This window comes from Chaetodon trifascialis, chromosome 23 (assembly GCF_039877785.1).
Source record: "Chaetodon trifascialis isolate fChaTrf1 chromosome 23, fChaTrf1.hap1, whole genome shotgun sequence".
NCBI lineage: Eukaryota > Metazoa > Chordata > Actinopteri > Chaetodontiformes > Chaetodontidae > Chaetodon > Chaetodon trifascialis.
Window position 1 is genome coordinate 19,320,085 of NC_092078.1, and position 72,089 is coordinate 19,392,173.

Here is a 72,089-nt window from a genome sequence, read left to right on the forward strand (position 1 = left end):
AATATTCAGCAGCATCATGCACACACAGATCTGCTCATTAGACTCGCTGACTGAATTAGGAAAACCCACTCTGACAAACATGCACAGAATAATTAGGTGGCACAGTGACACAAGTGGTAACACTGTCACCTCACAGCTAGAAGGTCCCGGTTCGAATCACGCTGTGGGCGCTGGTGGCGTGTCCTCCACCATGCCTTCAGTGCCTGCTGCTCGAGGAAAAAGGGCCTTTCTGTGTGGAGTTTGCATGTTCTTCCTGTGCTCACCTGGGGTATCCTCCATAAAAATACCCGTACTAAAAACATGCAAGAAGATCACCTCCTGACCAATGGTGACAAAGAGGAACTGGTCCCCGGGCGCCGCCGTCACGAAGCATGGCATGTGTGCAGTGCAGTCTCCTCCCTGTAGCATGTGTGTGTAGTGATTAATAAAGTGAAATCTTAATCTTAATAACACAGTACAATCACCTTGTGTCCATCATCAAACATTGCTCACACACAAATTTATAACTTTGTCATCCAAATGTGAGGACATTTGGGTTGTTCATCTTTTAATCTAGTTTAATTTGAGACTTTTCATTTCACACTGCAGCTGTGGAACTTATGAATGTAACTGCCAAAGTTGACATGTGCCTCTCTTCCAAAATGTAACAACCTTCAGGACTATGGTGGCTACAGATACTAGGAGACTGTCCTCTGCAGAAGAACAACAGCATTTCAGCATTTCATTTCAACAATCATGAGTAAGTGACAAAGCCTCCAAGGGACTGTAGTAATTATGATGGGAGCAGAGGAGGAAATAAGGTGATTAGGTTTAGAAGTCAGGTTATGCAACAGTGACAATGTCACAAAGGGAGGAGGCCCGGGTGGGTTTATGGATCAACAGACATCAGACTTTTTTAAGAATGACCATGATTGTTCCATAACCTTAATAATATGGGTATTATTCTAACCATGATGACAAAGGTTCCTTAACCGATACATAGTGGTCATTTTAATTGAAACCATGAGCACAGATTTATTTTTCATCTTATTTTGTCGTGGGTTTGGAGGGAGGGTACAGACAAAAAGATATGGACATCAGATGAGAAAAAGCCTATATACAGCATATTCTGTTGTTAAATTTGCAGCATTACCACTCAACAAAATTCTGACTGTTATCCTGACTCGACATTGGTGCAACAAGCTCAGGATGGCATAAACTCCACACATCTTCCAGCCTGATAACTCCTAAATGACCTGAATGACCTCCAGCAAGATACTGGTGTGCATGTTTCTGACCAAACTGTCAGTAATGGTCTGGGGAGGTATATCCTTGGAAGGTCGCACAGACCTCCATGTCATAGCCAATGGCACCCTGACTGCTTTTAGGTACCAGGATGAAATCTTTAGAGTGATTGTCAGACCTTATGCTGGTGCAGTGGGCCCTGGGTTTCCCCTGGTGCAGCACAATGCCCAACCTCATGTGGCTAGAGTTTGTAGGCAGTTCCTGGATGACGAATGCATTGATACCATTGACTAGCCTTCACATTACCCTGACCTAAATCCAATTTAGCACCTATGAAATGTTATTTGTACAGCCGATGCCGCCAAGTACCACCACAGACCCAAGACCCAATCAACCCCATCCGTTGATTCATCAGGAGCATGCTCAGATGTTGCTGGGAGTGCAAACAGGTACACGAGGGCCATACTCATTACTGAGTCGCATTATGAGTTGCTGTGATGAAATTCATGTAAGTTGGATCAGCCTGTGATTTCTATTTTTTACTTTGATTTTTGGTGGGATTTTTGAATCCTGCCCTCAATTCCCTTAGTTCCCTTAAAGGTGCCATATTATGAAGATTTTTCAATAAGACATACATAGGTCTATGATTTCCATAAAACATGTTTTGAAGCTGTTTACTGGAAACAGCTTTTAGGAAAAGATTCTCGCCTCCCTCTATTTCAATCTGTTTTAGTCCCTTTCAGAATGTGGTGTTTCTGATGTCTGTAGCTTTAAATGCAAATGAGCTGCTGCTGCCCCACCCATGTTACCGTGGTAACGGGGAGAGCTAAGACACTGTTGAGCCATGCATTATATGCTGTTGATTTTTTCAGGGTGAGTATGGCTGTGTCCCAATTCAGGGGCTGCATCCTTCAGAGGACCCTTCCTACAACCATTGGTAAATGGGACGGTCTAGCCTTCGGAGCATTTCCTGATTGCGTCACGACGTCATAACTTCTTCCCTCCTAAGCCGGGAAAAACACACGTACGGAGACAAAAATTTAACAGACGACAAAGACACAAAAGAAACAACCAACAGACGACAATGGAGCCAGAGGTTTTGCAACTCGTTTATCTCCGGCTGGGAGAGCGCCGTGGGGAGGTAACATTAACCGGCTATTTTAACCCATATTAATGTTCATACGTTACCCGTTAATAAACGATGCCGTTTAGTGACAAACGCTTGCCATATAAACTATGGACTGACATATATGTCATTTAACCATGAGTCTTGATACTTCTGTATGCTGTAATTTTAATGCTATGTTTTCAAGATCTGAAAAGTTCTTGAATTGAATAGTTAAATGTGTACAAACCCTGTAAATAACCCTGACTTAATTCAATAGCCTATTAAAATGTTGTGTTATGAAACATCAGAACAATATTGAGAAGCCAAAGTGTAATAGATGGAAAAATTAGCATTATTGCAACAAACCCTGGATTAATCTTGACATTAAGGCTCTTTTAAAGGAGAAGAAGAGGGCCTTCAAGTCAGGAAACAAAGAGGAGCTGAAAACTGTTCAGAGGGAGCTCAGAAGGAAAATCAGGGAGGGGAAGAACAGACAGGAGGAGAATGGAGGAACAGCTGCAGGAGAACAACAGCAGGACAGTCTGGAGAGGCCTGAAAACCATTTCAGGCCACCAGAAGCCAAACTCTCAGGCAGCTGGGGATTCAAAGTGGGCAGATGAGCTGAACAGCTACTTCTGCAGGTTTGAGGAAATATCTGCCCCTCCCCCAGCTGAACCAGCACTGCAGCAGCCCTCCTTTGTTTTGCCAGCACTCTGCCCAAGTACCCCCCCCCCCCGCAGTATTCCGCTCACCACCTCCAACGCCACCCCCCACTGTTCCTCCCAGCCCCCCATCCACTTCACATGACACTCAGCCCCCCTGCTCCAACTTGTCTCTCACACCTCTCCAGGTGAGAAATCAGCTCAGGAGGTTAAAGACCAGGAAGGCTGCAGGACTGGATGGCCTCAGTCCCAGACTCCTCAGATCCTGCTCTGATCAGCTGAGCGGGATCATTGGACATCTGTTCAACCTGAGTCTGAGACTGGGAAAGGTGCCGCGACTCTGGAAGACGTCTTGCGTGGTACCTGTGCCAAAGACCCCACATCCCAAGGACTCTAGCTGCTACAGGCCGGTGGCACTAACATCACACCTGCTGGCACCGTTCCTCTTCACCCTCTACACAGCTGACTTTTCCCACCTGTCACCCACCTGCCACCTGCAGAAGTTCTCTGATGACTCTGCCATTGTCGGCCTCATCACAGATGGGGACGATAGGTCATACAGAGGACTCATTCGGGATTTTGTGGACTGGTGTCAGCAGAACCACCTGCTGATTAATGCGGATAAAACCAAGGAGCTAGTTGTGGACTTCCACTGCCGCCGCCGCCGCCCATACTCTCCCCCATCGCCAGTGAACATCCAGGGAAGGGACATTGAGATGGTCACATCTTATAAGTACCTGGGTGTTCATCTGAACAACAAACTAGACTGGACTCATAACACCACTGCACTTTATAAAAAAGGACAGAGCAGACTCTACCTGCTCAGGAGGCTGAGGTCTTTTGGGGTGCGGGGGGCACTCCTGAAGACCTTCTATGACTTCTGTGACTCTGTTGTGGCCTCTGCCTTGTTCTATAGTAGTCTGCTGGGGTAGCAGCATCACAGCAGCTGACAGGAAGAGGCTGGACAAACTCCTCAGAAAGGCCAGCTCTGTCCTGGGATGCCCTCTGGAACAGGTGGAGGAGGTGGGGCAGAGGAGGATGACAGCCAAGCTGTCCTCCATGACAGACAATGACTCCCACCCCCTCCAACACACACTCACTGCACTGAGGAGCTCCATCAGTGACAGGATGCTACATCCAAAGTGTGTGAAGGAGCGGTATCGCAGGTCATTCCTTCCTGCAGCCATCAGACTGTACAACAGAAACTGCTCCAAGTAATCAGTACAATAATATGTTTACAATCTGTGCAATAACCTGTGCAATAATGTGCAATAATCAGTGCATAACAATCTGTAAATACTATCTACAATTTCTTAGGATGACGTTATTCTTTTATCCCATTCTTGTATATGTACTTGTTTTGAATTTGCATTGCACTTGCTCTAATACTTTATACACTTGCTGCTGTATATTGGAATTTCCTCTTATGGGACTAATAAAGAAATATTGAATTGAATTGAATTATTAGTCTAAGCTTTAACATTCACTAGAGTTGTCGTATTAACCAAAATTCAGTTGCTCTTGTTTAATCCTCCTGTTCAACCCTCCTCCTCCTCCATGTACTGCTGCATAAACATCAGTGTTCCTGTTCTGCTATTATTTTTCAATGAGCATGACACCAGACAAGATTTTAGGCTGAGCAGAGAGTCCCTGGCGGTGCTGCTGGAGCTTCTCCACCAGGAAAGGCGACACGGGTGGAGTGCCACAATAGAGACCTTGGTCTGTCTCTTCTGGCTGGCAAGTGGGACATCCTCCAGTTGTGGTGGCAAGGGTGTTTGGGATGCCTCACTCCACTGTTCACTGCATCATCCATCGAGTTACTGAGGAGGTGGTGGCCATTTGCCACAGGGTCATCTACCTCCCCAAGACCACAGAGGACCTGGCGGCAGTAACTCAGGGGTTTGCAGAGCTGGCAAGACACAGAGCTTTTTGAAAAGCTGCTGGAGTAATCGACGGCTGCCATGTGAAGATCAAGCCTCCAAGTGGTCCTGATGGTCACTGTTATCAGAACAGGAAACTGTTTGCTTCAATAATCTTGCAGCACTACCAGGGACTCCTGCTCAGCCTCAACTGTATATGGGCCATTCTACAGAATTGGTGCAAAGTCGGAGTTAGAAACATCTTGAAATAAATGTGTCTTTTCCCCAAAACTTTTCATGAATGTTAGTTGTATAATATCCAAGGTACACATTTCTAGTAGTTTTCAGTTTTGGAATATTTTTCCTCTCCCAAAATTTGTCACTACCAAAACACAATGAAATATCACATGAAAAAAAGACTTACATTGATCTATTAAAATTTTGCTTACATCTACCTTGTAAATATATATTTTTTTAATTTTATTTTCAAAATTCTCAGGTAAACTAAAAATTATATAATTTTAACAATTTTTTTAAGTGTGATTTATCAGAATCATTGGATTTTGAATCCAACTTTTCTTTGAAAAGGGCATAAAGTTGCTCATAATGATTACAAACTTAAGGATTCATTAGTTTTAATACAGATTGAACCAAACACCATCACAATATCTTAGTTGATAATTCAATATACTTTATTTTTGACAAAACATCCCATGTTTCGGTGGTGACGGCACATTTTCGGTAGTGACAACACGTCTCCCTGTTACTGATGTTTGGAGCAACAATCCAAAATGGCTTTATCCTACAGAAAAGTGAATAGGATAGTTTCAGATGAGGCATCTCCAGCATCAGTTTCTGATACAAATTCAGCATTGTGTCAGACAGAAACCTCTTTTGTTTCTTTGTTTTAAATCTTGTGATTGTTTCCTTCTTTCCTGCTGATATTCGACTATTGTCATCTCGACTCAGAAATGTTTTGACTATGTCCATGTTTTTTTGCTTGTGATTTTTCTGATAGGTGAAGTTAAGACATGGGTGGTTTTCAGTCTTGTTGAACACTTTGTGGGAGACACCAACACATTTTCTCATTGTAGAGACAAGTTTGTACTTCCTCAGTAGCCCGGTTGTGAGAGATCTTCTGAATGAATATTTGTCTTTGTATTCTCACAGACTTGTATTTTTCTTTAATTTGATGCATGAGAGTGTTGTGAAAAAGTAGGGTCTTTGTCACATGTTTAGGAAATTTGTACTTCTGTGCGTCAATCTGTGTTTTGGATCTTGGAGAATTTGACTTTTCTGAGGTTATCTTCTGCCTTAATCTTTGACATCGCTTTTTATATCTTTCTTTCTTCCTCTGCATCTCTGCTATCTTCTCTTCCATCCATCCATCCATTTTCTATGCTGCTTATCCCTTTCGGGGTCGCGGGGGGGCCGGAGCCTATCTCGGCTGTCAACGGGCGAGAGGCGGGGTACACCCTGGACCGGTCGCCAGCCGATCGCAGGGCACATACACACAACCATTCACACCTAGGGGCAATTTAGAGTCACCAATCAACCTAATGAGCATGTTTTTGGTCTGTGGGGGGAAGCTGGAGTGCCCGGAGAGAACCCACGCATGCACGGGAAGAACATGCAAACTTCACACAGAAAGGCCCGACCCGGGAACCAAACCTGCGACCTTCTTGCTGTGAGGCACGCGCACTACCTGCTGCGCCACCGTGCAGCCCATCTTCTCTTCCAATTTCTTTAATTTTCTGTATTTGCTGATTGTTTTTCTTTTGGTCCCTTTTTTCCCCTCACTCTCACTGTGCTGGGTGGCATGTGCCTGGAAACAGCTACTTCTTTCTGTCTTTTCATCATCCTGTGTTTTTTCTGTCTTCTCCTCCATTCCTTTCTTTGCTGTCTTTGCTCCCTTGCAGATAATTCAGTGACACTCTTCAACTTTCCCTCTTCCCTTCGTTTGTTATTTCTTTCCCTTTCCTTTTTTAAGTTATCTTCGTACTTCACAGGGTCATCCCTCAACCTTTTTCTGTACTCCCTCAGTCTCTCTGCTCCTGTTTTTGCTGGCATACTGTCTCTCTCCCTGTATAAGTTAACCATAGAAATTAACAATACTGACACATTTTAAGAAGTAAGTAATTAGAAAGCAGTGGCAATCTGAGCCTGACCAATGGAACTAATGGAACGTGCTGACTTAAAGGTGCCGTCTTCATTTGTAATCCAATACACTTTCTGTCAATTTCAGAAATATCTCTTCACATTCCTTGATGACTGTTCTGTGTGTGCACTCAAAAACATACTGATGTTCATACACAGTAGGTAAAGGGCAAGTAAAGGGGAGTATCCACCAACAGAGGGAGGAGTTTCCATTTTGTCACTACCGAAACTCACCACATGTTTCGGTAGTGACAGTTTCGGTAGTGACAATTTTAGCTAACTTTGAGCCTAGCTTAAAGAGGCTAATCAGCACATGGTTAGCTAGCACTTTTCTGAACTATTGCACACACATAAAAACTATTTTTTCTGCCATAAAACCAAAAAAGTTTGTTTAAATGCAGAAAATAAGTGTTCGGTAGTGATGTCTCTTAAAGTTACACACTGATTTTCAGACTTTTGAACACCTTTTCTTCAAAATGATCAGAGCTAGCTACTCAGCATGCAGCCAAGACATGAGTGGGACAAAGGAATATTTCCTGATAAAAAAAATTAGAGGTGTGGCTTAAAGCAGTCTTAGCTTATGGACTAAAACCTACAATGTTTCGGTAGTGACAAGAAAATGAGGGACAAGATTTTTTACATACATTTTCATGATTTACAAAAAATAGATAAAATCAATTTACTTTTTCACACTTGACTTTCAAATAAATCAAAAAGACACTTGTAAAAACAGTAGAAAATTTTACAAAAATCATTTCGCTATCATTTTCATGAATTGAAATTTAGGAGTTGGGGTTGGGGACAGCCACCTCCCAATGTAAAGTACCCTATAAATGATGATTTTACATATATATTAAGCATACTGATATCTTAAATATCATTTTGGGTTTCAATAGATAATTGCAGGATCTTAGTAAATATTGAAAATTTGCATACTTAAATGTTTTTTAAATTAGTTTTTTTGTCCGGGGACAGCAGTTTGCACCAATTCGGTAGAATTCTATCTTGGGATATGGCAGGCCGTGAAGGATAGTAGCGATGTATCCTCCGAAAACAGGGAAAAGGAGGACGCATTTGTCGGCTGCATTTGGAGGACCCTTCGAATTTGGACGAATTGGGACAGCCTTTGCGCAGCGCTATGACGTAATCGGCCTTCAAATGCATCCTCTGAAGGATGCAGCCCCTGAATTGAGACACAGCCAGCGTGTTTCCTTGCCCCCTTGTGGTCTTGTCTGTCTTCAACTGTCTGTTCAGGTCTGTGCTGTGGGCTGTACCTGCCGGCCAGCTCCTCCGACCCCGGCTCCTCTCACACCTGCAAGTTATCATCTCATAATCACCTAATCTACAGCTGTATTTAACCATGGAGAGCGTGGTGAAGCAGGTGGGTGCGCGGAGCGCACAGCAGATACTGGGCTACTGGGCTCTCCCTTGAGACGCGCTCTTCACAATACAGTCAGTGAAGTGGTAATTTGACTGACCTGCGCGCTGTGCATAGGCCTAAGTCTGCAAAACCTCCCAGGCAGATTTGGATATCTGAAGTAGCCTATCTGCTGTGCGCTCCGCGCCATAGATATACATAGAAAGGCTAGATGGCTGATGGGACTTTCGCCCGCGACATCACCGGTCGGCCATCTTACCTAGGGGGACTTTTCCGGAGCGCTCTCTCGTAGTCGATGGAAGGTGAGCGACCTACACAAACAAATATACCCTTAACTTGCTGAATTCTTGACGGATTTACAAACGGTTTGGTTTATTAAAAACCTTATTAACGTGGCTATGATTCAGACCACGCAGACCTGTTGAAATTGCAGTTTTTATTTTCGAAAATTGCTGCATAGTTGTGTGTTTGTTACAGCCATTTGCAAGGCTGCAATCTGGGAGTTTCAATTATTATATAGGTTTCCGTGAGACCAATAAATAATTGTATGACAACAACATATATTGTCTAAATGACAGTTTGTGTGGATGCAGTTGGGTATTAGCTAGCAAAGAAACAAGAGGTTGTGAATGAGACATGTGAGCCACTTGGACTATTACAAAGTAACGTGGACTTAATTCTATACAGGTGGGAAAGGCATAATTACTCCTTCGTTTTAACATGATTTCCAAGCTGTTTCATTAGTGAAATATATCCTCGATTTAGATTTATTGTGATACAGTAACTGGCTGGCTATGTGCAGAAATACCCCCCTACAGTACAAGATGCCACACTTTTGTGCAGCATATAGATGCTCAAACGAACGTTCCTTCAAAACAAGAGCCCGTGGAATCACTTTATACAAAGAAATGACTTATAAGAAATATATCTTATATATCTTATATTTATAAGAAATGACTCGAGGGACATATTTAGGATAATTGTTGCTAACTTTGTGGATTTGTACTTGTATAATACAAGTTATTTTGACCCTGACGTTTTAGAAATGTTTCTACCATTTGTTTACATAATAATCATTGAATATTTCTTTTTCACATTTCTTTGAACATGTTACTGTTATTTAGGTTTTCATAATGGCATTCAAGCATAGGCTACATGAATTACCCCAACAATATCATAATTAAGCTCAGTATTTTTGTCCTTACCATTAATGTTAAAGGTAAGAAGGGTGTAAAATGTTGTCAATAATTCATATATCTTGGTATCTTCTCATGTTTTTAAGGTTTCCCCAAAACGCAGAGAAGAGGAGGCAATGGGAACTTGCTCTAAGAAGGGACGGTTTTGTTGCATCAAAAAACTGCAAACTGTGCAGCGAACATTTCAGGAGTGAGGATTTTGACAGGACAGGGCAGACTGTCCGGCTTAAGGCTGGTGTTGTGCCAACCATTTTCAACTTCCCTGCTCATCTCCAAAGGGTATGTGTATCATTGGCCAACAAGAATATGTGATATATGTATTGTCACGATTTCTGCAAGTTTAGGAATACATAAAGTGTTGTGCATTAAGGACATTTTAATATTTAACTGTATATTTTAGCCGGTAGCAACAAGAAGCACTGCTGCCTCTAGAAGAGCAGAAGAAAACCTGCCCATGGACCTGCACCAGGATGAGCCTCCACCTGATGTGAGTATTTGTACACAATTAAGAGCATCATATGGCTTATCATTAAATCATTTATCTCAGTGGTGCCCAGGAAGGGATATGATGGTGTCACTTGAAGAACCGGATATTATTTGAGGTGGTAATCTGTTTAAAAGGATTGAGAACCAGAGGCTGTCACTTGCTCATGTCACTCATACACTTTTATGAATAAGCATGTACAAACTACAACAAGGTGAAGGGAACCTTTACAATCAAAACTGACAATTTTGTCTAGAGACCCAAAACATAATTTCGCCTTTAGCCAAGCCAATTTATTAAAATCAATTTATTACAAGAGCACTGATTTGGGTTTTATTTTATAGATTTTCAAGAACATAGCATTGTCTTGAACTCAGCACTGATAGGTGAACATGAATTGTTAAAAAGTTACCGTTAATACTGTCCTTATTATTATTATTATTATTATTATTATTATTATTATTATTATTATTATTATTATTATTATTTATATATTTTTCCAAAGCCTCAGGCAGCCACTGGAGAGAGGAGAAAGAGCCTGAAGAGGAAGGCCCCTGACCACCTGTACGCATTGCCTTCCTGCCCCAAGGCTATAAAGGCCTATGTTATATGTTAATATGTTGGTTTTGGGTGCATGTTAGTTTGGAGTGAATGTTGCATGGTTTAGAGTGACTGTTTATTTGGAGTGAATGTTGCATGGTTTAGTGTTACTGTTGGTTTGGAGTGAATCTTGAATTGTTTTGTAATTGTGCGCACCTGTTAATAAAAGAAACCTTGATGTCATGTTACTGAATGTGTTTATTTAAAAATTTATAATAAAATATATGTAGGGTAGAACAGGTAAGATGAACAAACCATCCCCTTGATCTTTAAAACTATACACATGAGTTGTCACGAGACCCTAAAATAAGAACACAAACATCATTTCCAACTGGCTGTGGAATTCTTTGACTTCTGTGGTATAATTATTTTTTATGCTAAAGCAAATGGACCCAGGTCTAAACTTATACATTATGCATGTTAGTGATAATCAATGTATAGAACTATGTGAATCATTTAGCAAAAGATCATTCTGAATCATTAAATTAATTAGGTTTTATCAAAACGATGGTCATGGGGCAAGATGAACCAAAAGCCTTGGGGTAAATTGCCAATATGAATCACAATTCATATAATGTACATACATTATTCAGGTTTGAAATATCATGTGGGTCAACTTACCCCTTTATATTTAATATATGTATTAATTAGAAATATAAAATATCAAACTATTAAATGTTTAACATAAACACTGACGATTTAATTTCACTGTATATGTGTGCAGCTATGGCAGGTAATGGTCTACTATCTACTTTTTTAATTTAATATGAAAGTCCATGGTTATAATTATCCGTAAATATGCAATAACATAACTACATCTCTGGCGTTTATAACAAATCAAACGGTTTAATAATCGGTTGAAAATTGAGCAAGTTATGGTTAATTAAATAGTACATGCTCCATAGGCATTAATGTTATCAGTGAGCCAGCAGCCCCTAGGTAAGATGGCCACCACGTAGCGACATCAGCCCTCATTGGCTCACAGCGTCTGTAAGCTATCTAGCCTTTCTGTGGGTGCTTTTCATTCCATAAATTGGTCTCCTCGTCTCCTCCACTCGCTTCCTCTCCTCGCGTCTTAGCTCCGCCCAGCGAGGACATGAAAGAGGGATGCGAGGAAGGGACGTGAGGACGGAGGAAACGAAACTCCGAAATGAAAAATCCTCGCTCCACAGCGTCAGTCCGAAGCGACGTCAATTACTGATGACGTTTGCACAGCTGTAAAAGCTGTAAAACGTGATATTATGGTCAGATCTGCAGTCAGGCTGTTCTACTCCTGATTGCTATTGATGAGGTTTCAATTATATGCCGTTAGAGGCATAACAGAGGACGGGTGTGTGGTAGATTAAACCAACAGCCTTGTAGCCTTGCTTTAAAAAACCGTAATATACCAAGAATTTTCATTAATTTCTTGGTGACAGATACAATTGTTAAAAGGACACAGTTGAAACAAGAATCAAGATTACATTTGTGAAGACCTGCTCCCGCCATGATTCAAACGTGTGCCACATACGACACGCCCCTTAAATAATAAAAGACTTCCGCGTAGGCTACTCCGGTGTATCCTCACTCTGATCTCCTTCAGAAGCCTCCTCTCTCCTCGCTCCTCGTCTCCTTCAGGTGCATTTAAGCAATTGGAAGATCCTTCATCATGGCGGAGGGGAAACGACTTCTGGGTCGACGAAGGAGAGAGGAGACGAGGAGGCACAATTCAACGTAATGAAAAGCACCCCTTGTCACTGTGTGTGGGTGTGTCTATGTGGAGGTGTGGCTGGGTGTGAGTGTCACTGTGGCAAAGTGATTGCTTGATTAATATCACCTGTACCTACCTGGGGATCAGTTTTGATTGTTACAGAGTGACGGTGAGGCATGGTGCCTATATTTCTGTTAACCGCAAGGCTATTTTATATCTAGAGTCCAGTAGTGCAATCACATCAGCATACCAGGTAAGGTCAAAAGTGTGATTTCACTGAAAGGGTCAATAAACACCCTGAAACAGCAGCAATGGCTTCATGTTTTTTTGACTCAGCGTGTCAGACAGATCCCTGCCTTCTCCCTCTCAGTGACTCATTTTAAAGTGACACTCACACCCACACACAGTGACAAGGGGTGCTTTTCATTACGTTGAATTGTGCCTCCTCGTCTCCTCTCTCCTTCGTCGACCCGGAAGTCGTTTCCCCTCCGCCATGATGAAGGATCTTCCAATTGCTTAAATGCACCTGAAGGAGATGAGGAGCGAGGAGAGAGGAGGCTTCTGAAGGAGATCAGAGTGAGGATACACCGGAGTAGCCTACGCGGAAGTCTTTTATTATTTAAGGGGCGTGTCGTATGTGGCACACGTTTGAATCATGGCGGGAGCAGGTCTTCACAAATGTAATCTTGATTCTTGTTTCAACTGTGTCCTTTTAACAATTGTATCTGTCACCAAGAAATTAATGAAAATTCTTGGTATATTACGGTTTTTTAAAGCAAGGCTACAAGGCTGTTGGTTTAATCTACCACACACCCGTCCTCTGTTATGCCTCTAACGGCATATAATTGAAACCTCATCAATAGCAATCAGGAGTAGAACAGTCTGACTGCAGATCTGACCATAATATCACGTTTTACAGCTTTTACAGCTGTGCAAACGTCATCAGTAATTGACGTCGCTTCGGACTGACGCTGTGGAGCGAGGATTTTTCATTTCGGAGTTTCGTTTCCTCCGTCCTCACGTCCCTTCCTCGCATCCCTCTTTCATGTCCTCGCTGGGCGGAGCTAAGACGCGAGGAGAGGAAGCGAGTGGAGGAGACGAGGAGACCAATTTATGGAATGAAAAGCACCCGGAGTTTTGTTTCCTCTGTCCTCACGTCCCTTCCTCGCATCCCTCTTTCATGTCCTCGCTGGGTGGAGCTAAGACGCGAGGAGAGGAAGCGAGTGGAGGAGACGAGGAGACCAATTTATGGAATGAAAAGCACCCAAGGTGAGAACATACATCCCTGCTCCTACAGTAATGAATGTTTTGTGTTAGGTGGGTATACCCCATGCTATGTTATTATATTGCACTCTATTATACTATATTTTTTTCAGAACAAAATAATACTGTAAGATAGCCAACACACACAGTACCAGAGTAATAAGGACAATGTGCCATGGACAAACTAACTGGATCATCCTCCAGCTTGATGCGCTGATGTCCAGATGTGTTCATCAAAAAGAGCAGCAACACACTGGTTTATATGAGCATCAATGATGCTGTTATTTATACAGAATGTGTTTTACCTGTGTGGACCTGTGGATGGTCAGCAGTGTATCAGAGATCTGTGTCTGTGTTCAGGAGAACAACCAAAAACTTGTGTGAGCCACTTGTGGTCAGTGTTGCTGGTTGACGTGTACATTGACATGAACCTGGATTTCTTTGGTGATTGCCAGTGAGTTATGGAGTCAGTTTAAGACTGAATACTGAGGGGAACCATAAACTATAATTCAGCTTTTCTAGTGATCTGATGAGACAGGTGCACATGCTGAATAATATGTCAGTCAACACTGTTGAAAGCTCCAAAAAAGCAAGTAAGTGGACCCTTTAGTTGAAATCATTTTAAGAGGTCAATAGTTGTGTTGATGAGTAAGCATATACCAACCAAGCTGGTGAATTTCAGCAACAATGCTGTTGTGCCTCTCCCCTCACCTCCAAAATTGAGTGTACTTCCTCCATTCCGCCCACCCACGCTACCAGTGGTCTTTTCAGTCACTTTTGTCTACACTGTCGTTGCTGTTTAGATGTGAAATAATGGGCCACAATCAATATTCATTTACAACACTTATACCCTTTATCTTAGATGTGATCGGTTCCCACATAGATTATTTCCTACTCCTTCTCAGTGAGTTTACTTTGTCTCTTGCACAACGTGCCTGTCTGTCTGTGCCAGCTAGCCTTTCATTCACCTGGTAAATCCTTTGCATCACAGTGGAGGTGACTCACCCAATCTGCTACTGTCTGCATGTTTCTGCCCAGAGAGGAGCTCCAAGGCTAAAAATTATTGTTTCTGTCAATGGCGCTGATGACACAGTTTAGTTATTCTACTCAAAGATTCAATGGCGGAGATTTGTTTGTTCATGTATGTAATATGACTTTAAGGCTCCATAATGTACCTATCAGATCGACAAGTTCAAAGAAAATACTGTTAAGCATGTCTGTTAAACTCTGCAATTCACAGATCAGTGTCTTCGTTCTTTCCCATGTCCTCCTAATTTGGAATTCAGAATTCCAGAGTCCTTACCATTATTAACAAATACATGTCAATAAACTGAAGGAACATTTAAAGGTGATAAATTGCTTTTTTTTTTTTTAATCTTTTTTAAAGTCAGCAACAATACAGAAAGTCCACTGATAAAGAAGCAAATGAATAAATACATTAGTTAAGTCATCTAAAAAATGACTGATTTAGAAGGAACAATGCATCTCATCAGATAAATAATATACACCTGCAAATGTTTTTTACTAATTGAGTTGAAAATTAATTTTGGAAATATACACCACTGTATGAAGTAGTCCTGCTTTATTTTGTATGAAAAGTTTTGAAGAGAAGCTTTGCATCAAAAACAAGTTTGAGACTTTAATTGTTTCTGTTTTCCGTTCATGTTGTGTATTTCTAAGTTAACATGTTTGACCAAATTACCACATGACAAACCTAAGGCCAGGTAGAGAGTATTAGAGGAATGGGGAGGTGAATAGGGGCCCACTGGCACATTTTTGCCCTCCTAGCAGGTTCATCTGGCAATGTGTTGTATTCCAAAACAGATGCTTTGCAGATATGTTGAAAATTAGACATCTTTCAAAAGTCTTGAGTGACGAATAAAAATATACTGCATATTTGAGTTTATGTATGTGATCATCAAGGAAAAAAATAACTACACAATATTTAAATGTAGATTCAGGAAACACTGCTTCATTGTTATTTAAATCCTGTCTATAATTTAGGTTTAGGTCAGTGGTTCTCAAACTACTCAAAGGTCTGCATCTATTTTTTATTCAAGGCCAGAGGTCCAGAATGACTAGTGATAGCAAAATTATATTTAATAAATGAATGAACATCACATCTCAGGTGATTGGGCCAGCACGAAACCAAAGCAGACAAAGCTCAGCCAGTTAGTCCAGACATAATCTCACAACAACATTTGCACTAGTTGTAAAATTTGTGTCAAAGAGAAAAGGAGACACATTCTGTATCAGCAATTTAGGAGGCGATAGCAAATTCTCTGGTGTAACATTGATATGTGAACTCAGCAGCAACAACACACTACATTCTCCAGCAGTTAATGTCATTATTGAAATGATGTCAACAATACAGAGATCAGCCACATTAAAACCAGGGCAGGGGTCCACAACAGCATTTGTCCAAGAACCAGTTTTCCTGTGAGAACTGGACTTTCAAAGAGAATAAATAAAGTTACTCAGTCCTAATTAACAGTGTGAACAGACTCCTAAAAATATGGAGAATCCATAATGATAACTTCACACTGAACAGTCAAGACCTCTGCAAAGGAGGCAGTCAGTGCTCAGTATGAAACCCACAGCTCCACTACCAATGAATCCTTAGTCTTTATTTTAACTAAAAACTCCTCTTTTGGGAGAAAAAAACAATGAAAATAAACCTAAGTGACACCTCTTGCATCTAATAGACAAGCTTTGTGTTTCTCTTTGACTATCATGAAATATGGACTTTTCATTTTTTTGCCAGGGGTTGCAAAGGACAGATTGGAGCTCTTCCACTGGTGAGTAACATTATTATACATTTTCCGAATTCATTAATATTCTGTGGCCAGATGGCAATGTGGTGGCTGGATATGACCCGAGGGCCACCAGTTGACGATATGGGCTGGGTCCGGATTGACTTACCGTTGGGTCCAGATATGGACTTGGATCCGTACTTTGAGAAGTCCTGGTCTCAGTGATACTGCTTACTATGCGCAGGGATGGGAATCGAGAACCGGTTCTTTTTGAGAACCGGCTCCCAGTAGCTCAATTCCTTGGAATCGTTTGCCTGCCTGGTTAACAATTCTGCTTATTGATTCCGCCTGTCTTGCACATGCGCAATAACGTCACGCTCGCTGCACTGTTTTGGTTTAGAACGTAGCCGATATGGTGTTGAGGCAGAAACGCTCCAAAGTATGACTATATTTCACACGAAAAGTTTCCATTTCTTCAAAGGGGGGAAATACCTCCAACCTGCTAAAACATTTGTCCACACAGCATGCAATTCATGTGCAGGAATGTCACGTGTTTGATATGCTACTTAGCGACACTTGTGAATCTAGCAGCAGAGCAAACACCAGGGCGTCATCTGTTATTAGTGCCGAAGGTAATGTTGAACTCTTACAAGCCGTGTCTGTTGTGTTAAGGTTAGCGCCATTTCACTGCGTAATCATCTCCATGTCCTTCCATCAAATTTAGATGACAATGGCTGCCAGAGTCAGGCTGGCTCAGAGGCCAGCTCTCACACTGGCTCAGAGGCTGCAGTGGGCACCGGCAGGTCTCGTGCACCTCTATCCACTCCTTTCACTGAGACAGGGATGAGTAAAATGACCGAGACGAGGATAAAGGAATGGCACAGAGCGGTCACTAGATTTGTGGTGAATGGTTTGCACCCTTTTGCCACTGTAGGTGCCCCTGAATTTTGGTAGGTTAATTCATTGCATTTTATCTGGCATATCTGTTCAAACGAAATTCAGAAATTTGAGTTCTGTCAGAGTTGCATGTTGTTATTACTTTTTAGGTTTGTTCTGAGGTTACGTCACACATCATTTGTGCATACTGTATATGTTATATTTTCTGTGCAGAGATGAAAATATAAAAGACTAACGCAAACAAACCCATTTGTACTCTTTTATTTCTTCACCCAATGAGAATCGATAAGAGAATCGATAAGAGAATCGATAAGGAATCGGATCGATAAGCAAAATCGATAATGGAATCGGAATCGTTAAATTCTTATCAATTCCCATCCCTAATTATGCGGTATAACATAATTGGCTAAATGAGGTACACATTATGCCAAAAGGATGGATGGATATTTGTTGCCAATTGAGGTGCAGAGGACAAAAACATCATGCAGGCAGGGAGTTATGCTGAAAAATTTAGGCAGACTTTTATTGTCAGTCTCTGACAAAAAAAAACAACAAAGAAAACTTAACAATACCCTTTAGCTCCCATTACTCAACTTGGAACAAATCTGGTGCTGCTCTTCTTAAAACAGTCCAGTCTCTCTCCCAGTGCTCTCACATATATAGCATAGGAGCCCGCCTTGCCAGTTCAAACTGACCTATCAGGTCAGCACTGCAGGAAAGAGGGTTGACAAGGTTAATGACAAATACACAATGTCTTTCTTAGCTTGCTCATACAACAAAGCCTCATTTCATTCTTCAATGTGTTATCATAAATACCATACATTCAAAATAAGCAAATCATTTAAATATCACACAGTATTTGCCTTAATTACTTGTCATTTCATCACTCATCCTTTGACCAATCAAATCTGAGAATCCGCCTACTCCTACAGCACATAAAAGGGCTATTGTTCAGGCATGCTTCCTCTTTGAACACCAGCACAAGATGGCCTCCACAAAGACTCACACTCTGACAGGTTAAAACTTTGATTACCACATGAGATTAATAGATTCTTAAGAAATGTGCCTCTAATGCTGAGTACAATTATACAAAGTTTGTATTTCTCAATTAATTTATTGAACTAAAATTTAATAAAGAAAACAAAGGAATTGCGTGAGAGTATCTGTTCACCTTACGTAACAAAAACAGGGGTTTAGCAAATAGTGAGGGAGGTGAGGCTTCCTCACAATATATCATACATCAATGAAGCCAACTTTTTTTTGAGTAGACTGGAATACAAAATGGTCCTTGTGGTGTTGGGGAACACTACGTTAACAAAGACTGGGGGGCAGCAAAGGCTGGTTTAGACACACCAACAATGATCTTCCTCATTCTCCAGCAGCTCTAAAGTAATTTTGTGTTTCATTGCAGCTGAATCTATACCCATGATCATGATCAGGACATGTCTACAGCACAGTCATCTGTGAGGGACAGGCTTCTCAAAAGCTTGGATTTAAAGAATACACAACAAGCATTTCTTTTGCAGTTTGCTGGACAAGTAATAATGTTGTGCTTTTTGATTGCATTACACTAGCTTACCCTGTTAATGGAGGAGGAATATTTAAAAACAAACAGTGTAAATAAAAGTTTTGATATTGATGTAGCCTTTTGGAAGTTGCAATGTGACATTATTAATATAAGAAGTGATATGTTTTTTATTTATTTGTTTGTATATCTTTTTTGTTTTACCTTTAAAATATTCTGTTAAAGTGGCCTATATACAGTACTGTGCAAAAGTTTTAGGCAGGTGTGAAAAAAATGCTGTAAACTAAGAATGCTTTCAAAAATTTAAGTGTTAATAGTTTATTTTTATGAATTAATAAAATGCAGTGAATGAACAGAAGAGAAATCTAAATGAAATCAATATTCGGTGTGACCACCCTTTCTCTTCAAACAGCATCAGTTCTTCTAGGTACACTTGCACACAGTTTTTGAAGGAACTTGGCTGGTAGGTTATTCCAAACATCTTGGAGAACTGATCTTCTGTGGATGTAGGCTTCCTCAAATCCTTCTGTCTCTTCATGTAATCCCAGACAGACTCCATGATGTTGAGATCAGGGTTCTGTGGGGGGCCATACTTTTACTTCCAGGACTTCTTGTTCTTCTTTGCACTGAAGATAGTTCTTAATGACATTGGCTGTATGTTTGGGGCCATTGTCCTGCTGCAGAATAAATTTGAGTGTTTCAAATTTGGAATGAATCACACACCTCCCTGGTGGTATTGCATGATGGATATGTATCTGCCTGTATTTCTCAGCACTGAGGACACCATTAATCCTGACCAAATCTCCAACTCCATTTGCAGAAATGCAGCCCCAAACTTGCAGGAAACCTCCACCATGCTTCAGTCACTATGTTTACATGCAGTCAAGTAACCCTTTCATAACCGGAATATCAGCAATAGTAAGTTGTGCACAGCCATGTAAATACCAATAACCCTTTTGAAAAAAGACTTCTCCAGACAGTTGATGGGTGTACCTGGGTCCCACTGTGTTCTGAGCCGATGGCACTGCTGGGCATCTTCCAATTTCGAAGGAAAATAAGCTTGATGTGTTTTTCAGAGGCCACACCGCATGAAAACATATGCGTTTCCCTAAGTGTGTGTGTGTGTGTGTGTGAGTGAGAGAGAGAGAGAGAGAGAGAGAGAGAGAGAGAGAGAGAGAGAGAGAGAGAGAGAGAGAGAGAGAGAGAGAGAGAGAGAGAGAGAGAGAGATTGGGTGGTGGTGGTGGTAGTGGGGGCTGGGCTGTTTTTTGCATGCTCTCTTTGTGGAGAATTTTGACAAAAAAAAAAAAAAAAAACGATCAGTATCTGATCAATATAATTCAAAGTAACTGATAACAAGATACGTGCATGCATACTTGTCTGCCTGGAATGCATCCCGTCTCTCCACCTCCGTAGTCAACAAGTGTCTCGCGCACAGTCGGAGCCTTTTCACTTGCAAATGCACGAACACAGGCTGAAGCTTTTCGCTCTCCCATTGGTCCGCACCCGATTGACTACACGAGAACAGAAGAACTTTTGGAGTTAACAGGCAGATGAGTTCAGTGTTTGAGCTGGAAGTCTGACAACAGGTGGCTTTCCATTTCTACTGAGTGAGGACAGGCAGCTGCTGCATTTTTAATATATTCAGTGTATGTTAGTGTCGAAGTAATGAGTGTCACAGACAGATTTAGAATTTAGCAAAAAATAGCAAGAACTTGTCGTCTGTTGCGGTCTGTTTTGTGTCCTGAGTAATTACCTAATTTGGATCACCCGGCGCTCCCGGTTAAACCTACAGGGAAACCTGGCCACAAGTCGCCAGGTGGACGGCGACAAAGGCTGCCGTGTGCTTCAGCGTTTCAACTATTCTGTATCTCATCTTCAGTTTACTACATCTGTCCAACATGTACAGCATGATGGAACACGAACTGAAACCGACCGGCCAGCCCCCATCTCATCAGACCTCACAAGGAATGTCACCGGTCACCGGCAACATGACCGGGAACATGGGCAGTAACGGCAACTCTCACCCGAGCTCCAAAACGGCATGTGCACCTGGAGGCGATCCCATGGACAAAGTCAAGCGACCCATGAATGCTTTCATGGTCTGGTCCAGGGGACAGAGGCGTAAAATGGCTCAAGAAAACCCCAAAATGCACAACTCCGAGATCAGTAAGCGGCTGGGAGCTGAGTGGAAACTTCTGACCGACGCCGAGAAGCGGCCCTTCATCGACGAAGCCAAACGGCTGCGGGCAGTACACATGAAGGAGTATCCCGACTACAAGTACAAACCACGCCGCAAGACAAAGCCCCTACTGAAAAAGGACACTCAGGTTGGGAAGTACCCGCTGTCCGCCGGGAACCTGCTGGCGGCGGCAGCGCAAGGCCAAGGTGGTAGTCCGAGGATGGAGAGCTACGGCTGGGGGCCCACCGGAGGGTACGCGGGCATGCAGGGCGAGGCGCTCGGCTATACCCAGCAGCTACATCGTTATGATCTGTCAGCTCTCCAGTACCCACCTACCATGACGGCAGCGCAGACGTACATGAACGGAGCTAGCTCGTACAGGTGAGCTGTGTGTGTTTGGGTTCCACCTCCTTAAGGTTCTCTGGCAGGTGTGTTACATTAAATCCAAACCCAAGGGCTTTTCTTCATAAAAATCCACTTATTTTGGATGCCTTTTTAGTCATGCCACTTTCTGAATGAAAGCGCGGTGAAAAGGTGCCGCCTGTTAAAACAACCTCATTTACAGGGAAGTAAACAAGCAGAAAATTTACTTTTCGCAGCTTATGCCATCCAAAAACTGCCCCACTCAGATCCAAATGGATTTTGAATAAATTGCTATTTTGATATATTTAACTTTAAGTGCTTCACAGGCTGGGTCCTTTTTCTGTTACCTCCAAAAGGAATAACTGATAGTATCACAAGACGTACACGTTTAAATGAACCCAAAACAGAAACACGTCGTATAAGGTGTACAACTTTCTCTGTTGGCCATATTAACCACTCCACTTTTATCAGACACAGACTAGCTTTAACAAAATTAAACAACTTTTCGAGATACTGAACAAACGGTCAGTTTGTCATGTGATCTGATGATGGCTGTCCTTAAAACGATGGATAAAACAGAATGAGCTTTAAAATGACAGTGAAGGAGAGACATCTTCAAATAATTGGCAGAGGGAGCGCAATGATCAAATGCACAAAAAAGGTGAATTCAGACCAAGGTGGTTAACTAATGTATTCTTATATATTTTCTGTTAAGATTTAGCCTTCCTTGATGTCAGTAGTGGGTACATGTAAAAACAGTCTTTCACTACTTTCCACCTGCAGACCTTGCTGATTGAAATAAGCCATAGTTACACTTCTATTTAACTCTCTGATGCACATTCACAGAATTGCTTTTCAGTTTTTATTCAGTTTTTTTTTAATTGGTGGTCTTAAAATACACCAACACTTCTGAAATTCTTATCCTACAGACTCCACCGTATGTAAAACTGACATATAACAGATAACTTAAAAATGAAACTAATCAGGTATAAATGTTGCTGTACATTCAGTCCCATTGAGTCAAAGGAACACTGTATATGATGAAACAACAGGATTTAGTCTGTTGTCCACTTGTTATGCATGTGACACTCTTCTCTGAGCTGGGTCCTGCTTGGAATGCTGATCAGTATGACTTGATGGCAGGCAGGACTGCTCTGTGTGTGGTCCTCTACCCACAATCCCCTATTCCTGCTTAAGCATTGTCCCCTGTTCCACTTCTGGGTCTTGCCTCCTAACATAGGCCTCATGTCCCTGAAATTAAAAAGACTGAGTACTTTGATATATGTTAAGGTGTGAGGATGGATACTGTTGAAATTTATTCCAGTGTAAAATCATTTGATGTTTTTGTCTTGATGACTCAGCTGCACTTTTGACAATTTAGACAACATCTTTGTTTTTCTCCAGCAGGTGAATCATTTGAAGATTCCCTGAAAGATGTTTAAATGTTCATCAGTTACTCACTCAGTTTTAGATGTTTAAAAGTTTGAGTCACTTTGGAGGCCAAACTTGCACATGCCCATAAGATAAAACTTATTTGATCTCATGCCAGGGAAATTAAGTTGTTACAGCCAGCAACGTATTAAACTGCAAAATCAGTGGCATAGAAGGGTCAAGATAAAGAAGATGCATCCTAAAGAATACTTTTGCCCACAAAAATACTATTGCCAATATTCTTACGAAAAAAACTACTAATGCCATATGCTGAATTGCACCTGAGAAATGCTGCTTGCATAATAGAACACTGAATTGCACAAATCTATGTGTATGTACAACATTTACAGTTTAGAAAAATACAGTTTCCAATATGGATAATAAATAATAAAGACAATGTTTTCAGAAAGTTTAAAATAAGAACAGGACTGGACAGGACCACTTGTCAACTGATACTCAGAAGTAATTATGGATTTGGAATTGGATTTGGAATTTCCCCTCGTGGGACTAATAAAGGAATATTGAATTGTGCGTTTCAGGTAATTTGGCAAAAAAAAAACAAAAAACAAAACAGCAAATAGCGAATAAAATTAGTATTTTAACATTTTTCATCGTATTGGACATTTCTGTTGTGATATCAGAAATTGGTTCATGGTGTATAGGTTCTGTAAAGAGATGATTTGAATGGAATGGGCTGTTGTCTGCTGGCAGGTGTATCTGCAGTGACCCTTCAGAACACTTCTCCAAGACCTCTCAGTGCACTCCACTCTGTCTCCTCAGTCATTTGGGTATCATTAAAGACTGATTTAAAACAGCGCAGATTACCACCTTAAACTTAACGATCGAGATGACGGGAGCGCGCTGTGACTCCAGTAAGACTTTCAGTTTTTAGTCTGTGACTGTGAAAGTCTTTTGGTGTAAACCCAGCATAAATTGTATTCTTCCACTGGGCCTCCTTAGTGTTGGCTACATGAGGGATGCATTACACTCCACAAGGGTGTACCTGACATGTTCTAAGGCTCTGTTACTTTTTGAAGCATGTCCGGAATATTATATCTCCATGTGTTTTTGAGTGTCCTGACAGGTCGGTATTGTGGTGGTAGTATAGCAGCTCAAATACCCTGTTCCCCAGAACAGAATCCCCCATATTGGAGTAAGTCTGTTAACTTATGGTAACAGGTCCATTTGTTTAATGAATGTATTTGTTGAAGCTGGAGGTTTCAAATGGGAAATGTATCCTTCCTTTTGAGACCCAGGCTTATTAAAGTAAACCTGATGTCAAAATACCAGTGATGTGACAGTAAAGAGTAAATGTTGCAAAAGACATGTTGGCCTCACCATACCTAAGATACTTTAAGATGTGTTTAATTTTCTTGTGACGAACCAATGTTTTCTTTGTACTCAAGAATGGTGAAATGCAGAGATGTTTGAAGGCCCACAGAGTTAGTAGGCAGCATTGTAAAAAACATACAGTTCATCAATAATATCAATCTGCTGTGGTTTGAACACAGGTGTACATCAGCTCATTGACTCATTGTCTTTTGGAATGGAGAAACCAGCAGATTGGTTTAAAAGATACCTAATTCCATTAGTGGAAAATGTATCCAAACCTTTTACCTCTACAGTGTTTATGCCATAAACATCATGTGTGCAATTCAAGTGACACTACAGAAGATACAAGTTAATGTATTTGAGTCTATTGTTTTGGCAAATGCCTTTCGAGTCAGTGTTTTCAGTTTGTTCCTGAAGTCAAGTATAAGCGAAACTGAATGACCTTCAGTCTCAGTTCATTAGTTGTAATGCTGCTGATTCGGACAGTGGTTGTCTTCTTTATAATTAAAATTTTTGGTCCACATTTTCCAGTTCTCCTACTTGGATAAGAGGATATTCAGAAAACTTTGAAATTGGTTTAGATTTTTTCCATTGGAAATGTCTTGGATTGTCGTCATCTACACCTACATATCACATTGGTGTTAGTAGAGCATTGCACATGGCATGCTGTGTCCTCTACACTTTTTTGTCTTTTTTCTGTAATCTAAGTATTAAAAATCACATGAATGAGAGACTGTTTTCCTAATCCCTTTTACCACAGCTTAATTTCTGCTTTTTTCCTTTTTTGTGTGTGTACATGTTAAAGCACAGGGGCTTGCAGCATGATTTCTCCCTTTACTTTCAAATCTCAGATGGTGTCTAACTTGTATTGTCTTTTACCTTCCACAGTCCTATGTCATATACAAGCAGTCCCCAGCAGCCTAGCCCTGTCACCATGTCCATGGTGAAGGCAGAACCAGTGTCCCACTCGCCTCCAACAGGGACGCCAAACCATCACCGGGGGCCTTTGCAAGGTGACCTCAGGGACATGATCAGCATGTACATTCCGGGACCAGGAGGGGATGCCAGCGACCCCACAACAGCCCAGAGGGGCTACACCAGTGTCCAGCAGCACTACCTCACTGGAACAGTCCCACTCACACACATCTAGAACTGAAGTAGGAATCATGGAAGTGGACAGTGAGTGGAGTGGGAAGACCAGAAATGCTCATGACACACCACTGTTGGGACAGGAGGTGGAGTCAGTTGTGGGGGACTTTAGACTGTCAATGCATAAAGACACAACATGTGAACTTTTTTGTCTCCTACAGTAGTCTCAGAGTTCCAGATGTGTTTGCAATTACACACAGAAGTGACAACTTCATTTTTATATAATTGAAAAGCTGTTTTTCTACCTCCTTGGTGCCTCATCAGTTCAGATATTAAATAACACACACCCACCACCATACACAGTACACAGCTGAGACTCTTCCCTACTCCCCACCCTCCAGTAGACTTCTCTCCATGAAGAATGTGAAGACAAGGGGAATGTTTGTTTATTGTGTACATATTATGAAAAGTTACTTTTGTCTTTTTATATTTTTAGATGCTATCCATAGTAACTCAAAAGACTCTTTAATACAACCCTAAACACTTGTGACACTGGCACTCATGACAGTTCCACCATACTCAGTCATTGCTGGGGGACTGGTCCAGTTAATGGGTTTAGTCTTCCACTGTTGGACCATGGAACCAGTCTATGAGGTTTACAACCGCAGCAGAGATAAATGACCTGGCAACCTGGTTGACGGATAGCAAACTTTCAGCTGGTGACAAACAAATCACCTGAGCTGATATGCTCTAGTTGTTGGTAATTGCTGTCCTGATGTGTGAGTGAAGCTGGAAAACAGCTAGGTGCCAGTAGTGAAAATGGGAAGGAAATGCAAAACTTGAATGACAGAGCTATTTTTAAAATGAACTCTTTGTGCCTTGGCTTTGGTTTGGTACTGTTGTATTTTTTTATATTTTATTTTGAACTGACAAAATCCTGTTGGATGACATGGAAAACACCTGTTGGACAATCAGCACTGCATCCACAGGAAATTAACAGGATACACACTGGCTTCTATGATTTATGGTTGCTTACAATGTAGAGCCAGCCTGGTTGCTATATTCAATAGGTGTAGTGTTCTCAGTCACACTAGATCACTGGAATTTTGAATCTGAACAGAACGGTAACGCTATTTTTGCTGCCTGTATGAGTTTTATTTGCTATAGCTAGTTTTAGATTTGACCTTTTGATTGAAATGTTTGGATTGGTTGTTATGGCATGCATCACAAGCATCTGAGTCATCTTGTGTAGTCATTGTCACTTTACTCAAGGCTAAGTGTTATGTTGTTGTTAGGCTTTTCATCAAGTGAATAGGATATAATATGAAATTCTACATTTCAATTTAGTTGTTTTATTCCAAACAGCAGATAGACTTGCAAGTTATGTTTTCCAGGAAGAAAACTTGACAAAAAGGGCTTCTAGGCATGCTTTTTAATTACTTGTCAACTGTTTGTTTTTACCACCAGTAAAGGGAATGTATCAGTTTTGGATTAAATCTCCAAAGCTTTCATCCTGATTCTAAACTCTTTCAGATAACTTTAACTTTACCTGTGGGTAATTATATCATTCAATAAAAATAACAAATTTGTGGGTTTTTTTGTTTGTTTTTTTTATTCCTGGTTGTCTCAAAGAGTACTGTCATTTGTCTATTTTTATTTTATTTTATTTTATTTTATTTTTTTGTCTAGCCTTCTGTTTGGTAATAGAGCTGCTATGGACCTAAAGGAAACTTTAATTTTCAACTGTGAATATTGAATGTGGTAGATTATTCAAACAGTTCTTAACTTTGAAGCATTCCATTACTAACTGAACTGCACCTGAAACAGATGCCTGAATTATTTTTGAAAAAGGGAGAGCAGTTCCATTAAAGTAATGCATGAATGTTACATTTCTACCCAAGTTTTTGAAAACTTAACTTTTAGACTGACTTGTATCTCTATTTTTAGAATCAATTCTTTGGTATGTAGATGCTGCCATATTCTAGAGCTACTATATGTAGCTTGCATGTAAATAATGTATAACTATGTAGACTCTGATTGTAAGAGTCCTGATTCCCCTTTGATTAAAAGAAATGTTTGATATGGTATTCATGACAATATTAATAAAAAGTACAAACACATTTTTCATTTATTGATAAATGTTGTCTCTTGCTTTTAGTTCAAAAGCATTATATGAAAATCATAGAGGAATTAAGTGGAAAAGCCTAATTTCACATAAAATTCCATTCAGTGGCCACTTTATTAGTTACACTTGACACTTAAATCAGAAAACAGCTGTGGTGATGCCAAAATTATACACTCCCACTGAGCTCAGAGGCAAAGTGGAATATCTCTAAGCAACCAGAAAACTGATTTTTGTGTAAGAAAGTTTTTATCTTGATTGTTTTTTTTACCAGTGTGCACAAGCTAAATCAGTTAGCTATGCAACGGGTGCATGGGGTGAGGATAGTTGCAACAGTTAAAAATGAAACATACATTCCCTTAATATTTATTACTGTGACTCAATGTTGGGTTTTTTTGTTTTGTTTTGTGTTGTTTTTGTACTTTTTTCCAACTTGCAATGAAAGCATAGAGGTCAGGTAGGGAAAATCAGATCAGTCACCAAGACTCCATCTGTCATGTCACGTTGTACAGATATTATGAAGCCTTGCATAAACTAAGAGAAGAGCGTTAAAGTGAGCAGCCCCACCATTGAAGTCTGATTCTTCAGTGAGGCACAGGAGGAACTCTTGATTGACTATTTGAAGGAGGCAGTTGCTTCTGTACTATTGCTTAACCACCTGTGGGGTAAGAATGAGACAGGCTTAAATATAAAATGGGGCACTTGTATGTTTAAGAAAAATATGTCACTTCACAATTATTGTCTCCATTATGAGGCAGTAGGGACCATTGATAGAACAATGAACAGCTTTTCTGCAATGGTTGTTGTTGCTTGTTTATCACTGATTGCCAGTTGGTTAAACATCATTCATGGAGATAACATGACTGGTTTTCAGGCTTCATGAAATGTCACCAAAATCTGTCCATCAGAAGTGCACAGCAAACTAGTTTGTCTTGGGCCACAAGCTTCAATCGTCCAAATGTGGAGAGATTCTTCAAGAAGCTTGATCATGTGATTGAGAAGCACATCCGGAATGAACGGAATGACATTTGGAATGTGGATGAAACAGGAATCAAAATTGTCCAGACTCCCAACCATGCAATTGCAAGCCCCAATGTTATGCAAATTGGTGCGATGATATCAGGAGAGAGGGATGTCCTGGTGTCAGTAGCTTGTGCTGTGAATGTACATGGAAATGTAATTTGTCCAAAAGATACAAGGACTGTTTCCTGTGCAATGACAACCAAGTAGTTTTGAGTTATGGCTCTGGATGGATACAGGAGAAGGATTTGTCAAGCATACAAAGGCCATTCCTGAGAGGACGGTGTAACTGTTTTTCAACAATCATAGTTCTCATTCATACAATGAAGGCAATCATTGACCGCAAAGAAAATGGGATGGTGCTTCTTTCTTTCGGTGAGTGATGCATGGATGAGAATGAAACTTGCAGAAACAATGTCAGTCTATGCCTGGTCAGGACTGCATCCCCCAATGCTGCCACTGGAAGCAACATACAGGCTGGGTCTGGATGAACTGGCAGCTGGCTTTTCAATCCAGACATTTTCTAAGAGTTTAATTATATGCCTTCACAAGTCACAGATCACCCTGAGCCATCAGTATCTTAGACCTCCTCCCCAGCTGATCAGCCAACCCAACCCACCACGTCAGCAAACCACGCAGCCCAAGCCTCCACCTTAGATAATATAGCGGCCCAAGCCTCCACCCTAGCTGACCAGCCTGCCTCAGTCTCCTCTCCAACTGACCAGGCAGGTTAAACCTTTTCTCAGACTTATTTGACCCATCAGGAGCAGAATCAACAAGACTCTTCAACTGAATCTTCAAATGCTCAGGTGGGTTTTGGTCCTTCTGCTCTCTGTCCATTTCCCAAAGCAGGACCAAGGAAGACTCCCATTGGGAGGGGAGAGAGGGAGATAATTAGAAATCCTAAATGATATGCCTGTGAATCTGCACTTGAAGATGAAAAAAAAAATAACAGGAGCACTAGAAAAAGTGCTGGAAAAAAAGGAGAAGGGGCAAAAAGAAGGAAACAAAGCAAAAGGCCCAAGCCCATTGAGCAAGAGGATTCTGACTCTTCTGATGATTAGAATTTCTGCATTGTGTGTATGGAACATGTATGTACGTTGTCAGCCCACAAAGCTAGAGAGAGAGAGAGAGAGAGAGAGAGAGAGAGAGAGAGAGAGAGAGAGAGAGAGATAGCAAAGACTTACATGTTTTTTGTCACTTTGAATAGTTCACTTCATTCAAAACAGTTGATTCCATATTCTTCAATAAAGTGCACACGTTGGATGATGCAGATCATATTTTAGCAAATTATCTCTCTTATCTCTCACTGCCACATCTATCCCCAGCTAGTATTGGAACTCACCCCAGTAGTGGTTGTAAGACAGGAACTCTTTGTATTTGAGACAATCTGTGACTGTGTAGTAGATGCCCAAGTGAGTTTTATTTGTAGAAGACAAGTATGGGTACCCTGTATCCTTATTTGACAGACCTAGTACAAAAAAACACTGAGTTACTGATGCTCAAATGCAAAGTGTTTTTCCCATCCCCAGTCTCCCTTATGGCTTGAGAGCAGTGTTTCCCAACCACTGTGCTGTGGCACATGAGTGTGCCATGAGAAATCATCAGGTGTGCCATGGAAGATTATCCATTATCCATTCCTGTGTGTCTTTCTTCAATTCCTGCAAGAATATCAGCTTTGTGTTCAACTAAACAGGCCCAGGTTTCACACTGAGTAAGTAAACTGAGACTAGATTTTCATTATATTTCAATAAATATACTTTTTGTGACATTTTTGTTTGATGGTGTGCCATGTGATTTTTCTAATGTAAAATATGTGCTGTGGGTCAAAAAGGTTGGGAAACACTGCTTGAGAGGACAACCTGTGTCTTTAAAACATGTAGCTGATATATTACACAAGTGCTAACTTTTTCAAATGCAGTGGAATTTGTGTACTTTTCCTACTTTCCAGAAGATTGCTGCATTAATTTTCATATGATATGTAAATCAATTAGAAGACTTTAACTTTAACAACAACTATTTAAATCATCACAGCAGACATCAAAGCTAAAGTATTTTTTGTTAAAATTTGATTATTGGTGTATGGCGTATGTTGTTAGAAAGGCAGGTTGATTTCAAAAGTTTGCACTGCATTACTTTATAATGATAATGTAACTACAGCAAAAAAGAAAAAGAAAAAAATCCAGACTTCAGTGTGATTAATTATAATAGGCCTACTGTTCTGCTTACAGATTTTCGTATCTCACAGAAATGAATCCATATCAGTGACAATCAGGAACAGCAGAATTCAAACATTTTCTCCATTCAAAAATCTGACACAAGATGATAATCAAAATGATTTACTTTAATAAGCCTTAAAGTATAGGCTAGATTTTTAGTAAATTGAATAAAACATGCTAAATTACTTGTGTAGTCATTTAATTGCTTCCGTATTTCTCCACATATGACCACATTATTCAAAATATGTTTTTCTGATAGTATTGCAGGTAGATATTACGTGCTTATTATTTTTAAATATTTCCTTTCTCGGAAGATCCGTTTGTATCATTTCTTCTCCCCTGGCTGTATCTCAGCTGTTGCTTCAAACATGACCTCATCCATCCAAATAATTAAAGAAGTAAGAATGGCATAAGGCAACCAGCAATCAAAACCGACCTTTTTTCACTTTCACAGCGTCTTCACAGGCGGAGCCGTCAGCTCTGCCTGACGCCGCTCACAATAAATCTGGGGACAAAAGTGAACATTAGTGGGAGAACATGAGTGTCTGCCGTCTTGGAAAGATGTGATGGGTGAGGGTGAATGGGGGCGGTTGTCTCTAGTGCCTAGAATGATTTAAAGCTCGATTATTTACTTTCTTATCTTTACCCTCTTTAAAAATGCACTTTCCCCGTTCCCCTCCTCCTCCTTTTCAACCTTCTCCTTGCTCCCCCACATCTCTCCACGGAGAAAGCGGGTGGATGGCCCGTTCGTAATTGGCCGTGTCGGAGGCGCATTGTCCGAGGCTTTTCAGGCCGCAGGTGCATATAGTAAAGCCGGAGTCTCCGCTCCTCCCCCGGGCGTCTTTGTTCCCTCTCCCCGCTTCCCCCACTCCCCCGCCGGGCAGAAAATTAGGGCTGCTTTTTGTGGCTTCGTCCTCAGGCTTAACCCTTTCTCCGACCGCCGCCTTTCTCATGGAAATGCGAGAGAGCTCCGCACCGACTAATCGGTCACTGAGGGGAGGGGGATCAACAGGAGGAGAGCAGTGAACAGATGCAGGGGTTGGTGAAAACCAATACCATCTCAAACTAAGTCTGAATGTGATTTAATCTCATAGATGGTGGTATGGTACATTTTACTTAATGTGGTATTTAATTAAGCCTATTACTGTGATAATGGTAATGATAGTGCAATCATAACTATTGCTTCTATTCCTTCCTGACCCCACAACTCCTGGACTCCAGGAACCCCCTCAAGGATCCCTGGAACCTTGTAAAGAACTTTTGGAAGTATCTCAAGGACTCATGGAGCTATAGACATAAATTAGGGCTCCTCAAAAAGTTCTTTGTCAGAGATGTAGGCTATCTATATAAACCAAATCTCTCACTTTGATTTGAGAAAAAAAAACAAAAAAAAACCAAGAGTAAAAAAAAAACTAGTGTGGGCCCCATTCATGTAATACTGCTGCTGTCAAGCATTCTTAGATTGTACTTAAGTATGTGGATATGTGGCATATGTATAACAATGTCAATAATAAAAAGTTACCGAACCAACTTTTAACCTGTTTTGTGAACAGTGTACATATGAGTTGAATCTGGCAAAGTACCACACCAACACATCTTGTCGTGTAACTAGCGGAAGCTAGAGCATGTATGTGAGTTGTTTTGGCTGCAATCCATGGATGGGTTGCGATGGGGTAGGAAGAGGAATGGGTGGAGAAGGGGTTGGAAGGAGTGTCAAAGGAAGGATTTTCTGGTTCAATACATCCCATCACTTAGCAACAAGCACTGAGGCTTCAACAAGTGGTTGCCATGGATCTGCAGGGAGTGACTTAAAAGTCCCTACAAAAAGCTGTGGTCAGCCTCTGTGTGTGAGAGAGTATGAGAATCAGGTGGTGGTTACCAACAGGGTTTTTTAAGTGTGAACTGGCAGTTACATTATTGACACACAATCTAATCATAACCTCTGTGTCTTTTTCATCATTTTTGTGCAGTGATTGGATTTGAATGCCATGTTCAATCACTGGCAGGTCAAGCTCTTAATCACTGGTTGCTGTTGTCTCTTTCTTCAATGAACATTCCAGCAACTAAGAGGAGGAATTAGGAATTATATCAAAAAAAGGAAAGGAATGAGTTCAGCAACTGCTCCAGGAAACCAGCACTTCAAAAGCAGTCATGGAAATGCTTCCCGGATTTTAATGTATAGTACCTACTGCATTCCTCCAGCAGCCCAGACACAACTCTTATATGTGTGCAATGCAGGGCAAACACATACACATTCACATGCACACATGAACGGGAGAGACAAAAGAGGTTTGCACATCAGAATTCACCAAAATCTTAAGCACTCTCACATGTCTTTTTATCATTTCTTACATGTGTATGCATGGACCTTACAAAAAGTAATTCCCTCACATCCAGGGAACTACTGTTGGCTCAGGAATCATGCACCCTTTCAATCCACCCTTTCCATATGATACATTTTTTGTGTAGTTGAAAAAAATAGGTAAATGCTAAATAAATCCACTGATTTGAACTGAGTGAGAAATGAATGATAGTCATCGTGTCGCTGCTTTTAGTGATTATTTTCATTCTCTTCAGTCTTTGTCTTAATCTGAAACAATTATTTTCTGTGACCACAAGAAAACATCACAACACACTACAGTGAAGTTATAAGCTTAGACAAGGATGTGCTTATCAAATTAATATACATTAATACTTGTCAACAAAAAAACCTTCTGCTTTGAAGATGTAGCATGTTAACATAGATACAGCTTATGAATTTCACCAGTACATTCCATCCCTTCTCAAATCTCCTTCTTTGGGTTTTAGTCTCCTGCCTGTGTGTTGTGGAGTCTGTGTGTGTGTGTATGCACTCAGAGTGATAATGAAGGTACATAAGTGCGTTCATAAAAGTTGTTGTGATTTCAATGTGAAGAAACTACTGTTGCCTTGTATGTAATATACGAGTCCTCCTGTGTGAAATTCAAGTTTGTTAATTAGTTCTGAATGAGTTTTGCCTTTGCAGGCTAGGGTACGTTACTTATGTCCACCTGTCTTATCTGATATGTGAATGCCAATTTAACAAGTGTTTGTCATATTGCTTGTAGCTATTGCTTTGAATCTATCAAACAATAGCTAATATTACACCATTTCCCCATATCCCACTCAGATCCTCCCAACTACACACAGTTAACAAGCCATTTTTTCCTGCTTTTTTTGGTCAATTTCTTGCATTTTTTACCCGTATAAAACATAGACGTTTTGAGTGTGGCATGCAGTGCTTCCTATGCAGAAAATCACCTCCGGCTCTCCATTTGCAGTTCCTGCCACAACGAAAAAGTGACATGACATCATATGCAAACAATCTATTACATTATCTTGCTTAATATACATTTAATTCCTGAAGTTTGAGTGTCTTGAAAGTACATTTAACTCTGCATGTAGTTAAATGCTAATTCATTTCTCTTGTATTTTTCAAAAAGCTTGAGGTAACATTTTACAATATTGCTGCAGACTCTGCTTTGATGTCACTTCAAGAGAGCTTTGAGACACTGAGCCAGGTCAAAGATATATTTGGGGTGCTGCTTGATTTCAGCAAAGTTCATGAAATGTCCAAGGAGGGCTACAAAAACATTGCACTGAAGTGTAGATTTGCAAAAGGAATGGTAAATGGTCAGCATTTATATAGCACTTTTCTAGTCTACTGACAACTCAAGGTGCTTTATAACACATCACACTGACCCATTCATAGACACACACACACACACACACACACACACACACACCAGTGGCACAGCCATCAGGAGCAGTTTGGGGTTCAGTATCTTATAATGTACACAGCGTCTATAGATTTCATTTTGTGTCTGTTTTTTTTTTTTTTTTTTTCTATCCATCCTTTTACATCCATCTTCCACATGATTCCTGCTGTTGTAGCAAATACATTTCCCCAGCATGGGATCAATAAAGTCTTATCCTGCCCAAGCACACTTCAACATGTAGACTGCAGGAGTCCGGGAGTAACCACCAACCTTCTGAGAAGTGGACAACCTGCTTTCCCTCCCCAGCCACAGTCATTATCACAGAATGACCTGCAATGGTGAAGGAAATCATGACCCTTCCATATCAGTCACCATAGACAACTGCCCTGAAGAAGAAGAAGAAGAAGAAGAAGAAGAAGAAGAAGAAGAAGAAGAAGAAGAAGAAGTCCTTTATTCGTCACAGTTACATACACAACATGCGGAGTTAGGGAGGGAAAGTGCACACGCCATGCATTTGTGAAATTCTTTCTCCGCTTTTTTTTCCCATCCCGATCGTCCTTCCTCTGTGGCAGACCAGGAGCGGTGGGCTGCCAGCCAACTGGCACCCAGTTCCTTTGTTGTCACCACTGGTCAGGTGGTGATCTTCTTGCATGTTTTTGGTGGGGGTATTTTTATGGAGGATACCCCAGGTGAGCATGGTGGACACGCCACCAGTGCCCACAGCGGGATTCGAACCGGGACCTTCTAGCTGTGAGGCGACGGTGTTACCACCCGTGCCACCACAGTGCCAGAAGCTCACATTTCTTCATGACACCAACTACAAGAGCTCTATCCGAATCTCTGGATTGCTCTACGTGTTCAACTAATTCTCCCACTTACAGTTTTATGGAGCAAACCTTTTCGAAACTTAAGCTCATCAAAACCTACCTGCAGTCATCAATGGGACAGGAACGTCTAAGTAGTCTTGTTGTCATCAGTATAAATGGAAGACTCATGTTGTCTGGAGTCTGGAGAAAATGGCTCTAGACTTGAGATTTTCCAAGAAATGGAATGAAATGGTGACAGCCAAACTGTTGCTGAAATTGCTGAAACAATAACTGCTCAAAAAGGAATTTGTAGCTCAGATTTTTAAACAGCAGCAGAAGTCATCTGAATATGTGCACATAGAAAGACAAATAAGAAAAAAGGGATATAGTGCAGAAAGATTCAGCCTTGGTTTTTTTGTGGCAGTGTGAGAGTATCACAGAGCACGCCCAGTTAATAAAAGCAAGACGATGTAACTTTTACTGAGCAACAAACAAAAGCCTCAGCTGTCACAAGTGGTAATCAAAGGACACTGACACACTTAATTTTGTTGATATATGTGTTGTGTAGGGTACCACATTATTCTAAGTAAGTGCGTCAGACTGGGGGAAAAGGGGGAGTGAGTAGTTTTGCGTTGTTTTTTTTTTTAAGCTAATGTATGCTGTTGCTTACATGCAGGTTGCTGCGATTCCCTGGCAGGCAGCTGTCAGAATGAGAGAATTTTCATATGTAACTACTGATTTGTTTAAGCCGTTGACAAAATATGGCAATAAAATGACATGCTAATAATATAAATCCCCTCAAAGCAGAGTTCATACAACATTTTAAAATTCCAGTAAAAAAAAAAAAAAAAGTAAAATTCCAGCACTTTCACGGCACAGTACCTACACCAAACATTTCTAGACTTTCAAAGCCTTTATCGTATCATCTAAATTGTTACTATATATATGCATTTGTGGAAAAACTAAGCAAAGAAAAATCCTTTATTCTGACAGCAATGTATATTGTCACTTTATTTTGTAAACTGTTCATATTAACTTATGCTTTTATGTTTTGATCATGATTGTTTAATGCTTGTTAATTTTGACGGCGCGAGAGGGTTAGGGTTAGTAGGGTTAATTCATTATGTAATGTCTTTCCCACATATAGAGTGGATTGGGGGGGGGGCATTCAAACAGTTGAGTGGAGAGTGACAACACAGCAATAACAGACTTTTTCAGTGATTAATGATCAACTGAAAAAAAAAAATCCCTACCATCCATTAGAATGATAGCATTATTATGGTGTGTGTTGGTGTGTTAGCATGCTAATGTTAGCATTTAGCTCAAAGTACCACTGTGCTTAAGTACAGTCTCAAAGCCCCTAGCTTGGCTGTAGACAATCAATCGCGTTCAAACATGAGGTAAAGCAGATTAGCATCAATTTTAGATTTTTTTTACTTCATTTAGGGTTTTACCTTTGTTACATATAACAATTTGGCAATATTGTAAAAATCTGCAACCTTCATGTCACTCTTCATGTCAATGTTGTCACCCCATAATGTCACCAAAAACAGATCACACATCAGACCTTAAAATTGTAGGAGCTGGTGTGGAATTAAGTTTATATGAACTGATAAAACAATGATTCTTTACATGCATCCAAGATCAACAGAAACATTCAAAAAAAAAAAAAAAAAAAAGTAATCAGAAGTCCTCAGCGTGAAAAATCAACAGTCAAGTGTACATACTGTTTCCAAACATTTTAACACAAAAGATGCTTATACAATGGATGCAAAGAGCAAAACCTGATCAAGAGGAATGTATTAACGGTGTACCACAAAGTGGGAGTCTGGACCCAACAGCCCTGCTCAGAACCAAAACTCTCAAGGTCATGTGGGCACTGGCTTTGAGAGTTTTGGTTCTGAGCATGTTACTTGGTACGTTACGTTCACATCCTTACTTCCAAGTCAAGTGGTTGCATAGCAGGTTCAGTGTCCCACACCTCCCAGAAGGTCTGTACCTGCATTTCAATTTTTTCTTTCAAGAAAGACATCTCTTTGAGACTGTCTAAAGCTGGATTTGGAAAGAAAAGTGTTGCTTTGTGACTGACGATTAGTGACTGTCCTTTTACTACTCTCTCTTCTTTTTCCTCTTCTTCTTGCATTCTGGGGAACTGTTCCAGTAGTAGAGAACTTGCAGGGCGATGATGCAGTTACAGGCAGAGGATATGACAAAGGTGACGGCCATCAATGAGTCTCCAGTTTCCTGTAAGAATACAATATAGCTCAAAACAACATTCCTTTGTGACTTATGTGAACATAAGCTGATGAAAAAATTAACAATTTTTTAACATGTACTTTTTCAGCTTTCCTCCTGAAACTGAACCAGGGTGGACCTTCTCAGGGGTTCAAATACAGTGAATGTGCTTTCACTGTAGGGGTGGGCAGTTGATCAAATAAATATTCTGTTTACTAGTTTAGACAGAAACTGATTTTATGAATCTCTGACTGAACTAATATTGTTGGTTGTACAAATATCCAGTCTGTCAGAAACGTAAAATGACTAACATTTTGAATAAATGTGAGCTGTGTGTGCAGATGAGGAAAAAAAAGTTGCCATATCCATTCCATAGACACCTTTTCTCTTCAGTCAATACAATACAAAAGTTAGCGACACCAGCGACCATAGTCAAATGCCTAACTTGGGCCACAGCCGGCGACATCGAATCAAATTTGAAACTGCTGGCTAAGGATAAGCGTAAATACAGTAAGATTGTTATTCACGTTGGTGGTAATGACACCCAGTTACGCCAATCAGAGGTCACTAAAATTAATGTGGAATTGGTGTGTACATATGCAAAAACGATGTCGGACTAGTTTTCTCTGGACCCTTGCCAAATCTGACCAGTGATGATATGTTTAGCCGCATGTCATCATTCAATCACTGGCTGTTGAGGTGGTGTCCAGCAAACGGTGTGGGTTTCATTGATAATTGGCAGACTTTCTGGGGAAGACCTGGTCTGATTAGGAGAGATGGCATCCATCCCACTTTGGAGGGAGCAGCTGTCATCTCTAGAAATCTGACCCATTTTATTTATGAACCTAACCCCTGACAACTCAGAGTTGAGACCAGGAGGCAGAGCTGCAGTCCTACACGCTTCTCTGCGCTTTCACTAGAGCAGTTACCCACCCGACACTCCATAGAGACTGTGTCTGCCCCCTGACCACATAAACTAAGTAAACCAAAAGTACAGAGAAGAGGAGTTAAACATAAAAATCTAATTAAAATTAAAAAAACCACTGCAATAGTACAACAAGATGGGAGAATTAAATGTGGAGTCCTTAACATCAGATCTCTGTCCTCTAAAGCTGTTTTAGTAAATGAGTTAATATCAGACCATAATATTGATTTATTTTGTCTAACTGAAACCTGGCTGTGTCCTGAAGAGTATGTGAGCCTAAATGAAGCTACTCCTCCGAGCCATATTAGTACTCACATTCCTCAAGGCAGCGGCAGAGGAGGTGGAGTTGCAGCCATTTTTGACTCAAGCCTTTTAATCAACCCTAAACCTAAACTCGACTATAACTCATTTGAAAGCCTTGTTCTCACTCTTTCTCATGAAAAATGGAAAACAGTGCAGCCAGTTTTATTTGTTATTGTATACCGCTCTCATGGTCCTTACTCCGAATTTATAGCTGAGTTCTCGGAGTTTCTATCAGGTTTAGTCCTCAAAGCGGATAAAGTAATTATTGTAGGTGACTTTAATGTACATGTAGATGTTGATAATGACAGCCTTAGCACTGCTTTTATCTCAGTATTAGACTCAGTTGGCAGTCAGAATGTACATGAACTGACTCACTGTTTTAACCACACCCTCGACCTTGGTCTGGCATATGGCATTGAAATTGAAGACTTAATTATGTCCTTACTGAATCCTGTTTTATCAGACCATCATTTAATAACTTTTGAATTCATATTACCAAACTACCAGCCAGTAGGCAAAAATTCTTATACCAGACTCCTGTCTGATAGTGCTGTAGCTAAATTTAAGGATATGATCCCATCAGCATTTAATTCAATGCCATGTCTCAACAACAGAGGATTCCTCTGCTAACCTTAGTCCCTCCCAGATTGACTACCTGGTTGATAGTGCTACAGGTTCATTGCGTATGACATTTGACTCTGTTGCTCCCCTAAAAAGATAATTAAACAGAGGAGGTTAGCTCCATGGTATACCCCTCAAACCCGCAAATTAAAGCAAACTTCACGGAAAATAGAAAGGAAAAGGCGTTCTACCAATTTGGAAGAATTCTGGCTCACCTGGCAAGACAGTCTTAAAATATACAGGAAAGCCCTCCGCAGTGCCAGGGCAGCGTATTACTCTGCACCAATAGAGGAAAATAAGAACAATCCCAGGTTTCTCTTCAGCACTGTAGCCAGACTGAGAGCCATAATTCTGTTGAACCACGTATTCCTTTAGCTCTGAACAGTAATGACTTCATGAGCTTCTTTAATGATAAAATTCTAACTATTAGAGACAGAATTCATCGGCTCCTGCCGTCAGGTACTGTTTTGTCTTCAAACACAGAAACTGTAGAAACTGTTACTCAGCCTGTTGCAGTTTTAGACTGTTTTACACCCGTTGACCTTCACCAACTAATTTCAATAATTTCATCATCAAAATCATCAACCTGTATTTTAGACCCCATAAGACCCCGACTAAGATATTTAAAGAAGTATTACCTTTAATTGACTCTTCAGTATTAGACATGATCAATCTGTCTTTATCAACAGGCTACGTATCACAGTCCTTTAAAGTAGCTGTGATAAAACCGCTACTTAAAAAGCCTACTCTTGATCCAGGGGTTTTAGCCAACTATAGACCGATATCCAACCTTCCCTTTCTCTCAAAAACTCTTGAGAAAGTAGTTGCTAATCAGCTGTGCGACTTTCTACACAATAATAGTTTATTTGAGGATTTCCAGTCAGGATTCAGAGTGCATCATAGCACAGAGACAGCACTGGTTAAAGTTACAAATGACCTTCTAATTGCATCTGATAAAGGATTTGTCTCTGTACTAGTCTTATTGGATCTTAGTGCTGCATTTGACACCATTGACCATGGTATCCTATTGCAGAGACTGGAACACTTCATTGGCATTAAGGGAACTGCGCTAAGCTGGTTTAAATCCTACTTGTCAGATCGCTCTCAGTTTGTACATGTTAATGACGACTCCTCTGTGCTCGCTAAAGTCAGCTATGGAGTTCGCAGGGTTCTGTGCTTGGACCAATTCTATTCACCTCATATATGCTTCCTTTAGGTAACATTATCAGGAAGCACTCAATAAATTTTCATTGCTATGCAGATGATACCCAGCTATATTTATCAATGAAGTCAGAAGAAACCAGTCAGTTAACTAGACTACAAGCATGCCTCAGGACATAAAGACCTGGATGACCTGCAATTTTCTGATGCTAAACTCGGACAAAACTGAAGTTATAGTAGTAGGCCCTAAACATCTTAGAAAGTCACTTTCTGATGACATAGCAGTTATGGATGGCATTGCGCTGGCCTCCAGCACCACTGTAAAGAATCTGGGAGTTATCTTTGATCAGGACATGTCCTTTCACTCCCATGTAAAACAAATTTCAAGGACTGCCTTTTTTTGCCTACACTCTAACGAATTGCTGTGAATTTACAAGAAAATGTCAACAGCAAAGGCCTGTTCTATTTATATACAGGACAACCCTGTATAATAACAGACAAAACAGTATAATGACAGTTTAGAATTATGTTACTGTTATTATGTTACTGTATTATTGCTCCAAGGAAAGAAAACAGTAAGGTCTTGTAATGTTTGCATTGCATTTTGGGAAAAAGTAGATGTGAGCACATGCTTGAAGAAGGTCAACCGACTTGTTCCCCATCTCCATCCTCACAATCAACAGGTGAGTGCCTCACTGTTTTGTTAGTTAGAGTAGGCAACAACCATCACTTACTAAGTTTGGAGTCATTTGTAAGATTAGCAGTGCCTATAGTTAAATGTGACACTCAAAGTGAGTAAATTCTTTGCTAGCTAACATTATCTTGCTCTCAACACTTGCTAATTGGAATCCACCCTCAAAACAAGTTAATGAAATTTCGTTTCTGAGTTGTTAGTACATATTATTGAAACGCCAAAAGGTGGCAAGCTCCAAAAAATGGTCGTTTAGCAGCATAAATTTTACGCGACGTTCACAGCCTTGTAAATTAAGGATTTCAGAGCGCTCGGCGCCGACTCGGCTGGTCACGCACATGCACACACACACACACACACACACACACACACACACACACACACACACACACACACACACACACCGCAGAAAAAAGTACAACACAGGACATTTCCCTGCACTGGCTCCCTACTCAATTCTCCCCCACTTTTCGCATCACGGACTGTAGCCTGTAGCTACATGTCTCTCTTCTTGCAGGCTGGGGGAGTGCAGCACGTTAACATATGTAATTAATATACAGTGTATGTGGAATTAATATTATTTATTATGGTGGACACTTGTATGACAATAGCTCAGTCTATGAACTTTATTAAAAAGTTTGACCTGATTTGAGAAGAGGCCTGGAATTTGCAGAAAATATTATAAATTAATATCGATTATTAACAGACATAAATGTAATTGCAATTCACTGAGGCCTCAAGAGACCGATGCAAACATGGAAGAGTGTACTTAAGATAATTTATTTAGGAGTCAGGGACATTCCAGCTGAACAGAGTGAAGCTGCATGTAAACTTTTGTTTCCTTCATTTGATCAATTAATGAGAAAGAATAAACACAATGTGATAAAGATTGCAAAAAATAGCTGCTTGAATCTTTCTAGAATGTGAAAACTGAATTCAGATAATCAGTTATTTAATGTATGTTTTTCTTTTTGTTCTAATGTTGTTTTTTCCCTTTACAGAATCCTTACAGTTCCTGTTTGGCAAGTAAATTCAAAGGGAGGTACGGTAAAATTTACTTCTTGTCTAGGATATCCTACAGTACCTCAAGTTATGTTTCCATGCCAAGTCTGTGGACATCAATGTAGAACTGTAGTGGCCTATGGGAAACACATGTGTATTCATAGCAATATCCCTAATTTAGTATTTAAGTGTTGCATCTCTGACTGCACAAGACCTTCTAGATTACATCAATGCGCTGCATTAGACCTTAAATGCCATGTTGACTTGTGTAGTGTAAATTGTGATACAGTGAGTCAGTTTTATTCCCATCTCAGAGTGCACATTAAAGAGGGATGGACAGTGGCATGCCCCTTCAATCGGTGTGACAAGTCTAATGATTTTAATCTCAGATGCCCGCCTCTTGTTTTACTCATCTTTTCCATTTCCAGAGACAACTGTGGTCACTTTGGAACTGCAAACACTGCCACACCCCAGCCCAGGAGTCAGCAGTCCATCACCAGATCCTCCATCCAGTCCATCAATTGTGCTCTCACCCTCAAATCCAGAATCTAGCAGTGCAGAAGACTGTGAGTCCCCCTCCACCATCAGAAAAACATGGCCGGAGACATTCCAGGTGCCATGGAACCTCATGCCTCGGGAAATCAATTCAGCAATTTCTGATGGAAAGAGACCTCCACCTGCTGCACGGCGACAGATGATCAGAGTGTTAGCTGACGAGATGAGGAAGTATGAGGCCAACCCAACGCGCTCACAGTGCATCACTGTCTGTCAAAAAATTATCCACCAGCACCCTCAGAGTTTTGCTGATATGCAGAACAATGGCAAACTATTGGGAACTGGCTATACATCACTTTTAATTCAGCTGAAGAACAGAATTGAAAATCTTAACCGTGACAGCAGTTTGAGGCACCACCGTTCATCACGAGATGGACTAAAGAGAGGGCCTACTGATATGTATGGCTGCACCAGATACCAGCCTGACCTGCCACCAGAAGAGACAGAGCATACAGTAGAGCAGAAACGTCTTCAGTTGGAGGAGATATACCATCGAGATGGTGTTCAGGGAGTTGAACGAGCAGAAGTACAGGAACTCATGGAAACCACCTTCTGCCTGCAGCGTCGCCAAATAAATGAATTACCTGCACCAACCCTCACAGATCTAAGACAGAAATGGCCATACCTTTTCACTCAGAAAGGACTTTATGCTCATTTTGAACATCTTACTGACATCAAAGTGCTACGTATGCTCGAGCTTGCCATGGAGGAGTGTGGCAGAGCCATCGTAGAGTTCTTCAAGCAGAAACCCACCAACGAAGATGTGCGGGCCGCCCTCTTAAGTGGTCAAAAGACTGAGCTGTGTTTCTTTGTTATCCAGCTTTTGATGGCTCACTTCTCTGAGCATTCAGAAGGGTTGATCCTAATTGCAAATGTAAGTTACTTTTTCTCTTTATTAACCTTTATGATACCAAAGACAGAGAGAGAGACAGATAATACAATCAACAATACACTGCAGAGGATATATTTTTCATTTCATTTCCTTGTCATACTGTTTAACTTCTTTTTAAACTACCACTCATAAAGTTATTTACGATTTAAAATCTTCTAGGAATCTGCCACGGCAGCTGATGTGGAGAGAACCCTCCTATTTCCTGTAACTCCTCGGCTGATACTACGTGGTATGTATGAACTTTTCTTTTTCTTTTTATGTTTAGATGAGCCACCAAAGTGTTTCTTTTAATTCACCAAGTGTTTTTCCTAACATTTCATGACTTCAAAACATATTAAAAAACTGATATTGTGTGAATCCTCTTTCATCCTTTGACCACATTAGCATTAGATAGCTTTCCTCTCGCTTACATGCATGTATTCATACCAATATAGATGATTAAGACAAATGATGTGACAGCAGAAGGTATTTTACTTCTTGTATCATCTCGTGTTGTTTCCTCTTTCATCTTTAGCGATCAACTTACGACTGCTTTGCAGTAGCCCAAACTAAGGTCTAAGTCCCTCTCTTGTAGCCTTTTTAGTATTGTATCAGTGATGGTGACACTCTTGCTCTCCTCAACCAGCAGAGTGTCTCCTGATCTGTTGCCACAGTTATAAGGATATGTTTGCTTAAACAAGAGGTTAACTAAAAGGGTGGTCACTCTGTGTTTTTTCTTTTTTTTTGGCAAGTTTCAGGTGAAGCACCAGGTTGCTGCATTCACGGCTGGATGATCAGCATTGAAGGGCACATCATTTGTGAAGGCATCCAGCCATCTTTCATCTCTGGGCTAGCTGCACTCTTTTCCACATTTTACGTCTTTGACCTGCAGTATGATGATGGTGTAGCAGCCACCCTGGAGTTCATCCAAAGGTAAGATGTTTTAATTAGGGGTGGGAATGATTCATTGTTGATCAGTTTTGATGCTTAAGACTTGTGACAATCACATGAAATTTGATTTATGTGACCTTGGTATCAAGGGCTGGCAAAGTTACTGCGCAACAGTACCTCTGCACATTTAGCTTGACCGACTGTAACCGGAATGCACTCACATCTCATCCCTGAGCTTATTGGCATGCTGATTGTCTTCAACAAAGTTTTAGACATTAATCTTATATGTAGGGGACTGACCATTCTCCAAATTCATGGTTTGGTCTCAGTTAATTAATAATGGTTCAATTCATACCTGGTGGTGTTTAGTAAATCAATTACATTGTGAAATATCATGAAAACTAAAGAACAAATAATCAAGGAGTTCAATAAAACATGTATATAATTACACAATAATATATTTTTTAGCACCACCTCTGAACATGCGTTCTTGTGCTTCAGGCGGTTCATAGGAATCAATCCAGAGCGGGGCACAAAGGCTGCACGGGACAAAGGCAAGTCAAAAAAGACAGCTTCTGTCAGCACGCCCGTCTCAACTCTTCTGAGAAGACTGATGGATTTTGAGTGGGGCTTTGTGTAGTCCTCACTTGTAAGTCATTTAGTTTAAAGACTGCAAACGTTTGATGTTAAGAGACATAGTTGCAGTCAAGTTGACTAATATAATTGGAATTTTTTTTATTATTTTATTTATTTATTTTTCATTTTTTGACTGACGAGGGCTACACAAATTGGCACAGTCACAGAAGAGCCACCATCCGTTCGCCACCATGCAGCAGAGTGGGAGTGTACCTGGACTGGGAAGGAGGCACCCTCTCCTTCTACACCGTGTCTATAGTGTAGATAGATATAGTGGCAAGGCCATCGCACTCGTCGTCAATACCCCTCAAGCACTCATGCTCCCCACGTCCTTGGACAAGTGTTCAAAAACCACACATACACACACACACACAAGCCACACACACACTTATCACAAAACTCTCTCTGCCAGCTCAACCCCACCTGACCCCAGATGAGCCCTCCGTCTCACGGCTTCTCCACCAGGCTGCTGTCTACATCTGCTTTTCCTTTACTTCTCCTTTTTCCCCACACATTATTATTTTTTATTTTATTTATTTTATTTTATTTATTTTTTTTGGAGAAAGTTAGGCATGGTTTGGCATTTTTTGAAGGCTTTAGCACAACTGCAGCCAAACTTGATACATACATGTGTGCATGTTTAATGTCAATAAAGGGACATGTTTTGAAAGGACTCTTTGAAGTTTTATTATTTGTCTTGATATTTTAAATTGCAGTTTCAAATGCTATATTTATTTATCACATTAGTTTGTCAAATTAAAAGAAGATTAGAAGAATAAACATACCTTCAATTTTGCTTGAACAACGTTAATTAACAGCAAGGTGTTACAATACAAAGTAAAAAAACAGCAAACATACCTCTTAAGAAAAAGGTGTAAATAAATGTTAATTAACTGTTAATTATTTCAACAGCAATTTACTGTTAAGGTTTAAAATAACAGCTCTATGCTGTATTTATGAAAACAGTATCAAGCTGTAAATTTCAGCAACCGCAATATACTGTTAGTTTTACAGTTACTTCCTGGCAACCCTACTTCCAGTTGTTTACTGTTTTTTAACAGGGGTAATTTCTAAGAGTGTACGTAATATTGCAAAAATCAGGCATATTTTGTCTCAAAATGATGCAGAAAAACTAGTCTTACTCATGAGGGATTGTTGCGTCTCTGTAGATAAAAGAGCTTGGCCTGTACCAGCTCTATATGGAAAGTGTCCTGAGACAACTTTTGTTGTGATTTGGCGCTATACAAACAAAATTGAAATAAAAAAACTGAAAAAAACCTTTCTGAATGTCAATACTGTCAGCAAATTGTTGGAGCTTCAAGAGGAAATGCAAGGAATTTGTTTCATCACCTGAATCACCTTTATTTAGGTCACAAGTACATGCAGATATCTTCTCTGTTTTGTGGTACAAGGTTCACATCACCCAAAACTATGTTCAAGTGGAGTGTGTGGGAGGGATCTGATGTTTGTTGAGATATACTGTATGTATATATATTGTATTTGAAGAGTAGCAATGATCATCTCTATAATGTCATCAGTCAGTCATATTATAGATGGACATACCCACACTTACCTGTAGTGAAGTGAAGATGCGGGCAAGTGATCCAGCAAACAGCAGGAAAACAGAGATAGCAGACAGCTGACCAGTGTGCCCATTATGGAAGTTGGAGGCTGCCTGGATCAGCTGGAACAATGCACACGGTCAGTCTCTCCTGTGTTGTGTGTGTTTGCACATGTGAAGTAACTTTTATTTGTGCTAGAAAAGCAATTTCCTGTCTTTTTTTGTATGTCTGTTTTTACTTGGTGAATATGCAACATGTAGAGTCATTCTGCCTTCGTTCCTGTTGTTGTTTGTACTATAACCAAGAAACAGACAACAATCATGGATTCATGTTAATACTGATGAAAGTGTTTGTGAATGTGATCACAAGATCTCAAGTGACAGGGATCATCTTTCATATGTTTCTAAGCAGATGAAAATTAATTTATCACTGTCACTGGAGAAAGTGAGTTCTGCTGATCACAGGAGTGTGTTTATGATTTCTTTGTGTTCTGACTTGACTGAGTTAAGACTTTAGGAAAGAGGGGTATACACTTTCAGAAAAAATGCATGAGTCAGGTGTAATAGGTTAGGACACCATGTTACTTGTTCCAGATAACAAAGATTTGAACTTAATGAAACTCTAATCCGGATATAATTACAAAGAAATAACATCCTCCTTCATTCTCAAAAGAAATGTCTTAACAAGTCTAAAAACAAGAACACAGCACAGACTGAAAATGTTAACCACTCACTGTTAACATCATAAAAGGATTTTGTTGAAAAAATGCAAGCATTATATTAATATATATGTATCGGACTTGAGTTGTCTTCACCTACCTTGCTGATGATGATGGCGGGCATGTTCGAGGCCTGCATGTAGGTGACCACTGACACAGGAGTGACTGGAGACAGCAGGAGGACAAGCAGGCCAAAATACACAACCAGAAACAGGAAACCTGGGAGAGAAGAAACACTGGTGCTGATCTGAGGGCACGTGTTTGTATACATCCATTTTTTTTCTTTTCACATGCCTGCAGTGAGAGAAAGAGGCTGTAGAGACTAAGGGAGACTGTGAATTACAAACTATCTGAACCCAACCCTAACACAGTCTTTCCCCCTTTTAATTTAAGGATTAAATCAAATGTTGTGTTGAGTTTTCCAATTACATCTTATATGTAATTTCTATTTCAGTTCACTTTTCAGAATGCATTGTCGTCTTGGATTGTCATCTTTGATAATACAGGTCATTGTTTCTGTAGTTACCTAAGCCAAAACCCTTCAGTAACCAAATAAGAGGGATCACATATTGATATCAGTATTGGTCTTAAACATCAAGCTCAAATTCTGCCCATTAATGATTCTTCAATGTGCATGCAGTCTTACCTCTGCTGGTTCTTCCTCTGTAGTGTTGAATGAGGACGCCTATGGTGACTGTCTGCAGCATGAGAAACAGAGCCTCACCCCAGGCACTGAGGTAATATTCAGTGTGTTACTAAATTTGTTACTCAAAATATGAATCAACAAGGTGGAGAACTACTACAACAATATGTGCTCAATGTACATTTCTACTTCAGAGTTGATCTGAATGTGGCCCAACCTGAATGGGAACTTGTTGATGATACTGTAGGCCATTGTTCCTGTGATGGCCAGCAACTCCAGCAGCACAGACTTGAAACTCAGCCCCTCAGCACTTTTTGCTCCCATCAGCTTTAAGATCTGAGGCAGCTTTACTGTGATGAAAAAGGATAGAGGAAAGTTAATGGAGGTATCTAAAAACATTCAACATTTCACATAATTTCTGTAATAACAAACAACAAAACAAAAAACAGCATTTTTTTTTTCAAGCCATCCACTTTCTAAACAAAATCATGTACAAATTTACACTGTAAAATAAAAAACAAACACGCAGGTTGACAGTTTTACACAATGATACATTTTTAATAGCATACTTTGAGAAATATAAACATACTTTTCAATAAAACACTTTTGTTTATTAAACACAAGAAGACAAAGTCTGCAAAGGTTAAATTTGGCTTCCACAGTTAGAAGAACTTTGTCTAAATACAGAATAAAACTGGCCCATAACCAACCAAAACCATACCATACCGTGAATATGACCAAATATTCAATGTCAGCTTTAAGTATTTGAAAGTTTTGGATACATAGTGCTATGGACACATTTTCTTTGTGTGTCTGTTGGGTCACATTTACCTGGCATTATAAAAGCAATTTCTGTTACTCTGTAATGAACCAACACCAACAATGTCTAATGGCATCATATGGCTTAGATTTGATTTTCTTCACTCAATAGAGAAGCACGCTTGTGACCGAAAGGCTGCCAGTTTGATTACTGGATCATAATCCCAACTGCTCAGTGGCCAACATGTCAGACTGCAGTTATAATGGGGAGCTTCCAGGTGGAATTGTGTGGAACTGTGTGCTGAGTGTGCTCAGGAAAAAGGGAGCTGGGCTCTTAGTGAAACTAAGTGAAAAAAGGTTACTCCTTTCAATGACTGGAACTGTCATTTGTATTATGTAACATTACAACATCATCACTTTTAGACAACCTTTGCATTATCCTCAGAAAAAATACTACATCATAAATACAACTTTAAAGCTGCTGAAGATTAACATGAAAACAATATGAGGAAAGTGAGACTAAATGTTACATACTTTAATATCTTTCATACTTATATGCTCTTAGATTTCACTGACTAAAACTAAACTAGATTAAAACAATAATAAAACAAGAACTACTTTATTAATCCCCAAGGCTGAAGAGAAATAATATCATCTCGATATACAGTTACACACACACAGGCCTGAAACACAGACATGCACACACAGGACCCATACACATGTGATGGGGCCACCACATAGCAGTCTAAGGTTCATTGCCATGCTCAAGGGCACCTTGGCACTGTCCAGGAGGTGAAATGGCTCCGCTCCAGCTACCAGTCCACATTAGGTGCTGTGGTCCATGCTAGAACTGAACTGGCTACCTTCTGGTTCCCAAGCCGAGCCACCACAGAGCTACTGCTGCCGCACTTAGCTAATGCAGGCCCAATGACTACAGTTTGATTAGAATTAGTAGACCTCAGGTCAGGTGTCCAAATCAGAAAAAAAAAAAAAAAAAAAGCTTTATTAATACTATTTTATACATACAAGGAATTTGTTATGGAGATGTTGGTGCATGACAAATCTTCTAAAAATAAACTATTAAAAGTAAAAAAATAGAATGATATAAATATATATACACATTCTGTTTTTTCCGAATAAAAAGAGTAGTACAGCTGGCAGTGATACTGAAAATGTTAGAAAGATTAGAGGAGGTGAGGTGTTTTACCCATCACTGATCCCAGGATGATGCCGATCCCCAGGACTTTGCTCAGTACAATCTTCAGACATGGTACTGGAACAAAACAGAACATACTTTGATTTGCTGGCTGTCATAGATCACATAAAGTATGCACACACATCCACACCAAATCAGTCATCAATCAGAGAATCTATAACAAGACAGGATCAAAAAATCAAAATGAGTCTGTAAGCAAGAGAGAAGTAAAACATACATTTCTGCATCAGCTACATGTGTTAGTCTGTGTCTCAATACTTTCTGACTTCCCTACTCTGTATTTGGCACTCAGATCCAAGCGAACTGGTTTCTACTGAAGGCACTATTATACACAAATGGCACACAAATTTACAGTTTAATGTTTAAAAAGTTCAAATTTAAAAAGGTTCAGTAATTTCTTAAAAGAGCTGTACTCTGTAGTTGTTTGCAAACATTACTCTCATAAAGAAGGAAATGTGCATTTGTTTGAGGGCTATTTTCAGTGGCAGATGAATACACATTTGGTGTTTTAGTAAGCATTTGGAACTGAATCAAAAAGAAAAACTACAGCGTGTGGGGTGTCCATAGTAAAGAAGGAACATGTCACCCAGTGCAACAGTGTGGGACTTGTGGTTTTTGGACAACAATAGAACTCTATGGCACAGAGAAATAAAATATATCAGGCTTTGATACACACAATACTTGTTAGCAGGATACATTCAATGTTGATTTAGTTTTTTTCAGGGAAGCACAGAAGCTACACACATACACAAAATGGTATGTGAAGAATATTCAATATATATTGTACAAAGGAAAATCACAGTATACAAATGATGTTCTCCTCATATTCATAATATATACTAAATTCATATTAATAACGTGATATATCACAACTTTTGCTAATTGTCAAAACTAGTAAGAAAAATCCATTTCAATATTATACACATATACAGATTACAAAAGAGAGGTACATTAAAAAATTAATGTATAGACAAAGGAAATTCACATCATGTACCCCCAGTAGTATGTATTTCATAAACAACTATTACAATTACAAGGTGATTTCCTCGGAGTGGGATGTGTCCTTTATGGAGTACAAAATATTGGAGTACATGATTTGTATACCTAGGAGACAGTAAATTTCCTTTGTATATGCAGTTATTTTCTTTAGGTATCTACCTTTTCTAATCTGTATATCTACATAATATTGAAATGGATTTTGTTACTATTTTCTGACAATTTGTAAAAGGTCTGCCAGGTATGCCACCTGTGTTTGTAATGCACATTTAAAATACATTATGGCTATTTGGCCCACTGCTTTTATGAGGCACATGATATGTGTACAGGCCTCTGTACTTTCCCTCTATATATACTGTGAATTTTTTATATACCTTTTGTGTATTTGTATACACGTAATCTCGGTATAATCTGTGTATAGGCTTTATTTGAAATGTATTTAACTGGTGATTTGCATCACGTGTGGTATGTCACATATGCTTGTAAGATGCATTATGGGTATTTAAGATGGCAACTCGCTATTACTTATTAAAAGTCTGAGGACGAGCATTGTGCCTGAAACGTTACACAGCATTAAAATCCTTCTTCAGTGAGCTTTGAGGTGTGCTGATGGATCTGTTTCAATTCTGCTTGATTTTCCTTAGATCCGGCACCCATCCTATTGGTCACTGGGGTGGGTGGGCGTGTCTTTTTAACGTTACTTGCGCACTAAGGGAGATTCAGACAGGAAATATTACCCCTCAGGTTTTCCGAAGTTACATTGCTGGTCATATTTGATCTATGGAAAATGGAAACGTGGCTCCGATTGTAACCACCATTTCCCCTAACCATAACTAAACCTATGAATATAATCAAACACGGGAGAGGTTGCTTCATTGCTCTAGTAAAGAACCATGTTTACATAGGGAAATAACATGCACGTTAATTTAACAGTAAGTACTTAATTTGAATTTGGCGTTCATACAAACATACCAATGGATAACCAGAATGCCCCGAAAACCCGAGCATTCTCCACTTTTTAAACACCGAAAGTGGAATCTACACAAAATAAATGCAGCGAGTTTATTATCAGCATACACTGAGTATCGAGCTACCGTATTCAACTAAAATGAGACGCTTACCGTCCAAAAAGTTGAAATTGAGAAAGAACTCGTCGTAACACAATTCGGGCATAAAATATCTCAACAAAAGCCCTCTAAAAGGATCCATGAAAGATGACCCTTTATCCAAGACTGTTTCCTCCGCCATTGTGGGGATTAGATGTGACGTAGCTTTTAAATGTGTAACAGATATAGAGCCCCACCAGGTTCCACGATAATACAAAGGTTCCGCTGGTTAAGCAACCACAAATGAATCAGCTGGAATGAATGCTAGAATGACTATTACCATTTTCTAGGGCCCAAGCACCGAGTGGTGTGAAGGCCCCAATGTAATTACATTATTATTATTATTATTATTATTATTATTATTATTATTATTATTATTAGTAGTAGTAGTAGTAGTAGTAGTAGTAGTAGTAGTAGTAGTTGCATTCATGTATTTGCCATTCAGTCACATTTTTGAGGGTCGAGGGATGCTTGAAAACTTGTGAAACTTGACTTGGCTAAAAATGATCCATGGGTCTTGTGCGTTGGACAGTTGGACAGATGAACTAAAGGTTGTCCAATAATCCTGATAATAATAATAATAATAATGATGATAATAATAATAATAATAATAATATAAAAATAAATACAAATGACGACCTTTTCAAACCCTAGTAAGATAAAAAATGAGCTGCAACCTAATTTCAGTCAAAACGAGCCTGAGACATATTGGTTTTAATGTGCAGGTGGTCGAAGTGCGCAGGGACCTTCTACAAAGTGCAAAACCGAAAAGATATACTACAATGTCAATGTCACTGTTACATAGGAGGCCTGTACCATAAAGCTGGATTACGGTTTAGCGAGATAACTTCAGGCTTAACCCTGGCTTTTCGGTACCATAAAGGTGGCTTACTTTCTATCGGGCTACGTTGCCGTGGTAACCTATGCTGAACACCTAACCTGCTCCGGAGCAGGATAAGTTCAGGATAAGAGCTCAGCAGGTATAAAAGCCCCACCTACTGACCAATCAGTTCTCTTGGAAAATGGCCTGTCCGTTTTATGAGAACCCGGTGGATCTTGGTGCACAGCTTGTGCGAAGAGCACTCAGGCGTGAGAGAATATTTAGAGATCGCTGTAATCCGTTCGAATTGTCTGAACAATCACTGTACGAAAGGTACAGGTTTTCGGGAGAGGGGTTACAATACATCTGTCAGCTGCTGGAGCCTTACATCAGTAATGTAACGCACCGCAACCACGCGCTGACAGTCCTGCAGACAGTGGTGCATTGCACTGAGGTTTTTTGCCACAGGTAATATATTTCTTAGTGATGTTTGTAATTATTATGATGTCTTTAAATCCCTCGTTGGATGGGTTACAAGCAAGCCACAGATAAAATGCCATTAATCAATTATTTGTTTAAGTAAATCATGGATTGATTCATTCATTCATAGGTACTTTTATGTATTCTTTTGGTGGTGCCGAAAACCTTGGGAAAAACACAGTATGTAGAGCTATTCATGAAGTCGCGGGGGCCCTGACTGAGCTTGTCGATGCATTCGTGGTGTTTCCCGGCCACCTGCCCACGCAATGCATCAAAGAGGGCTTTTATGACATCGCAGGTAAGCAAGGTTGATGTGTAATTTGCATAATGTAGACTAAGCCCTGGGATGTTTGCAGTTGTGTATTGTATTGTATATAGCCTCCAACATGTAGGCCTACATATACATATGCTACATGTATAAGATATAGTAAGCGTACTGACCACTTTGAAGTATATTTTTATACTTATGTTTGATTTGCTCCCATGTTCTCTTTGCTCCACTCGGGTTGCATCTGAAATAATAAGGCTACAATCACATGCCATAACGAAAAATTTCATACACACATACATTTATGGAACACACAAATGTTATTGTAGTCAGATATACAAGTGCAGTCATAGTGGGGAAGTAATATTATAATGGCACTAACTTACACATTGACACAGTCGGCAATCCTTGCGCCGTTTGGCAGCTGCAACTGTGTTGCTTTTTGCCTGGATTATTGATTTGTATTCCTCGTATTTATTAATTATTATTGTTTGCTCCTCCGTAGTGAAATATGCGGCTCGGGCTGATTTTTCCATGTTTGCGATTGGTCGCATGCAGCAAACTCCGCCCTTTTTATGTGAGCGCGCACAGATCTTGATTGGACAAGCCTGAATTGAATTAGTGAGTTGATAGCCGGCTTTATGGTACCGAAAATCCGGAGGGCAGATGTCTCGTTAAGTGAAGCCCGATAAGTAAGAGGAAGCCCGGCTAGGTTAATCAAGCTTTATGGTACAGGCCTCAGGTCACCAAAATCACATCACACATCAATGGTGTCCTGATGGTTATACTACAACCCTTATATATATAAAATTGATATTTTTGTGGCTGCACGGTGGAGCAGCAGGTAGTGTGCGTGCCTCACAGCAAGAAGGTTGCCGGTTCGATCCCCGGGTCAGGCGGGGCCTTTCTGTGTGAAGTTTGCATGTTCTTCCCGTGCACGCGTGGGTTCTCTCCGGGTACTCCGGCTTCCTCCCACAGACCAAAAACATGCTCATTAGGTTAATTGATGACTCTAAATTGTCCGTAGGTGTGAGTGTGAGTGTGAATGTTTGTTTGTCCTTGCATGTGGCCCTGCAATCGGCTGGCGACCGGTTCAGGGTGTACCCCACCTCTCGCCCATTGTAGCTGGGATAGGCTCCAGCCCCCCCGCAACCCCAAAAGGGATAGGCGGTATAGATAATGGATGGATGGATATTTTTGTAGTGTGTCTTGTCAGTTTTGCACTTTGTAGACTGTCCCTCCACACTTGTCTCACAGTCCCTTCACCAATGTCAACAGTTTGTTTGTATTTGTATTTTGTATTTATTTGTTTATTGGGATGGGACAGTGCACATTAATAAACATACAAATATGTAAACATGCCGGATTGTAGCAAAAATGCTAATTTCCATCCGTAGTCCCATAACATAAAAAAACATTGCTCAGGCAGGTAAAATACATAACAACGACAAAGAAGACTTTAAGACCTCACAGCTACAAATCATACAATAGGCAGTTACAAAACAAGACATAGACAAACAACATCAAAACAAAAAGGACGCAGACAGAAAATATCAAAGCAGCTGATAATATAAAATTTTAACCCACAGTTACAGATAAAAGTACAATAGACCAAGAGCCCCAGGAATAGGGGTCAGATTAAAAATAGTGTTTAGGGTAAATGCGTACATGTCTGTTTTATTTTTAACCAATGTTTGAGGTTTTTTCTTTTAAAGAGTATGTAGTTATTGCAGTTTCTGATGTGTAATGGTAACTTATTCCAGGAATGTGTTCCTCTTACAGATAAAACCATTTGACAAAATTTTGTCCTGCGCCTCGGTACATTACAGTCACCTCGAGTTTGTGCTCTCGTTCTTCTTCCCTCATTATTTTTTTTCTGGATGAATTCATTCAATGGTGGGGGGGCAGAAGCATGTAAGACTTTATAAATGAGACAAGCCTCCATGAAAGTCTGATAACTGTCTAGATCAAGGATATTAAACTTTTTTTAAAACATTACAATAATGAAAATGAAGAGGTCAAGAACTTTAACTGCCTTCTTGAAGAGAGACTTGATGGGTTTTAATATACTTTCTGTTGTGTGTGCCCAAGTTGTACAGCAATAATTTATGTGCGAAAATATCATGGCATGCATATAGACCTTAGCTGTCTTGGAGGTAAGAAATAGTCTTATATGATAAAAATTTGACAAGTTGAGATTAATGATGTTTTTGATTTTTTTAACATGCGCTTTGAAGGATAAATTTGTGTCAAAGACCACTCCAAGATATTTAAACTCTTCCAGGACATCAAGGCTCTCTCCATTGACTACTACAGATGGAAGATCGCCCTCTGCTGACTGACAAGAGAAAAACATACATACAGTCTTTTTAGTATTGAGGTGCAGACAAGATTCATTGAGCCAGTTAGATACAGGTGCCAGTGCTGCTGATAATATTGCAGCAGCTTCTTGTTTTGTTTTTGCGTGGACATAAAGAACTGTATCATCAGCATATAGTTGCAAATTAATAGTTGGGCACACTTTAGGTAGGTCATTTACATAGAGACTGAACAGAATTGGTCCCAAAATGGAACCTTGGGGTACCCCAGCTGAGCAGCTGAGGTAAGGTGACATTGAGTTTCCAATCTGAACAGTCTGTTTTCTGTTTAACAGATATGATCTCATCCAGCAGAGTGCGCCATCAGAAAAATTGAAGAGGGACAGTTTTGAAAGAAGTACATCATGGTTTAGTGAAGCTCTTTTCAGGTCCAAGAAAACAACTCCTACATAACCACCCTGATCCAATAAACCTTTGATGTTCTCATGAAAATAACAAATTGCTGTTTCGGTTGAATGATGCTTATGAAATCCAAACTGCATTGGATGGAGGGGGTTATGCCCATTGTTAAGATGGTCTGTTAATTGTAATGCAATCCATTTCTCCGCTATTTTTGAAATGACTGGCAGGATACTTATCGGTCGATAATTCTCTAGTTTGGTCTTGTCACCAGCCTTTAGAACTGGAGTAACCTTGGCAATCTTCCAGGTGGATGGCACTCTACCCTGATTTCTAGACAAATTTATTAAATGTGCAATTGGATGTGCAAAAGCCTCTTTATGGTGTTTTATAAAATTACTGTCCAGACCAAAGACATCTCTAGCCTTAGAATTTTTCAGAGATGAGATGATTTTTAAAACCTCAGGGACAGTTATTTCCCTTAAGCTAAAGACTGGTTTGCTGTTATCCAGAGGGTTATATGAAGTGCCTGGACATTTAAAATTCATAGTCAATTCCTCAATTGAATTTATAAAAAAATTGTTAAAACTACTAGTGATAATGTTCAAGTCATTTATCAGAATGCCATTCACCTGGAGCTGCATATCATTGGGTGTTGTATCTTTGTTTCTTCCTGTTAACTTATTTAATTGTTCCCATATCAATTTTCCATTGCCATTTGCCCCATCTATCATTTCAATGAAAAAATCTGCTTTAGCTTTACGAATTTGTTTTATTACTTTATTTCTAAGTGATGTGAAAGTCTGTCGGTCACAAGTAAGCCCTGTTTTTAGAGATTTTTTTAGCGTATTATCTCTTTCTTTCATCAGTTTCCTTACATCATCCTTCACCCAAGGTAGTACCTTTTTACGCTTTTTAAATTCCACTTTTTTTGTGAAACGATCTTAACGACTTCCATAACACATTTGGAAAAGGTGCTACAGCTGTCCTCAACTTCATTATTTGTTAATACATTGGACCAATCATACTCCTGTAGAGCATTCTTCAGATTTTGTTGTTCACTTTTAGGTATTATATGGTGGCTGCTAACTCTAGTGGGTCCGGTAAGACGTTTCCAGTTGATTTTCCTTGAGCATAGGATGAGGTTATGGTCAGAAAGCCCAGACAGAAGATTGAAAGTTTTACTGATCCCATCAGATTTATTTGTGAATATTAAATCAATTGTGGTTTTTGATGTTTTGATTATTCTTGTTGGACCTTGAACCTTTGACCTTGAGAAAGGTTTTGATTGTCTGTTAGTTGCTTCAGTTTTTTTTCTGTCAGCTTTATTGTCCCAGTTAACATTAAAATCACCTAAAAGAATAATTTCCTTTCTAAGATCACTGCATTTTAAGATAGTTTTAAATTGGTCATAAAATGTATTTTTAGAGGAAGTTAGGTTGGTACAGACATATCACAGTGAAAGACATTTAAGGGGAAATAGTTATGTTGAGGCCAATACATTCAATATCTATTTCTGTTGGCCATTCAGTTAATTTACACTTCAAACAGTCCTTCACATAAATCAATAATCCACCCCCTCGTCCTATTCCCCTGTCTCTTCTAAACACATCGTATCCTAGGATATTGAAGGCAGCTGTTGGTGATGAATGAGTTAACCAACTTTCGGATATGCCTGATAGATCAATATTGGAATCAGTTAATACAGTAAGTGTTCAATTTGTTCAGTTTTGCCTACTATACTACGAATGTTAATATGGCCAATTAAAAGTCCTTTTGGCTTTGATCGTGAGTCCCAGATGATCTTAGCATTATTAAGAGTCTGAAAAAAGTGCATTTTGCGTTGTTTCTTTATCGCTGGGTTCAGAGATTTCAGTCTGGCTGTTGAATTGTCAATCTCACGTTCCATCCTTCCCTCACTCGTGAACAGGATCCCAAGATACTTAAACTCCTCCACTTGAGGCAGGAACTCTCCCCCAACCTGAAGGGAGCAAGTCACCTTTTTCCGGTCGAGAACCATGGCCTCGGACTTGGAGGTGCTGACTCTCATCCCAGCTGCTTCACACTCGGCTGCGAACCGCCCCAGCACATGCTGAAGGTCCTGGCTCGAGGTAGCCAACAAGACAACATCATCTGCGAAAAGCAGAGACAAAATCTGCCGGCCCCTGAACCGAACCCCCTCCGGCCCCTGGCTGCGCCTAGAATTTCTGTCCATAAAAATGATGAACAGAACAGGTGACAAAGGGCAGCTCTGCCGGAGTCCAACATGCACCGGGAACAGGTCCGACTTACTGCCGGCAATGCGGACCAAGCTCCTGCTCCGGTTGTACAGGGACTGTACAGCCCTCAACAGAGGGCCTCCAACCCCATACTCCCGGAGCACCTCCCACAGAATGACGCGAGGGACACGGTCAAATGCCTTCTCCAAGTCCACGAAGCACATGTGGACTGGTTGGGCAAACTCCCATGAACCCTCAAGCACCCTGTGGAGAGTATAGAGCTGGTCCAGTGTTCCACGCCCAGGACGAAAACCGCATTGTTCCTCCTGAATCCGAGGTTCGACTATCGGCCGGATTCTCCTCTCCAGTACCCTGGAATAGACTTTCCCAGGGAGGCTGAGGGGTGTGATCCCCCGATAGTTGGAACACACCCTCCGGTCCCCCTTTTTAAAAAGAGAAACCACCACCCCAGTCTGCCAGTCCAGAGGCACTGTCCCCGTCTGCCACGTGATGCTGCAGAGGCGTGTCAACCAAGACAGTCCTACAACATCCAGAGACTTGAGGTACTCAGGGCGGATCTCATCCACCCCTGGTGCTTTGCCACCGAGGAGCTTGCGAACTGCCTCAGTGACTTCAGCCCCGGTGATGAATGAATCGACCTCCAAGTCCCCAGTCTCTGCTTCCTCTACGGAAGACATGACAGAGTGACTGAGGAGATCCTCAAAGTATTCCTTCCACCGCCCGAAAATATCCCCAGTCGAGGTCAACAGCTCCCCACCTCCACTGTAAACAGTGTTGACAGAAAGCTGCTTCCCCCTCCTGAGGCGCCGAACGGTTTGCCAGAAATTCCTCGAGGCCAACCGGTAGTCCTCCTCCATGGCCTCCCCGAACTCCTCCCAGACCCGAGTTTTTGCTTCTACAACCGCCCGAGCTGCCGCACGCTTGGCCTGCTGGTACCCATCAGCTGCCTCAGGAGTCCTATGAGCCAACCAGGCCCGATAGGACTCCTTCTTCAGCTTGACGGCATCCCTTACTTCCGATGTCCACCACCGGGTTCGGGGGTTGCCGCCACGACAGGCACCGCCGACTTTACAGCCACAGCTACGGACGGCTGCATCAACAATGGAAGTGGAGAACATGGTCCATTCGGACTCAATGTCTCCAACCTCCCTCGGGATCTGGTTGAAGCTCTCCCGGAGGTGGGAGTTGAAAACTTCCCTGACAGCGGGTTCTGCCAGACGTTCCCAACAGACCCTCACGGTACGTTTGGGTCTGCCAAATCTATCCTGCTTCTTCCCCTGCCAGCGAATCCAACTCGCCACAAGGTGGTGATCAGTTGACAGCTCAGCCCCTCTCTTTACCTGAGTGTCCAAGACATACTGCCGAAGGTCAGATGATACGACTACAAAGTCGATCATTGACCTCCGGCCTAGGGTGTCCTGGTGCCACGTGCACTGATGGACACCCTTATGCTTGAACATGGTGTTCGTTATGGACAAACTGTGACTAGCACAGAAATCCAATAACAGAACACCACTCGGGTTCAGATCGGGGAGGCCGTTCCTCCCAATCACACCCCTCCAGGTGTCACTGTCGCTGCCCACGTGAGCATTGAAGTCCCCCAGCAGAACAATGGAGTCCCTGGTTGGAGCACTTTCCAGTACCCCTCCCAGGGATTCCAAGAAGGCCAGGTACTCTACGCTACTGTTCGGCCTGTAGGCCAAAACAACAGTGAGAGACCTATCCCCAACCTGAAGGCGCAGGGAAGCGACCCTCTCGCTCAGCGGGGAGAACTCCAACACATGACCGCTGAGCTGGGGGGCTATAAGCAAGCCCACACCAGCTCGCCGCCTCTCACCGCGGGCAACTCCAGAGTAGAAGAGAGTCCAGCCTCTCTCAAGGAGTTGGGTTCCAGAGCCCAGACTATGCGTGGAGGTGAGCCCGACTATCTCTAGCCGGTACCGCTCAACCTCCCGCACTAGCTCAGGCTCTTTCCCCCACAGTTAGGTGACATTCCATGTCCCCATAGCCAGAGTCCTTGTCCAGAGTTTGGGTCGTCGGGGCCCCCGCCCACGACTGCTACCCATATCACATAGCACCGGCCCCGTCTGATCCTTCCTGCGGGTGGTGGGCCTACGGGAAGGCGGGTCCACGTCACTCCTTTGGGCTGTGCCCGGCCGGGTCCCGTGGGCAAAGACCCAGCCACCAGGCGCTCGCCTGCGAGCCCCAACCCCAGGCCTGGCTCCAGGGCGGGGCCCCGGTGATGCCAATCCGGGCGACGTACACTTCCTTGATTTAATTTCTTTCATAAGGGGCTTTTTGAACTGCTCTTAGTCTGACCCGTCACCTAGAACCTGTTTGCCTTGGGAGACCCTACCAGGGGCATTAAGCCCCGGACAACATAGCCTCTAGGATCATTCGGGTACTCAAACTCCTCCACCACGATAAGGTGGCAGTTCAAGGAGGAGTGTTTAATAACCATGCCTAATATTTATGTAAGTTAAATAGTGCTCAGCAAGACTTATTCACCCTTCATAAAGGCTACTGTTATCCTAAATGAGAAAGTGGCCCATACCAACCAAGTCACCTGAATAATCGTGTCAAATTCCTCATAAGACACTAGCTCGCATGTGTCAAACTCAAGGCACGCTGGCCGAATCCACCCCACCACGTCATTTTATGTGGCCCACGAGAGCTTAAAAGCCATATGATTGTCTTAAAATAAGAATCTATGCTACTTTGCAATACAGTTTCCCACAATGCAATTTGTGACCCATGAACTGACAGTATCCTGCCGCTAGAGCACAGAGAGCACAGAGAAAAAATGATGCAATTTAAAACAAGATAAGATAAGATCCATCCATCCATCCATCCATCCATCCATTTTCTATACCGCCTATCCCTTTTGGGGTTGCAGGGGATGGAGCCTATCCCAATCGCCAGTTGATTGAACAACCAACCAGTCACGCTCACACTCATATCTAAGGGCAATTTAAAGTCACCAATTAACCTAATGAGCATGTTTTTGGTCTGTGGGAGGAAGCCGGAGTACCCGGAGAGAACCCACGCATGCACGGGAAGAACATGCAAACTTCACACAGAAAGGCCTGACCCAGGGATCGAACCAGCGACCTTCCTGCTGTGAGGCACGCGCACTACCTGCTGCTCCACCGTGCCGCATAAGATAAGATATTCCTTTATTAGTCCCACAGCGGGGAAATTTCTGGAATTACAGCAGCAAAGTGGATAGCAAATAATAGAGGGCATCAGTAAAAAGGACATTAAATATCTAACAAGCAATATAAACAATATAAACAAGGAATATTGAAAATATGAACAATAGGTACTGATATTGCACACAGTATAAGTGAACACAATTGATGTGTATTATAATGCAGTCAGTTTGAAAGTCTTGGTGAGTGTGTGGTCTATTGGGAGCACTGCTGGTTGTAGTCTGACTGCTGCAGGAAGGAAGGACCTGCGATAGCGTTCCTTCACACACTTTGGGTGAAGCAGTCTGTCGCTGAAGGAGCTCTCCTGCAGGGGGTGGGATGATGATGGCTAAGCTGTCATGGATGACAGCTTAGCCATCATCCTCCTCTCTCCTACCACCTCCACTGAGTTGAGGGGGCATCCCAGGACAGAGCTGGCCTTCTTGATCAGTTTGTCAAGTCTCTTCCTGTCAGCCGTCAAGATGCTGTTCCCCCAGAAGTCCACTCCGATAAAAGATGGCTAGTGCCACCACAGTGTCATAAAAGGTCTTCAGGAGTGCCCCCTGCACCCCAAACGACCTCAGTCTCCTGAGCAGATAAAGTCTGCTCTGGCCTTTCCTGTAAAGCTCAGTTGTGTTGTGAGTCCAGTCCAGTTTATTGTTCCCCAGGTACTTATAAGATGTCATCATCTCGATGTCCGTTCCCTGGATGTTCACCGGTGTCAGGGGGCAGAGTGTTCGTTGGCGGAAATCCACCACCAGTTCTTTCCACTGGCACCAGTCCACGAAGTCCTGTGTCAGTTCTCTGTACTCTCTGTTGTCCCCATCTGTGATGAGGCCGACGAATGCAGAGTCATCAGAGAACATCTGCAGGTGACAGGTGGGTGTGTTGTATGAGAAGTCTGCAGTGTAGAGGGTGAAGAGGAACGGAGCCAGGACCATTCCCTGCAGGGCCCCCGTGCTGCAGATGACTGTGTCGGACACACAGTCCTGGGTCCTCACATACTGTGGACAGTTGAGGACTGGGCCAGGGGAGGGGCAGATGACTGATCACAGTGAGCAGGAGCTGTTGTAACAAGCTGCCACTAATGCGGTGCCATCTTCAATTCAATATTCCTTTATTCGTCCCTCAAGGGGAAATTCCGATTCACATGCTTAAAGGTCCCATATTATAAAAAACTCACTTTTTCTGGGATTTGGGGTGTTATTTTGGGCATCTGGTGCTGCCACACGCATACAGTCTTAAGTGTGAAATAAGACCATCCATGCTTTTTTGAATGAGATATGGATTTCTGAAAGCACCCTGCCCGCAGCTTCCAAATGAGCTGATGGAATTCAGTGCCTACTCCTACGGAAGAAGCGGAGACATTTGCATATTCCCACCCACCAGCCACCGCCCCCTCCCCATCTGTTGTTGTTGTTGCCCGGACCTTGAACTGTTGGCTGTTGGGCTCAGGCCATATTATTTGCCCAGGTTTGAGTTTTCACATGCCATCATCGTTACTGTTTACATCCCTCCCTCTGAGCTGGCAACAGGGAGGAGGTGAGAACGATACAGAAGGAACTGAAGGTGAAAATCAAGGAGGCTAAGGAGAAATACAGGAGTAAGCTGGAGTGGAAACTCCAGCAGAGCAACTTGGGAGAGGTCTGGAATGGTATGTGGACCATCACTGGCTTCAGGATGAACAGCGGAGGAGTTGAAGGCAGCATTGACAGGGCCAATGAATTGAATCTGTTTTTTAATGGATTTGACACTTCAAGCCTGACTCATCCCCCCTCTGACTCCTGTGCTGTCTGTCCTGGATGACCATCATCAACCACTCCCCCCCCCTCCTTCTTCTCATGTGCCCCCATCCTCCTGTGTGAGCCCTCTTCACACCTTATCAGACTGCCAGATGGACTTTACACCCCAACCTGAGGACTACACCTCTCCCCCACCTGTCACCTCCACAGTGTGCTTCACTGCTGACCAGGTGAGAAGACAGCTGATGAGACTCCGCTCAAACAAGGCTCCAGGCCCTGATGGTGTCGGCCCCAGGGTGCTCAAAGCCTGGTGCCCCCCCAGCAAAACAGCATGTTTTTCCTTTTTACGCAACAAAAATTGTCTTGTGAGAAATTCCGAGAGCGCGAACTCACATAAGATTGGATGCCTCCTCTGATGCAATGACGTCGGCAGAAAACGACCTTGGCGCGTCTGTGAACATTGTGACCAGGAACTCTTGAAGACGCATTATTATGAGCATAGAAAACGTTATTTTATCAATGAAGTTTGGATCAGAAAAGTTAGGGTTCGGGTCCTGCTAATCTTTAACTCTGTTCATACAATGGCCAGACGTCGTCTTTAGTTTACCCCAGAAGGCACTCCTCTGCGACGAGTGGACGACCTGGCTGCGGAGCGACCATATCCAGAAGGGCCAAACGATTTAGAAAAGAAACTGCTGAGCACCATCAGTGGATTGTCTCGGCAGGTAACACAGCTGATCACGCAATTGGCGGCCGACTTCAAAGGAGAAATGGCTGAGATAAAAGCCAGACTGCTTGCACTGGGAGGAGCAGCCCTGACCGAACTGCAGCTGTGGATACAACCAGAAGAGGAAGAGACGGGTGCATAAGTTGCAGTAAGTAACGTTAGCATTTAATACTACATTGGGCAGTTTTTTGGCCGCCAAACCTTAATTATGCTTATTGCACTACGTTCCCAACATTTGGTAACCGTTGACCTGATATTTAACATTACAGCGTATTTTTGTATTTTAAAGGAAAAGGTGCGGCGTCACAATAGTGACGGAAACGACAGGCGATATGAACCTGAGCAGGGGTAAGTTAATAAAATACACAGAAATACATAGGATATATTCTGCAGAATGTAAGTAAATGTAAATGTTACATGACCTGTTTGCACTTTTTGTGTTTTACAGACTGAACTCGTCCCACAACGAAGCGGTGAGGTCACATTTGATGGTGACTTTAACTGGGAGTCCAGACATGGATGGTGTGGACAGAGGAGTCCTTTTATGTAAGTTTTTTTTTTTTTTATTTAACCCCTTTCTGTTGTTTGCTGTTTTTGTTGTTGCTGTTGAAGCCTGTCCTAATTATTTCAAACGAATATATATTTTCTTCCAGGGGTCTGAAAGACATATTATGAGACGATGTGGAGGAGCTTCAGGTATGCACAGCCGGCTCTTTCAGTTCAGGCAGCAGCTGTGAAGATTTCAGCTTGCAGCAGACAGAGAAGGAAGCAGGTAAGAATTATATGAATGCCGCTTTATTTTCACAATAATGTAAAAATGGGCTGAATTTTATTTATTAGCTGCATTGTTTTTAACAAACATGGTCACATATGTTATCATGTGTTATTGTTTCTTAGCAGTACTAATATTATATTAATGCCTGTATTTACAGCTGCTGGAAGCAAGAAGGAGTGTCCTAGCCACCCAGCAGGAAATTGATTTTTGGCAGGGGGTCACTGTTGACATGATGTCCATTGAGGAGGATGACACCGCAGAAGGCGAAGCTGGGTGGATAGTAAAGCCTCCATCTTTCTGCAGTCAGACTCTCTCCCAACTCTGCCAGACACTTCAAGAGCGGCTGGAGAGCAACCCAAAGTATGTGGCGACACAACGCAAGAGGCTTCGCATCGAGTCCCTGTCAAAGCGACAGGCGCCAACTCAGTATGACCCAGAGGCAGCAAAGAATCATTTCCACTGCAAAAAAAAGAGTATTAGGCCTCTGAAATTTTTCCAGAGGCCTTAGACTCTTTCTTTCATGCAGCAGGCTGAGGATGGCAGACGCCAACAGACTCAACAAACTGATCCGCAAGGCCAATGATGTTGTGGGGATGGAGTGTGACTCTCTGACAGTGGTGTCAGAAAGGAGAATGCTGACTAAGCTACGGACTATCATGGACAAAATCTTACACCCACTTCATGATGTGCTGGCCAGGCACAGGAGTACGTTCAGTGAGAGACTCATCCTACCTAAACTCAGGACTGAACGCTACAGGAAATCATTCCTGCCTGTGGCCGTCAGCCTGTACAACTCCTCCCTCTGAAAGGCCCTTGGACTTTTCAATTATCTGTTACATATTTGACTAAACTTTGCACATCTGTTACTTTGCACATCCATTTATAATACTTTGCACATCCATATGTATTACTTTGCACATACTTTGCACATACTTTGTATATACTGTTCTATTTTTTTTTCTATTTTTTATCAGTATATATATATTGTTTTATATTTTGTGGTATATTTTGTTATATATATATATATATATATATATTCTCGCACGGTGGCGCAGCAGGTAGTGTGCGTGCCTCACAGCAAGAAGGTTGCCGGTTCGATCCCCGGGCGGGGCCTTTCTGTGTGAAGTTTGCATGTTCTTCCTGTGCATGCATGGGTTCTCTCCGGCTTCCGCCCACAGACCAAAAACATGCTCATTAGGTTAATTGGTGACTAAAATTGCCCCTAGGTGTGAGTGTGAGTGTGAATGGTTGTCGGCCGTTGACAGAAAGGCTCCAGCCCCCCGCAACCCCGAAAGGTGTAGGTGGTAAAGAAAATGGATGGATGGATGGTTATATATTCTCAATATAAATATTTTGTTTTTATATTTGTTTATCATATATATAGTTAGTTAGTCATATATATAGTTTTATTCTAACTCCATTCTTGTAAGGAGCACTGCAACTAAAACAATTTCCCCTCGGGGATTAATAAAGGATTTCTGATTCTGATTCTGATTCTGATTCTGATTCTGATGTCACTTCTTTCTTTTTATATAGGTGAGTACATGATTACAGTTACCTGCTGTTGATCAAGTGTAACAGTGAGCTGTTGCAGCCTGCATGCATTTACACTGTAACAGTGCTATCATGTTTTACTCCTAAGAACACCCTGTTATCATCACAGTCCACTTTTGTTACAGTTGTCCAGTCTACTGTGTCCTGCAACAACGAATGTTGTAATGCACTGTATTACGGCGAGAATGCTGATAGAGGACAAGCCACCACGTCATCAGAGGATCCTCTTTCCAAACTGAGCTTTTGGAAATCCATGAAGGGAGAGTGTAGAGCCAAACCAGTGAAGAATCAGGCCACATTCTTAAGTGTTAACTTCTCTTTTTTCACTCAAAAAATAAACATTCATATTATACATGACACAACTCCGTACTTTCAACACAATAAATAAACAAAAAACACTGACTATATTTAGTTTATGATAGTGTATGAACAGTGAAGTTAAGTAGGTTATTATAGATAAAACTCACTTCTCTCCCCCATAGCTGTAGGTATTCCTAGCGTGAGCATTGACAATCTGAGACGTTTTTTTGACTAACCATTCTGAAGCTTCCTGCTGAATTCTCTGAGTCTGAGGTTCTGTAGGAGCCTCCCCTCCTTCAGGATCTGATTCAGGTTCGAACATGTACAGTTGAACTACTGAAGCACTCGGTCTGTTCATTGCCACCATGTCTGCTAATTTCAGGTTGAGTCTAGGCTTTCCCTGTTACCACGGTAACATGGGTGGGGCAGCAGCAGTTCATTTGCATTCAAAGCTACAGACACCAGAAACAGCACATTCTGAAAGGGGCTGAAACAAAGCGAAATAGAGGGAGGTGAGAATCTTTTCCTAAAAGCTATTTCCAGCAAACAGCTTCAAAAACATGTTTTATGGAATTCATAGACTAACTTATTGACACAGCTTCATAATATGGGACCTCCAATGAAAGATGGGAAAGCGAGTACATGTTTGTACATCAAGGAGAAAAACCGGTATGTCTTCTGTGTTACAAGGCAGTGTCAGTGATGAAGGAATACAATTTATGTTAGCATTTTGACACCAAACACGGAGCCAAGTATGCTAAATTTAGCCTAGAAGAAAAACACCAAATTGTCCAATCGTAGAAGAATTTCTTTAGAAAAGCTACAGACAGAAATGATGTGGCAATGAAAGCCAGCTTTATTGTGGCTGAAGAAATCTCCCGACCTTCAAAGTGTTTTTCAGAAGGTGCATTTTTGAAGCAGTGCATGCTAAAGGTATGTGAGCAGGTGTGCCCCAACCAGATCCAGACTTTTCAAAATGTCAGTTTGTCAAGAACACCATCGCAGTTGAGGAACTGCAGGCAATCTGACAATACAGCTGTCTGTAGAGACTCACAGTTACCTGACTTAATCATTAGCTGTTCATGAAAGCACAGACAACACAGATACAGCACATCTATCCAGTTTTAGAAGGGGTGTGAAGGCAGACTTCACTGTCAGTGAGGGGCTCTTGGGTGGAGCTGCATGGGACGACGATGGGGAGGGACATTTTTGATGCGGTCGAGAGGAAAAGTTGGTTCGGCTAACTACCGATGGCGCACCTGCAATATGTGGAGAAAAAACAGGCTTGTATGGACGACTGAAGGACAAAATACAAAAAAGTAACTGCCACACACCTCTGATAACTTACCATTGCATGAGGCTCTGTTTGGAAAGCTTCTGCAACTGGATGATATAATGAAGATACATTATAATGGATGTATGCCCTCTGCAAGGCCATCTGCAGCCATTTGTTTTTGTAAAATTCCACATCTGTTAGGCCAGGGGTGGGCAACCTGTTCCACAAAGGGCCGCTGTCGCTGCAGGTCTTCTTTCCAACCAAGCAAGAGCTCACAGTTTGACCAATCAGCTGTCTGAAGAGTGAGATCAGTTGATTGAATGAGTCAAGTCTGGTGTGCTGCTGCTTGGTTGGAAAGAAGACCTGCAGCCACAGCGGCCCTTTGTGGAACAGGTTGCCCACCGCTGTGTTAGGCAGTGCTCAGCTCCCTCTGTTTCCCTGTGTTTCCTTGCCCCCTTGTGGTCTTGTCTGTCTTCCCCTGTCTGTTCAGTTCTGTGCTGTGGGCTGTACCTGCCGGCCAGCTCCTCCGACCCCGCCTCCTCTCACACCTGCAAGTCATCATCTTATCATCACCTAATCTAGAGCTGTATTTAACCAGAGCGCAGTCCACCAGTATTTGTCGGATCGTCTGCTTGTCTTAGCGGTACACCTGTCCGTTCCTTTGCCTGTATTCAACCTTCTGTGATACTTGTCGAGCCTGACCTGAACCTTTTATTTTTTTTATGTGCTTCACCTGCCTGGTAAGCCCTCAGCCCAGCCCAGCCTTGCCTGTGAGAGGAGTCGGTTGCTGCCTGTTAAGAGCATTTTATGCTTTCACCCTTAGTTTCCCATTTTTGTGGACTCTCTTTCTGTTTAAAGACTGTCTAGTTCTGCTGGTCACTAATTCAGAGCATTTTTTTGCTCTCACCTTCAGTTTCCCACTTTTGTGGACAACTTTTGTTAATAAATCTGTGGATTGCTTTCTACCTGCCCGTTCATCTCTGTGTTCTCTTTGAGTCATCACTGAGAGTTCTCACATACGTAACAACATCTGTCACACATGTTCTTAGCAGCTCACATATTGTTGTACCATTGTTCTGCCTGTCTCAACTGTGACAAAAAAAAAATTTTGATTGCAATAACTTGTGTTTGATGATATTTGTGTTTGTTTCACTTGAAACATTTGATCTTTGATGTAGTAATGCAGGTTTCTTAACCTGATAAATTAAAGGGATTTATGTTACAGTAAAAGAGCAATGTGCTTACGATTATCTTTACATTTATGTAAAAGCATGTTCAATACATGTACACTTGAATAAATAAATAATAAAATGCAGAGACACTTATTTAACAATATGTTAAGGAGTGATTACATTTATACAGTCTTACAACCAGCCCTTTGAAGGCAAACATAATGCTGATTTTGCATGGAGTGAAAATGAGTATGACCTGCCTTCACTAGCTACTCTGCTAATCTATAGTTATGGATGGATGGAATGGATGAAATTACTGTTTATTGACCATTAAAATCAGCACATGTTCTTGCATGTATTTATGTTCACTAACGTTAGCTAATGTCTGTTCGATATGTTTAGGTTCCATGTGGGATAGTGAGGGTCTACTCTGAAGTCGGAGGCAGACACAGAAGGCTCAGCTGAAAGTCCCCATGGCTGGACATTTTATTTTCATGTGCTTCCAGAATAGTGCAACAAAAAAAAACAACACCAAGCAAAAACTATAAACATAAGGAACTGAGAAGAAATGAACTCATTTACTCACAAATTAACAGCACAAGCCCTGGTAGCTGCTGTGCATACCCTTCTCAACCTGGCCTCTCCAGACAACTCCCTTTATCCTTCCCTTTCCCTCCATTACAGGTAACAGGCCCCTACCATCCTCTCTTCAGGGTGGGCAAACAAACCATCCTGAACGTAGTACATAACAGACACATTGGACAATTTCTCCCTGAAACTCTCATTTCCCATGAGACTCAAATACGTAACCCAAGGCACCATTCTCAGCTATACCCAGCAGAAACCTTTAATGAGCTCAATAATATCAGCAGCTTCCCCCCCTCTGACATGGTAGCATCCCTGACCTCACTAATGATGTCACCAACTCTAAACTATAAAAGGCTGGGAATTGCTGGGCAGCTCCCTTTTTCCCCCTGGCTTGCTGCACCTGGTAAGGCTTAAACAAAAGACATGCGCTTAACTGAATAGTCTAACAAATGCTATTTACAGAAAATAATAAAAGTAAATGAAATACCCATAACTTGTGTCTGTCCTTACTATGCTAACTCAGTTGTAAAAATGATGGAAAGATAACGCTAAACACAAAACAGACCCGGGATAGTACTGTGTACTAGCATTATCACATGGACTTTCGAGTTAACATAAAGTAATGAAACCAAACAAACACTGTGAACAAAGAAATAGTTAGAAAAATAAACATGTACTTAAGCGGCAAAGTGAATTGTTAATCCACTTTGTCACATTCCACATGAATGATTTGTTACATTTATAGCAGTAACTTAGCACACTTTTCAAAAGATAAGGTCATTAGTTGGTCATTAGAAGAGGTTGATTAATGTTATGCAGTGCTAAAGTTAGCTAGTTAAATGTTAAGGTGCTGACTACAGTTTATAAATGTCTGTTCGATATGGTAAATGTACCGATTCAAATAGGTGTTTGAAAATGAAACTAATTAAACTAAAAAAAAATGTAACGTAGTGAACTTTTCAAAAGACAAAGACAGTGGTTGACGTTTTCCAGTGGAGTTTGTTGCTGCAACTGAGTTGAGCTAAAAATGTTCTTACATTCTGTTTTTACAGGTTCTTGTGAAAATGCAGTGGAAGTATTGTGAGTGTATGTGTGAGAAAAACATTACAGATTAAAACATGGGAGATACATTAGAACTGCACCGTTTCCTTGCTTACACCAAGAATGTTTGTGCACATTTAACTTCATTAATGCACTTAAGGTCCAATTGTCTATGATTCACCAGAAAGCCCAGGATGCACAACTGTGTGAAACTGCTAAAGCAACCTTTCACTGTCATCCATCCATTATCTATACCGCCTATCCCTTTCGGGGTTGCGGGGGGGCTGGAGCCTATCCCAGCTACAATGGGCGAGAGGCGGGGTACACCCTGAACCGGTCGCCAGCCGATTGCAGGGCCACATGTAAGGACAAACAAACATTCACACTCACACCTACGGACAATTTAGAGTCATCAATTAACCTAATGAGCATGTTTTTGGTCTGTGGGAGGAAGCCGGTGTACCCGGAGAGAACCCACGCATGCACAGGAAGAACATGCAAACTTCACACAGAAAGGCCCCCTTTCACTGTCAGTTATGTGATTTTTCTGCCCCCTGCACAGATGGAGCAGTTGCTTTCACTCACCTGCGCAGTACACATTTAAAAGTTAATCAGAGTCCAGTGTCCATATAAAGGATGTAACGTTCAGATAGTCACACACACAACATGCAGAGTTAGGGAGAGAAACTGTACACGCCATGCTTCTTGTGAAATTCTACTGCAAATTTGACCCATCCTTGGTCAGTTCTTCCTCCGCGGCAGACCAGGAGGACCGACCAGGGCCCGGGGACCCGGTTTCTTTTGTCAGCACTGGTTAGGTGGTGATCTTCTTTGCATGTTTTTAGTGTTTTTTTTTTTTTTTTTAAGGAACACAGGGAGAACATGCAAACTCCACACAGAAAGGCCCCTTTCCTCAAGCAGCAGACACCAAAGGCATTGTAGAGGACACAGTGGGAATCGAACCTGGGACATTCTAGTTGAGGCAACAGTGTTGCCACCATCCCACCATGCCACCCATAATAATACTAATACTATACTAATGTGTACTCCACATTTAATGCACATAGAAGTAAAGAACACAGAACAGACAATTGGAGGATGTTCAAGCCAGAAATAGTGTGAAGTGAAGATTCCAGCAATGAAGAGCTTCATGATCTAGGCAAACAGTTGGAGCACAATGTAGCAGCTCTTGTTTTAAAGATGCAAACCATC

The 72,089-nt window shown here is 41.3% G+C and overlaps 2 protein-coding genes across 2 annotated transcripts; one reads left to right on the top strand and one right to left on the bottom strand.

Moving 5' to 3' along the window:
* Window positions 1-20,333: 20,333 nt before the first annotated feature.
* On the top strand, window positions 20,334-27,327 carry sox19b (SRY-box transcription factor 19b). Its single transcript, XM_070993668.1, has 2 exons — window positions 20,334-21,357; window positions 24,991-27,327. The coding sequence occupies exons 1-2, from the start codon at window positions 20,696-20,698 to the stop codon at window positions 25,250-25,252; spliced, it is 924 nt and encodes a 307-aa protein (XP_070849769.1). The 5' UTR covers window positions 20,334-20,695; the 3' UTR covers window positions 25,253-27,327.
* An 8,754-nt stretch (window positions 27,328-36,081) lies between these two features.
* On the bottom strand, window positions 36,082-52,141 carry mpdu1b (mannose-P-dolichol utilization defect 1b). The gene is made up of 7 exons (XM_070993153.1): window positions 52,002-52,141; window positions 49,876-49,941; window positions 48,127-48,259; window positions 47,913-47,998; window positions 47,367-47,485; window positions 46,560-46,670; window positions 36,082-37,339 (listed from the first exon to the last, which is right to left on the bottom strand). Exons 1-7 carry the CDS (start codon window positions 52,126-52,128, stop codon window positions 37,205-37,207), a joined length of 777 nt encoding a protein of 258 aa, XP_070849254.1. The 5' UTR covers window positions 52,129-52,141; the 3' UTR covers window positions 36,082-37,204.
* Window positions 52,142-72,089: the final 19,948 nt, after the last annotated feature.

Coding starts and splice junctions, on each gene's coding strand:
- sox19b (XM_070993668.1), top strand. CDS start 20,696: ATGTACAGCATGATGGAACACGAACTGAAACCGACCGGCCAGCCCCCA. Junction 21,358..24,990: donor AACGGAGCTAGCTCGTACAG/GTGAGCTGTGTG, acceptor TACCTTCCACAG/TCCTATGTCATATACAAGCA.
- mpdu1b (XM_070993153.1), bottom strand. CDS start 52,128: ATGGCGGAGGAAACAGTCTTGGATAAAGGGTCATCTTTCATGGATCCT. Junction 48,260..49,875: donor CATCCTGGGATCAGTGATGG/GTAAAACACCTC, acceptor TTTTCATCACAG/TAAAGCTGCCTCAGATCTTA. Junction 46,671..47,366: donor CCGCCATCATCATCAGCAAG/GTAGGTGAAGAC, acceptor GCATTGTTCCAG/CTGATCCAGGCAGCCTCCAA.